General features: G+C 42.6%; 1 protein-coding gene across 1 annotated transcript; it reads right to left on the bottom strand.

Moving 5' to 3' along the window:
• Window positions 1–22,007: 22,007 nt before the first annotated feature.
• Window positions 22,008–47,428, bottom strand: lmo1 (LIM domain only 1). The gene is made up of 4 exons (XM_053513336.1): window positions 46,836–47,428; window positions 30,143–30,356; window positions 24,428–24,553; window positions 22,008–22,492 (listed from the first exon to the last, which is right to left on the bottom strand). Exons 1-4 carry the CDS (start codon window positions 46,855–46,857, stop codon window positions 22,387–22,389), a joined length of 468 nt encoding a protein of 155 aa, XP_053369311.1. The 5' UTR covers window positions 46,858–47,428; the 3' UTR covers window positions 22,008–22,386.
• Window positions 47,429–72,089: the final 24,661 nt, after the last annotated feature.

Below are 72,089 nucleotides of genomic sequence, written 5' to 3'. Positions count from 1 at the left end.
GTTTGGAGAAACTAAAACCAGGACAGACTGCAGCAAACAGTAGAAACTGCAGGTAAAACCATCAGTGCTCTCCATGACTTCCATGTACTCCACAGGAACAAGGAAACAGGCTGAAGAAATCACTACAGGTTCCTCATACCCTGGACGCAACCTGTTTCAACTCCTCCCCTCAGGCAGGCAGTACAGGACCCTGAACACCAGAACCGCCAGACACAAGACTTAATTATTATTATTATTGTTATTATTATTATAATTATACTTAATTTGCTATTTTAGATGGTCCTATTCCATGAACCTCCTTGAGAAGATTTAAACCCTTAACTATCGTACTTCCTTAAAGTGTGCCTGAGGAATTACTGTGTGAAATAATGATTCTCTTGATGTTCACATGTGTTTGTACCCTAGTACGTGAGTGTGTATTCATCAGCGATGACCACGCCTAGTTACCAGGTATCAGGTCCCTCAGCAGTGTAACTTCTCCTGCAGTTGTGACCACGCTTGGTGCCACGCCCCTGCAAATCAGACAGGAGGTTATGAGATTTAAGAGACTGCAGTCTTCTAGGCCTCCTTCACATCAGATCTGAGGTTTTATCCCCTGACCTTTCGGTTGTCACCTGGAATTTGATTGGCTGAGTGATCGGTCCGTCAGGTTTTTGATTGGCCGGCTCACAGCTCCTGGCTCTCATTATGAGGTGTACCTGAGCTGAGGAACTCCGGCACTGGACCATACACACCGTTATAAAAACATTGATTGCGTAAGGCTGCAGTGAGCAGGCTCGACCCAGGAAAAAATATCAAAAATCAGTCCCTGCCTGTCTGTTTACTAAACGCGCTGTAGGGTTTTTAAAGCTGTGAAGCTCCTTGAAACAGCGGCGCTCAGGATCAGCCTTCGCTGCTTCTTCTCTCTTCTTATTCAACTTGAAATACGAGCAGGAGCAAACAAATGGCCTAAACAATACGATATATTCCACATATCAATTACACTAAATGCCTTGGTGTGTGTACTTCAGCGTCTCAGACACACACCGGATACAGCGCGCACGCACACACTGCTGCGAGGTGATAATGGCGTGGCATTGTTCTCCACCATCTGGAGCGCTGATAAGACTCGTCTGTGCGTACTCGATAATCAGCGGCGGTGGAGGAGAAAGCCGGTGTTAAACATTTCCTCAACCCGTGAAAAAGGTTCCATTAAGTCCACTGACCCCAATTGAATATTAATGAGCTAATTAACAGATTTATTGTTCTATGCAATTTTTGGAGGGGACTATTATATCATTTTTTTTTCAAGTGCTATTATTTTTTCTAATTATTTTTTGCACTTTGTATAATTGAATCTTTGTAGCTCCAAGCATCCTTGGCAAACAAGGAGGAGATTTTTCTTGTGCTTTTTTTTTCTTTTTCTTCTTTTTCTCCTGTGGTTCTCTTCCCTTTTTCCCAAAACAACAAAAGTGGATTTTTTAATAGCAATGTGTTAGTAATTAGGATTTTTCCCTGTCCATCAATATGAGTGGAAACATACACATTTCATTTTTAAAAGGCCTCTGATTTTCATCTCACACACACACACACACACACAGGGAAGTGAGGTGTTGGATTACAAAACAGTAATCAGCGAGGTTACAGTCGGCTGCGTCACTGCGAGGGCCTGCGCAGGCTTTAAATGAGCAGTGACAGCTGCAGCTGATAGATAGTATAATCACCTGATGAAGAGGACACAATGGAGCAGAACTCTCAATGGGCAGCGTGAGTGCGAGAGCCGCGAGGACCGGAGAAGCTACGACGCTGAGAAAGGTTACCTTGAAAGGAATAAACGCAATTAGGAAGGGAACAGATAAACAGCAGCGACACAGGCCGCTTCCCGCGATCTACTGTACAGTTGCGTTTCCGCTGCCGCGTTTAAGTCTGAAGTCGTAAGCGTGCGATTATCAGTGTTGCGTTCATCGCTGACTAGGTGGCGCTTTAAGGAAAAGGCATGCATGCTAACAATAATTCAGATGTCACGCTGTTTTGATGTTTTGATTAATGTAAGATTGGAGGATTTAAATTTTTCTCCCCTTTCTTTTATCCTCTAATTTTATATAATGTTAATTAATCCATTTAAGCCACACCTGACCAGGAGCTATTCGCATAATCCGTAAATTTAGATAAGACATTTTAGAGAGATTAGATAAAGAATTGTCGAGTGCGGATAACCTTCTGATAACTGCAATATAATTATTATTGCATTATTATTTTTTCCCCTCCAATCTGCAACTTTACCTAATTCTATTTATGTCCAGAATCCAATTCCTTCCAAAGCGAATCATCCATTTCCACTCGGGCTACTCCACCAATATAACACAGAATAATGAACTCATTTTGCTGTTGTATGGAAATTGGGTCTCATTACAATAATTTTGCCTGATACACAAGCCACTCGATATTAAGAGCAAGGCCCTACAGTCATACAGTGGGTTATTATGCTATACATCACAAACTGCATTAGGCTTATAAAACCTGTCACTGGAAAGGTTGGGAAAGTTTCGGCGCCCACAGCCACACAGGTTCATATATCTCCCACAGAGAGATGCCCACATGCATCAGGCCTGTTCCGGCTGCATGAGGAAAACAATTTTCCGCAGGGTTATGTGTTTTAAACTTTTTTTTTTGTTTGTTTGTTTGGGTTTGTCTGTGTGGCTTTTTGGGACAGAAATCATGAAGTCGTTCAAGTTGAGACTTATTATGTTATTAAAAAAACATACCCTGTGAGTGAAATGAAATTTAGAAATGTCTGAATGATTTTATGAAGGAAAGAAAAAACCCACTCTAGATATTGCATCATGTAAAACTCATCTGTCTGAATCAAATGCACTGCATTTTGCACTTAGCAGCTTTTCCTGGAGGATTTTATTTTTTGGTATGTTTTTTAGCTTAAACTCTAAAAGAACAGCTATCATTATTCACGTGAGTATAACATCGCTATGCACGTGCATGCGGGTCTGAGCTTGAGAACAGATGCCAGGCTTCAATGGGAACTGTAATGTGGCATTATTTTAATTGCTTCATTTCCATGGAGCAAGCTGCAAGAGTTCTTAGTAAAGAAGGGAGGAGGAAGGTTTGGAGAGCGATGCATCTGCTAGTCATGTGAGATCCCATGAAGGAGGTGTCAATAGATGCGGTAGTAATTGCCCCGGCTTGCAGGAGGAGCACGTATTAAGCGTGCCAAAGAGGGACTACTGAAGCCTGAGCTGGGTTAGCAGGGGTTTAGAGACAAAGCAACTAAAGTGATGTCATTGTTTTGGTAAGTTGTGTGTCAGAGGGGAGGCACAATGCTAAAAGCGACACTTTTCCCCCAACTGCGGCAGTCAAACAAAATCCAACAATCACTGCACACCTGTGTTAGAAAGATGGTCTTTAGGAACAATCAGTTACAATCTGCATCCTGCTTTTATACTCCTTCAACACTCAGTATGTTGAGCTCTCTCCACTTATTATACGTTCATCTGTTCATTTATTTTTCTGATCAGGAGCATGTTAGGTCCAGACACGAGCCTGGGACTGCTGGGAATACACCCTGGATAAAACACCAGCTCATTACTGGACACTACACATTCTGTACATTCAGATATCAGAACAATTTAGAGTTGCCATTCCACCAGATTTGTTGATCAGCAACCGCACACTCCTGAATGAAACCAAGACCAAGGAGATGTTTGTGGACTTCAGGAGGATTTCATTAAACACATTTTCCATCCTGGGAGAGGAGGAAGGTGGTAGAGATGTATAAATACCTCAGAGGTTACCTCCATGACAGCCTGGACTGGAAACGTAACACGGGCGCCATCTATAAGAAGGAAGAGAGTGGACTTGTAATTCTTGAGTCTGCAGCAATGTTTTTACCAGAGTAACAGTGCAGTATTCTTCACTGCTTTCTGCTGGGGTAACAGAAAAAATGGACGCTGCACAAACTGTGAAGATCACGGAGAACTCCTCTCATCTCCTCCACGACCTGTTGGTCAAACAGCAGAACACTCTCAGTGAGAGAATACTTCAGCTCCGGTGTGATAGTGAACGCTACAGGAAGTCAAAGACTGGATTCCTCCTTGGTTTGGTGGCGTTTGCTAATGTTAGCATTAGCTCACTGAGAGCTTCTGTTGTATTGATGCTGTGGAATACACTGCACTTTACACTTTATAAAATGATTTGCAGGTAATGTTTACTAACACTGACATTTCAAGCTTTCTTGTTATTAACTAGCTAACTGTTCTGGGTTAAATCCCAAATAATGTTTAATTGAAAGCTAGTGCCTTGTTAGCTTTGTAGCTAGCATTAGCCATGAACAGAACGACACCAACAGACTGAATTTGTGAACCTTCTGCTGTAACATTATAATTTCCTTTTGGGATTAATGAAGTTATCGCTCTGTTTGTCTGTCTGTCTGTCTGTCTAGTTTTTAGACAACAAGAGCAAACCAGAGAACCAAAAGGTTCTATACAGACAGTAACCCAGACTCAGAATTGAGCCACAAACCCTGGAGCTGAAAAGAACCGAGGCTAACCCCTGTACCAGCTGTTGAGACTCTCACAGTTTTCCACTATACAGCTTAATAGAGTTTTTATTTAGAGATATTGGTATCTGTTGCCCTCCAGTTTACCTCCCACATCTTAGACATATGCAGGTAGGTGGACTGGAAACAGTAAATTGCCCCTAGGTGTGAATGAGAGTGTGGATGACAAACAGCCTTAATTCTTCATGGCATGGATTCTACAAGAGGCAGCGAAAATCCGTCTGAGATTCTAGGTCCAGATGAAATAACTGCATCATGCAAATCCTGCAGGTTTCTCAGGTGTTCCTTCATGCTGTTCTACCACATGCCAAATATCTTTTACTGGATACAGATGTGGAGACTGGGAAGTCCACTGAAGAACACAGAACTCATTGTCATGGTCATAAAACTAGTTTAAAGTGCATTATCATAAAAAGATGGGTAGTTGTAAAAGGTGGTGTATTGTGGCCATGCATTTAAGTGGTTATTGCTTCATTCTTTCCCAAAGTTCTGACTCTACCACCTGTGTGCCTCAGAACCAAATCTTTGTCTGTTGGCTTACAAGATTGGAACCTGCTGTGGCCTTTCTGCTGGTGGAGCCCATCCTCCTGAAGGTTCTACATATTATTATTCAAAGATGCTTTTCTGCTGACCACAAAGGAGGTTACCGGAGTTACTGTGATGGTTCTGCCAGCTTGAACCAGTCAGACCATTCTCCTCTGACCTCGTTTATCAACGAGGGACAAATACATACAGTACCTGTATCTAGCGCTCGATTTTTGGGGGGAATAAGAAGGAAGATGGCAACCATTCTGTTATAAAAAACTGACAAAACCCATCCCCTCTGTAAAACCAGCATCCCCCTTACCATCCCCTTTAGATTAATCATACTGTGTTTTATGTAATATTTGTCATGAAATTAAATATTTAAACTCTCTATGTAAGATCACCCACGAACTATAAATAAAAGCCGAAATCAGAATTCTATATTGTAACGCTCTGCTCACACAAGTTTGCATCATTTTTCACGCTGTTTGCATTTTCATAACGGCCAGGAGAACAGAATATTTCAAAATGAAGAGAACTGAAGGTACGATACATATACACAAATCCTCTCAGCAGAGACACAATGAAAACAAAGGAATTAGTTCAACACGGGAGTTTTAGAAATGACTGACAGCTTTAATGATTATAAAAAACGAGTTCTTTATACAATTTGTGTTTCGTTCTCAATTTAAAGAAAAGGTTTTGTTTTTTTTATTACACTTTGTGGCTTCACCTACATCCGTGGGTGCAAAATTGTAATTGGGGAACGCCAATTAGCCTAACCTGCAGATCTTTGAACTGTTGGAGGAAACCGGAGTACCCAAAGGAAACCCACCAAGCACGGGGAGAACACGCAAACTTCATGCACACAGAGACGGGAATCGAACCCGGACCCTGGAGGTGCAAGGCGACAGTGCTAACCACAGTGCTATTTTTTTATTCTACTCGTAATCCTCCCCAGTTGAAAGCCATGGAAAGGATCAAATAATAGTTTTGACAATTGCATGTTTAAGTGCATGTGTTTTGTTTTATTTGGCTCCAAGTTGATTTAATTAAGCTTATATTTTGTTAATGAAACTGTTCTAAAAAATTTGACGTATTTCATATTCATTTTGTATGGTTAGTTATACCCATAATAAATAAATAAATAAAAAGATACTTGACCAGACCAAATGTCAACGTTTACAGTCTACTGTTTATCCTCCCACTACCTCAACTCGACCTCATCACTTAAAAAAAAAAAGTACTGTAATGTGTTACGTTGTTCTTTAGCTCTTTGCACATTTGCACAGTTGTTTGTTGTCTATTGTTGTCTCTTTTTTATAGAAATAGATAGTTTTAGGTTTAAGTTTTAAAAATGCGTGTGTATACAGCTCAAAACCTCCATCAGTTATTAAAGATAGCGTCTATTTAGAAAAAATGCCCCAGCGATTTCGGAGCTTCAGGAAATCTCCCGGCGCTCTGCGCCTAACACCGGGCCAACTCATGTCGCTCAGCTGCATGCATGAAGTTTTTCAGAGCGCACCGGCAGAAGTAGTAATGATTATCAATGCGTTGGGGAAAAACAGCAAGCAGATATATTTTTCACGTCTGTGAGGCGAGTATATACAGAGTTTTGGTTAATTTTCTGACGCGCTCAAGTTCACAAAAAACAATACAGAACAGCACACCTTGTTTGCTTTCAAACATATACAAAATCATAACATTTTTTCGTTATTGTGAGTGCACTTAAATAAAAATTGAGTCTTATAAAGGCCATGTAGTCTTATATAGTTTTATTATATAGTTTTTGCACATTAATCTGAGTCCTCATCTGTTACATTTTTGAGGACAATAGTTTTTTCAAATCAATATCGCTTCTCGCTCACTAGTTAGGCGGCCTCCTCTTCAGATATTCGAAGGTGCGGGGCCGCGGAACTAGGCACGGCTGGTGAGCTCTCCTTGCTAATGATCCTGCGCTTGCACCCCGCGCTATAAAATACAGCAGGGAGTGTAACTCTGTTGGGGTCTGTTGGGTTGCAGTGGATTTTACTAAGCAGTGTGAGTGCGATGTGTGCGCAACAACGTGGAAGTGCGGCATGCAAGCAAGGCAAATGAAACGCACCCCAGGGACTTCAAATAAGCGAGAGCTGGGAGGGGGCGGTTCGGCCATCCGTGGAGAGCAGAGTCAGAGCGAGCGGACGGAGACAGGAGCTGCTGTCCTCGTGGGCCCACGCTGCCACTCTGTCCGCTGCTCACCAATCACCAGCCTGTGCCCGCATGCCAGCGGGGCACTGCCAACCAAACCTGCACGTGCACATTCCTTCCTTTCCATCCTCACTCCTTTAACCCTTTCCTTCCCAATTTTCCCAAAAGACCTCGCCTCGTGCTTTATGGTGCCGCCCATGCACTTAGGGTTGAACTCGTTACACGGCCCAATGTAGTCAACAATATTTAAAAAACATTTTATTGTTCTTGTTTTAATGTAATTTTAAAGTAAATGAAACAGTAATAGCTAAAATTGTAAAATTAATCGTTAAAATATTAACATGGGGAAAGCGGAAAACTTTTAACTACTTTTAACTAAAAAGTGGCAGCTGGTGTGCTTTACAATGCCAGACAACATTCAAATGCAAATTATTCACTCTCCCCAGGTATAAATCAGCTGTTCCCACCTATACAATCAGAGGAACTGTAATGCACCTCTCCACACTTTAAAAAAAACTCTTGGATCTGAGGTTTTTCTGAAGACTTTCAGTGATATTGTTTAGAATAGGTTTTCACATGTTAGTGTGTTGTATGGAGCAGTCAGTATCCTGAAGCTCGGTATCCACACCTCCCCACTTCTCCGCTCCCTGCACTGGCTTCCTGTAGCTGCTGCATCAAATTCATAACCCTGATGCTCGCCTATAAAGCTGAAAATGGCCCAGCACCCACTAACCTCTTGGCTCTAATCACACCAAGCACTGCAACTTTTTCCCTTCAATCCTCCAGCACTGCTCGGCTGGTCCCACCATCTCAGGGATCAAGGAAGACGTTCATACAGACTCTTTTCTATTTTGGCACCAAGGTGGTGAAATAAACTTCCTCTAAATGCTAATACTTATATGTTTCTTCAATACTTAAGTTAATAAAAAACAAGCAAACAAACAAACAAACCTTCCCAACAGTGTTTGAATGATGGTACATAGTTAGTAGCAATCCAGTGTAAGGAAACATGAAGTGTAACCAATGACAGAAACCTAAGCACTTTTATAAGTTGCTCTGGATAAGAAGGTCTGCCAAATGCCTAAATGTAAATGTAAGCTGGTGGTGTTGTGAAGAGACCACCCCCTCTGGGCATACCTTCACTTTTCTTACTGATGTTTGGGGAGTGCCATGGATTTGGCTAATATGGACAAAAAGAGCTAATCAGACTGTGGGAGGGGAACGGCCTTGTACGTCTCAGCAGTGTTCGTGTAAACAAGGTCTAATGTATTGTCTCTGCTGGTCGAACAATACACTGATTGTGTGAATGAGTGATAAAGATAAAGATAGACTCTCCCTCCACCTCCACCCTGACCAGGATAAAAACATTACTGAATTTTGAATTAATGTGGTCCTTGATGTGAATATGATTGTTTCCAAACTCACTGTCCTCTATTAACCCTTACAAGTCTGTGATGGTTTTTTGTGATCTGAAAGATTATTGTTTAATAATTACTTTAATTGGTGTCTTCATGCAGAAACTTAACAGCCACCGAATGTGCATTAAACGATGAGCAGCGTGCTTAGCTAACAGTGATGAAGTTTCATGGAAAGCTTTAGTAAAGCTGGAAAGATTGTGGTGATATAAATTACACATGCGAGTAAAACATAAGCGTAGTCTTTAATGTTTTATGTGGTTTGTTAAGCTAAATGCTTCATGTGGCCATTTTGAGAACGCCTTGTTATTGTTTTATTTTGTAAATATGGTTCATTTAATATAAAATGAGAAAGATGCTCTGTAGGCTTGTTGTTTACAGTAAATAGTTATTTTATGTTCTTTTAAATAGATTTATTTAGAGTTTTTTTAAAGGTTGTCATAGTCCCTAATTTGTTGCTGTATTCATTGTAAAGTTTAAGTATAAATTGTTAGGGGACAATTTTGGGGAAGAAATGAGTTCATTTTGACTTTGTAAATTGGAGTATTTGTTTGTGTATGTTTTGTGTATATTTTGTGAAAGTTGAAAGAATTTTTCACAATGGTAAAGGAGAACATTTAATTATCACTTTCCTAACCATGTTATTTACTTATTTTATACATTTATTTATTAATTTGAAAAGAGGATAAAAGTGGACGTCTAGCTAATTAAAAAGATTTTAAAGTCACTGAATTTCAGTAATAGAACCTCAGAGACAGGAAGACTTTTTCTTTTGCCCGCTAACATGGCAGTAGGACAAACCCAAGGCTAACGTCACTTCTATGGTCACCTTTGTTTTATTTCAAGTTTATATGTAAGAACTGAATCCTGACCGTCACTGGTTATGTGAATGGACTGAAGCTTGATTTCTTTATTACTGACTCTGTGAAGCGAGAACTATTGTTAGAGGGAATTTGATCTGGCAAGCTGTTGGGCAAAGACTAATGTAATATTACTGCTACTTGCTTTGGTTTAAACTAACAGTTGTTCACTTGAACAAAGAATTATCTAATTGAAAACTGAGGGGGGAAAGCAGCACCAAAAATACACTGAGTTTAAAAAAAACAATTAAGAAGAAATATGATATTATTTAATGTATTTAGGAAAACGGTGAAACAGATGAATATCTATTTAGTTTTTTGTTACTTATTATTTTTCCAAAATTCATGACAATACTTTAGTCTGTTATGGTCATTAAACATTTCCTTTTCTAATCTGGTCATTCACACCTATAGTCACAATCTGAGACGTGTGCTACAATACATTAGTAGGAGCTCTGCAGCCCAGATATTTCCTCCAGAACAGGGAACGCAGTGGAGGCGGGTCTCTTTTTCCTTTGTTCTTCAATTGAAAAAATGGGAAACTTCCTGTTACATAAAAGTAGCATATCTATAGTATAGAATAATAAAAATTTAAACATTCAAAATGAGTAAAAAACAAATGTGACATGATTGATTAGCTGGTTAAAGCAGAGGGTCTGGTATATGAGGCACAGGTGAACAGTCAGGTCTCGAAATTTATCAAATTCAAATTTTATTTTACTTACACACTCATACACAGTACGATATGCAGGGAAATGTTTATATAACCGCCCGTGACCATGAAATTAAGATTATCAATGAGAAATAAATTATGGGATAGAATTAAAATAAAATATAGAAAAACTTAGCTGCAGAAAAAAATTGTCCTTCACGATCTTCCTGGCCTTGGTTTAGCGCCGCTTGCTGTGGATTGAGTGCAGGTCAGGGAGCTTGGTGCAGATGGTGCGGCTCAGCTAATCGCACCACCCCCTGTAGAACTTGTCTGTCGTGCAAGGTGCTGTTCCTGATCCAGGTCGTGATGTTTCCCATCAGGATGCTTTCTATGGTGCAGGAGTAAAAGTTCCAAAGCTCCCTGGAGGTCAGTTTGAAGTCTCTCAAGTGTCTGAAGTGATAGGGATGCTGCCGGGCCTTTTTCACCACAGTGTTCATGTGACAGGACCATGACAGGTCCTGCGTGATGTGAACACAGAGGTATCTGAAGCTGTCCACTCTCTCCACTGTTGTTCACCATTAAACACATGCCGTCTCCCCTTGACTTCCCCGAGTCCTGTGTTCTGTCTATGCGGTAAACTGAGAAAAACAAGGCCGGCTGGATGCCTTGGTCTGGCATCGCTGAGTTTAGCCTTGTCTCGGTGAAACAGTGGAGATTGCTGTCCCAAATGTCTTACTGGAACTTTACCCTGACTCAGAGATCATCGTGTTTGTTCTCCAGTGACTGGATGTTGGCAAGCAGGATGCTAGGCAGAGGTGTGTGGTGCGCACGGGCCCTCAGCCTGTTCCTGACGCTCGCTTGTTTCCCTCGGGGCCGCCGCTTCGGGTCGTGTCCTTTGTTTTCCCTCAGGAACTCACTTAACCAGCTTGGATCCGGGATTAAAAACGTAGTGTGTTTTTAACCCCGAGCTGGGATTGGGATTGTGGAATTGTGAGTACATTGTATACCAATAGAAATAAGAGTATGTCTATCGTACCTAATGTGCTCAATTTTGATGAATTTGCTGGTTTTAAGTTACTGAAAACTAATTTTAAAAACAAACACAAAAAAAAAGACGTCAGAGCAGTCGTGACGGCATCCAACCTCACCGGCACCATCTTGGAAATGTGTTATAATCATGGAAAATGGGCGACCAAGACTCAGTGGCTTGTGTATTTTAATGCAACAAAAGAGCTACTGTAGCTCAAACTGCAGTCTGAGTCAGAACACACAGTTTGTTGAAGTCTGTTTCATATGGAGGAGTTGCGTAGCTGCAGGCCAGTCAGACGTGTCCTCCACTAAAAGCTCCTACAATGGGCACTTGAGCACCACTGAGCAACGGAAGAGGGTCTTTCTTTGTCTTTCGGCTGTTCCCTTTCAGGGGTCGCCACAGCGAATCATTTGCCTCCATCTAACCCTATCCTCTGCATCCTCTTCTCTCACACCAACTAACTTCATGTCCTCTCTCACTGCATCCATAAATCTCCTCTTTGGTCTTCCTCTAGACCTCCTGCCTGGCAGTTCCAACCTCAGCATCCTTCTACCGATATATTCACAATCTCTCCTCTGAACATGTCCAAACCACCTCAATCTGGCCTCTCTGACTTTATCTCCAAAACATCTAACGTGGGTTGTCCCTCTGATAAACTCATTCTTAATCCTATCCATCCTTGTCACTCCCAAAGAGAACCTCAACATCTTCAGCTCTGCTACCTCCAACTCTGCCTCCTGTCTTTTCTTCAGCGCCACTGTCTCTAAGCCGTAGAGCATCGCTGGTCTCACCACTGTCCTGTACACCTTTCCTTTCATTCTCGCTGATACTCTTTTATCGCACAACACACCTGACACTTTTCTCCACCCATTCCAACCTGCCTGTACCCGCCTCTTCACCTCCTTTCCACACTCTCCGTTGCTCTGGACCGTTGACCCTAAGTACTTAAAATCCTGCACCTTCTTTACCTCTGTTCCCTGTAGCCTCACTGATCCTCCTGGGTCCCTCTCATTTACACACATGTATTCCGTCTTGCTGCGGCTAACCTTCATTCCTCTGCTTTCCAGAGCATACCTCCACCTCTCCAAATTTTCCTCCACCTGTTCCCTGCTCTCGCTACAGAGCACAATGTCATCTGCAAACATCATAGTCCATGGGGACTCCTGTCTTACCTCATCTGTCATCCTGTCCATCACCAGAGCAAACAAAAAGGGGCTTAGAGCCGATCCTTGATGCAGACCCACCTCCACCTTGAACTCTTCTGTCACACCTACAGCACATCTTACCACTGTCTTACAGCTCTCATACATGTCCTGCACTACTCTAACATACTTCTCTGCCACTCCAGACTTCCTCATACAATACCACAGCTCCTCCCTTGGCACCCTGTCATACGCTTTCTCTAAATCTAAAAAGACACAATGCAACTCCCTGTTACCTTCTCTGTACTTCTCCGTCAGCATCCTCAAAGCAAATACTGCATCTGATGTACTCTTTCTAGGCATAAAACCACATTGCTGCTCACAAATGCTCACCTCTGCCCTTAAATTAGCTTCCACTACTCTTTCCCACAGCTTCATTGTCTGGCTCATTAGCTTTATACGTCTATAAGTGCCACAGTTTTGCACATCCCCCTTGTTCTTAAAAATTGGCACCAATACATTTCTCCTCCATTCCTCGGGAATCCTCTCACTCTCCAAGATCTTGTTAAACAAACTTGTCAAAAACTCTACTGCCACCTCTCCTAAGCACTTCCATACCTCCACAGGTATGTCATCAGGACCAACAGCCTTTCCACTCTTCATCCTCTTCAACGCCCTTCTCACCTCACTTCTACCAGGGTGACCTGGTCTAATAGACCACGTTTTACAACATGTGGACTGCCAGGTGTGTGTGTGTGTGTGTGTGTGTGTGTGTGTGTGTTGCTTATCTGGGGAAGAAACATGCACTAGGATGCACCATGGGAAGGAGGCGAGTGGGTGGAGGCAGTGTGATGCTCTGATGTTCTGCTTGGAAGCCTCAGCCCTACATGTGGATGTTACTCTGACACGCTGAACTGTTACTGAAGTAACTGAAACTGTTACACTACAGTGTTCCCTGATATTATACAGCAGGATAATGCACCCTGACACACTGCACACACTGTTCAGGAACCATTTGGGGAACATGCCAAAGAGTTTGAGGTGTTGACTCCATCTCTAGATTCCCCAGATCTTAAGCATCCAATCAAGTGTCTGTGGGATGTGCTGGGGAAACACGTCTAATCCATGGAGGCTCCCCCTTACACAATTACAGGAACTTAGAAGGATCTGCTGCTGACAGCTTGGTGGCAGATACCACACACACCTTTAGATACCACACACACACACACACACACACCTTCAGATATTTCAATTAAATTAAATTTTATTTGAATAGTGCTTTTAACAATTTTAATTGTCGCAAAGCAGCTTTACACAATCAAAAGAATTAGTTTGTATGGAATGTAAATGTGTATGAATCAAAATGGTCAGATAGTTCCTGATGAACGAGCCGAGGGTGATAGTAGCAAGGAAAGCAGTTAATCAGGTACTGTGGTGCGAGACCATTTAATGCTTTATATGTCAAAAGTAGTATTTTAAAATCAATGCGAAATTTTACAGGAAGTCAATGAAGTGAAGATAAGATAGGGGTAATGTCCTCGTATCCTCTGGTTCTAGTGAGTACTCTCGCTATGCACCTAGTTGAACAACCAGACAGTAAGGCATTACAATAGTCCGACCTAGAGGTGATTAAAGCATGAACTAGTTTTTCTGCATCCTTTAGTGACAATATATTCATTAACTTGGCAATATTTCTGAGGTGAAAGAATATTTTCCTGGTAATATTGTCTACATAAGTTTCAAATGAAAGACTAGAATCTATAATCACATTGAGGTCTTTCACTGTTGCACTTAATGGAACAGAAAGACCATGTAAAGTTACAGTGTGATCTAAAAGCTGCATGCTATGACTAGAACTTCTGTCTTATCAGGATTAAGCAGAAGGAAGTTAATTAGCATTCAGTCTCTGATACGTGATCCTTTACGTATTGCTCATCTTTAGCAAGCTGATTTTTCTCATCTGGTTTTGTTGAGACGTATAACTGTGTGTCGTCAGCATAACAATGAAAACTAATACCATGCTTACGGATTATGTTGCCCAAAGGATGCATGTAAAGGAAAAAAAAGCAGTGGGCCTAAAACCGAACCCTGTGGAACACCAAACTCCACTAAAGAACTTGCAGAGAAGTCATCATTTAAATCTACATACTGATAACGATCGGTCAAATAGGATTCGAGCCATTGTGAATAAATTTTTGTTAACTAAATTTGATATATATATTTAAATCTAAAAGGTGACCTGCTCTATGAGTGGGTCCTAGGGTTAGGACTCACTCATATAGTGGCACACTAATTTACTTCTAGCGAGTCCAGTATGGACCTAAATGCTTTTCTCAGGGGGTCTTTTGGATTCTCAAAATGAATATTAAAATCTCCAGCAATTAATGCTTTGTCTACAGAAATGACTAGGTTTGAGAGGTAATCTGCAAATTCACAAAGAGATTCAGAGTACGGCCCTGGTATACCACACACTTACCTTCAGAGGGAGAGTAGGGTCCAGACCTCGTTGGTTCAAAGTGTTTGGATGGCATGAGGGGAACAACATAATATTAGGTAGATGATTTTATGCTCCATTCCCAGTTGGTTGCACATTTTTCTTCTACTTGCTCACTGTTGTCCTGTTCTGCATTTTGCAGATTTTCATAAGTTAATAACAGAACCTCGAGATGACGCCTACTCAGTAAGTCAAACATAAATAATGTATCTCCAACATTTTCCTTTCCACAATATTAAATACCATAAATTTGAAGGGGGCGAATCTTGACGCAACCATCCAGTCGCTATCTCTGGGCTGTAGTCACTGGAAATTGATGTTAAGGAAATGTAGAGGAGTCAGCTTTAGAGCACAGTTAAATTTTACAAAATTATGAAAGTGTTATTAAAAATGCAACTCGGAGGCTCGGTGCATTCACACATGTGGATTAAGTGTTTAACCTTTCATTAAGAGACCTTATTGAAGAGCTCATTTCTCATAATGAACCTAAAATGGAACATATCGTTACACAATGACTTTATTTTAAAGCAATCACAGTGTAATTTCCACTTGATTATGAATTTGGTTACTGACCATTCTGGGTGTCTAATGAGAACCTAATTAATTTGCAGTAAGGACAGAACCATCTTTACAGCTTGTTATTAGAATTCCTTTTTTGCCCTTTTCCTAATTTTTGTTCTCAATTATTTGCAGTTCCAGGATTGAAGGCTGTACAAAGCTGTTTAAAATGTCAGCTATTCAGGGGCATGCAGTAAGGACGGCAGAAAGAGGAGACGAGCTCTTCCTCTATCAATCATGCTCTCCCCTCAGCACATGCCCAACATCCCGCCGATCCGGCCGTGCTGCCGCTCGGTCCTCTATTGAATTGAATGGTCCACAGATTACTCCATTATTTCTCTATAGCAGCACTGCACAGTAGACTAAAGGCCCATTATCTGAGTGACTGAGACCATCGGAACTTATTACATGTGTGACCTTTAAAAGCCTTTTCGCCGTGATGGATCTCAGGTGAGAATTTACTGGAATCAATTTTTTATCTCATGGCACAAGGGAGGCCGCAAAAATGAAACGAGCCAGCGAATGGCCCTGGTCCTGAGTGGAACATTCACTTAGAAGAGGAATCCAGCATGCCAGCTGGACAGGGACAGGATTTATAAAATGCCTCGAATGCCTCTATGCCTCTTCTCAGAAACAAATTAAAGAGACTTTGAGCTGGAGAAGTTTCCTGAGCATTTTAATCAGGCTCGAAATACAAAGACGCCACAGCGTGGTCCCTAAAGGTTCACATCAAAAGGTGCGTCTCACCTTTAATCGGTTAAAGCGCAGATGGCAGCCTGCCTCAATTAATTAATCTTATATGAAGCATGTTGTAACTGCGAGTGAAAAGTGTGTCAATTCTACAGAGATCTCATTTGGATTTCAGGCTCCCTTCGTCTCAGCATCTGAAAGTTTAATAGAGAAAACAACACCACTTCTCCTCTGTTCTGGAAGGACCGGGTACGATCACAGCTTTGTGAGCTGAGCTTTGTGGTGACTCATAATGTTGGGTTTACACTATACCGGTTTTGATTCATTTCAGCCTTTTTTGGAAAACTACTTTTGATGAAAGCTGAAACCAAATTTGCATAACGTGGACAAAAAAATGACATTGCGATCACTCTGAATAAACAACCCAAAGGCCTCAGAAATATTAGCGTCAGGTGCAGCTTATTTCCCAGATTACTGTGCTGTAAAATAGTGTTTATGAAGCTTATTATGTTTGCGCATTAACTAGCTTTGACGGTACGCCCTCTAGTGGTCTACTGATAATCACACAGCACTCTCACGCCAATGACTGGAGTTCATGTCCTGCTTAGGCCATCGGTTTGGTTGTACTTTGCATGTCTATTTTTTAGAGTACGTTCATGTTATGAATTTATAGAGGTCCTCAAAAGGTGGTAGACAAAACCCAGTGATGTTCTGAAGACACCAACGAGATGTTGGACATTATGAGGTTGGTGTTTGTCTTAAATGAGGGACGTTGGTTTAGCAGACAAATGACCCATTGGTCCACTGTGTCTCTGTAAGTTTTCTTAATAACTGTGATAAGTTGTGCAGGTTGAAATCTGCCGGTTAGAGAAGAGTGAGATTAATGACTTAAACTCAGAGTTTCATGTTATATACAGGGACTATCTGACAATTTTAATTAATTCCATAGCTAATGGTGTCGGAGCATCAAAGCTACAGTGAGCCATGTGTTTGTTTTTTTTTAAAACTGCGGTGAACTGGGTTTTGGAGTGGAATCCCTCAGCGTGCGAGAGTCGTTCTGTAATTATTGACACTTATTGACTAGAGAATGGGGAAACTCACACGTCGAGATTTCTTTGTGTGGCAATTCATGGATCACCACAATGACTCCAAAATGTATTTGTTTAAATTTTTATGTTTTAGGCTGCAATATGCTGCAGGTGGTGCTCTCTAAACTATTCAAAGTACAGCAAACTGGTCATGACACTTACAAAATCACAATACAAATCAAATCTGCAATATCGTATTGTATCGGATGGTGTCTGGTACCAACTGAGACTTCAAAAGCCGAATGCAGTAGTGACGGAGGGACGGAGCACGCTGTGGAAGACTAGGGAAGCTGCAGTTAGATGATTGTTGCGTCCAAGCTCTGCACTTTGAATAACAAACACATAATTATACGTCATGTGTGTTATCGGTCAGTACACGAGAGGGCGGAGCTACACAGCAGGTTCAGGGTCAGAGTTCAGGGTGTGAGTGAGCGTAATGTCTGACCCAGGATCGGGATGAGGTGTGGCTTTGACGTCACAGGCGTGATTTTCCTGAGAGTGTATTCTGTGGTGAGAGGGTGTAATGTCTCGCAGGAGGCCTTGGTTTCAGAGTGGAGCTCACGTTGCTCTCAGGATTCTATCAGTAGTTAGAGCGCGAGAGGACCGCATCAGGCTGGAGAGAAACTCAATCAACAGTAATATATACACTGCACCCCGAATCCACTCTCTGTAGCCAACAAGGTGATTTTCTCTCTCTCTCTCTTTGTGCTTTCTTTATGAGAAAGAGAAAATTGCACATCTAATGAAATCCAATTTTATATTTCATTCGGAGGAGCACAATAAACAACAAAAAAAACAAGCAGTAAATAAGCTTTTCAAAAAGCTGATTACTAAAGCAATTTATTGCGGAGTACAGGGCCGTGGCAAAGCGTGGCATGGGGCTGGAGATCATACGGAGGTGCTGAGGGGGGCGTTCTAAATCTTTTCTCTCTTTTTCTCTCTCCCTAGGCTTTTTGGCTGCTGTATCATTATTGCTCTGTGTGTGTGTGTGTGTGTGTGTGTGTGTGTGTGTGTGTGTTGGAGGAAAATACAGGCTTTTGTGAAGAGCCAATCTGATCAACTTATTTTAACATAATTCTGCCATCTACAGCTCGGGAAGGATAAAAGCGAGGTTTGTGATTGAGGTCATCCGCGCATCCATTAGGCCGCTTTATGAGGTGAGATTCAAGGCTCCTCCATTACCGCGGCCTCTCCTCATTGTCCTGATCTCAGGCCTCTCCATCCCAAGGCCGACTCAAATAATGACATTTTCCAGCCACAATAGAATCGATGTTTTCGCAGTTTTCTCTATGAAATGATGCTGAAAAACACACACGCGTCGCAGTGTGCAAATAAATAAACCTCACCTTCGTCTCCGTCCTCCCAACTCCCATTATTATTATTATTATGGCTATTATTCTATTATTCTGTCCTGAAAAAGATAGATTTATTGCATTGTTTGCGTAATGGGTGCACAGACTCGGCCCTGCCTTTCATGAGCTTCTCATTATAAGATTTTTTTTTTCCCTTTTGATTGAAAATTGCCCTGGTTGTCCGTGCGAGTGGGCGACATGTCGGGCACGTTGCCACCCTCGCCCCCCCCCGCTAGTTTAGAACCTCAACTCTGTGATGATGGCGGGGTGGTTTTCCTCGTAGAAAAACCCATTTTTGTTTGTCATCAGCATTCTAAATAGCGCCCACCGAGCTTGAAAGGCAGGCAGATTGGAAAATGAGGAGGAGGGGAGGCTGCATAATGTTAGTGGAAATAAATTGCACCGGCGAGCGCCATAGGAAAAGTGCAGCGTGCAGATTATTCACAGTTATATAATGCGCAGGGAGAGAAGCAGGCGCTTCTCATTTTGGCCACTTATCCCTCATTGTGGAGAGACTGCATATTTCATCGCTGGTGCAGCGGCTTAGAGGATAGATTTCAAAGCAGCAAATAAAAAATTGGCTAAACTTCTAAAATTAGCACTTCAAAGTCAAACATGATTTTCAGCGAGGAAAGGAGGTGTGTGACTATGAAAGAGTAACTGTGTGTGTGTGTGTGTGTGTGTGTGTGTGGTGGGGGCTAATGCACATAACCACCCTGTGCAGACCTTAAAACCAATTTCTAGGCAAATTGGTTTAATTTAAGAATGAGCTGACAGAACGAGCGGCGCGCCGTTACACACACTTTATGCTTCCGCAGGCAGATTTCTTTCCCCGGCTCTCCGGCAGCGCTGCCTTTCAGGACGTCTGGAACACCAACCATTTATTTCCGCAGAATAACCTTCTTTAAATCAACTAGAATTAATATTCATTTGAATGCAAATGAGCTGAACATTAGTGACGGTCAGCTCCATAATTATTCACACCCTTGGTCAAGACAGAAAAAAATCTTTGTGTTTAATTAATTTCATCTCAGAATAAACTGGAGCAAATTTATTCTAATAAAATACAAAACACTTCTCATTACATACAATAATAACTAACACCACCGCCGGAACTGGAACTGTGGAAATCCTGCGTTCTGATTGGTCAGGAGGTGTTGATTAATTCTCTGTAATGCAACTCTGTAAATTTTGGTTACCATTAATGCCACTCTATGTATGTATGCATGTATGTATGTGTGTGTGTGTGTGTGTGTGTAACAGACTGAAGTCTTTTCCTCATTATCGAAGCCGTCTCTCGTCCTGCACGCCGCCTGATCGTCTCTCAGTAAATCAGTCCAGGAGACGTAATTAAATCGTGCTCTTATGTGCGTAATTGCTGTCTCACTAATCCTTTATTTGCACACCTGCCTGTGAGTCGGAATTTTTAATGAATTTCAAATTAATGCACATTGTGCGCTTGATTTATTTGTTAGCACTCGATGTGGCTCGTCCACTTCCTACTGGAGAAACGCCGCTCGCTGAATGTCACGTCTCGCCCACAGTGCTGCCACTGCACCCCTGTAATTTTAGGAAGGAAATTAGACTGTGTGTGTGTGTGTTGTATAAAACCTGTGCCGAACAGTAAAAGGTCAGCATGCGTCTGTGCTTGTAAGATTCAGCTTTAAAAGTTTTCGGCTATTTGCTCGACACTTCGTAAGGTTGGCTTAATTACACGATTACAGGTCAAAGGTCAACTTCAGTTTGTTCTTGGTGTTCGGACTGACACGTGCCAGTTTGTAGGTATCTAAGCACTTGTGATATAAAAAGTATTGGCGCCTCTCTACCTTAGTTCAGTTGTAAGGGAGCGCAGCTGAGCTGTTATTATCGTTTGGGTGGAGGTTCATTCATAGTACAACAGGGACTCACACACACACACACACACACACACACACACACAATGTGTTATTGTTGTACTGAGAATAAACCCCTTGTATAATAATAATAATAATAATAATACAGTAGTACCTCGGCATATGAACGTCACGCTCTTTCACCTTAAGAAATCAACTTGCAAGAAATTGGCCTCAGCATGCGAAGCATTTTCAGCATACGAGAGACTGAACTGAACGCCGGCTAAGTTGCGCGTATGTCCGGGAGCCGTTCAAAACTTGTTTGCATCAGTAGAAAGCCAAGTGAAACAAGTTATTTTTTTTTTGAGAATTGTGTGTAAGATTTAGTGAAGAGACAGCACCACGGGTCTCAAGAATGTTATCAAGGACGGTAGAAGAAGAAAAGAGAGCCGCTTTCAGTTTGGTGTTTAAAGCAGTCGGTGTCAACAGGAATCATAAATTAAGCTTAAGTGAGATTTTATGTCTATTTATTTCAAATTTTGCTTCATGTACACGTCTTTTATAAATGTTTACATTGTTTTTATATGTAAAAATATAATTATAGTGTTAGAAATTGGTAATATTTTTGGGTGATGAGAGTGGATTAGTGGGAATTGTATGGTAGGAAAATTAATTATGCAAAACGTGAGGCAGCGCTTTATAAAGAAATAGCACTGGTTTGAAAAACAGGATAGAAGGGTGCCAATACTTTGGGCAGAGGAACAGACACTCAGTATTTATACACCTATGGAGTGACCTGTGTGTGTGTGTGTGTGTGTGCAGCAGAAAAACGCTGACTTTATTTCTTTTACTTCCTGTCTAATAATTTTTTTAAATTATTATTATTTGATGTTTTTAATTGTTAAGCAGCTCTGAAAGCTTTGCAAGAAGAAAGAAACTTGAGTGAATAGCATGAAAGCCTGCGTTTAGTTCGGAGTCGTATTGTGTTCTTTAGCTGAATTATGGGACGTTTGTGAAGGAAGCGTGGGTTTGCTGAAGCCCCCGACTGATTCGCTCAGAACCGCTCGGAACCGGTCTAATCTCTGAGAGCGGCGCCGGCTCGGGGACGAGACCCCCCACGCGGCTCTCCTGCGGCTCCTGGAGCAGATAAAACTGCGTCACCTCCATCACTGTCCTTTCATTAGGCTTTTTAAATACACAAACGTTCTCTGTCTCTCTCTCTCTCTCTCACACACACACACACACACATTAATAAATCAGCAGTTTAAACGAACCCAAGCTGAGAGTCTGAGCTGAGCTCTGAGCCGAGGTGCGACTTCACCAAACGCGTCTTTAGCTGCTGCTCTGATCAGTGAGGGACTTAAAGTCAAACATGAACCCTGTTACAGCACGTCTCTCTGTGATCTCACACACACACACACACACACACACACACACACAAGTATCCGACCTGAGCAATGTGTTACAGCTAGTTTTATTTTTTATTTTAAGTTCCTAAAGTTTTAGTTTAATTTATAAATACAAAACATAGACACGTGGCCATGAAGCAGCATCTGCATGATAAACAAACAAACAAACAAACAAACAAACACAGACCAGGTTGAACATTTAAGAATCGTGTTTTGTTCTTTAATTCACACGAGTAATAAAAGTGCATTACAATTTCATAAAATAAATGTTCCAGTTTATATATACAGAAAAAAACAGACTGTACATCACCCTCCGTCTTACCATCCTGACCGTGAGGAACGAGGAACAAAAGCAAAAACATCACACAGACGGGAGGCGAGACGGGAGGCGAGACGGCGCGGGAGCGACTGTACAGGAGACGCAACGGTCTGAAAGGAGAAACATTTACACCGAAGTCCTAGAGGACCAGCGAGGGCTTCTGTTACTGTAAAAAGTATTGTAGGCAAGCAGACAGACGCTCCCTCCTGTGTGTGTGTGTATGTGTGTAGGTGTGTGTGTATATGTGTGTGTGTGTGTGCGCTGCTGCCTCCTTCAGGTTGGCGTTATTGGACCTGCGTCTCGAAGCTGCCGTTGAGTTGGCCCTCCTCATAGTCCATCTGACACAGGATCATGTTGTTCTTTAGGAAGAACTTGTCTCCTACGCAGAACCTGGAGGGAAAAAAACAGAATAAACCTCAGCAGGAGTGAGTTAGCCGCGTGTGACCCGAGCGCGGCGCCGAGTTCAGCTCGGTTCTGTGCCCAGAGTCGGCATTAAAGCGTGTTTCTATCACTGCGTGTCCTAAATTCTCTCTGACTCACAGCACTGAACACATTTGGGCTGTGTGTGTGTGTGTGTGTGTGTATGTGTGTGTGTGTGCGTGTGTGTGTTCTGCGGTTTGCTTGCGTCATGATCCCTGTGAAGGTGTAACTTCAAATGCAGCCGGTTTTAGCCAACAGGACTGGCACACAATAAAACTCACATAGTCGTGACCAGGAGAGGCAGAAGCGAAAACGTGCCAATCTGTGCCAAGACACAACACACACACACACACACACACACACACACACACACACACCCTCTGCAGTGTTTCTCCCTGAAATCGTCCAGCAATTAAAGCGCTTGCTGAAACCTTTCTCTGGTGCCCACGCTGCTTCCCCCTGCTTTTTTAAAAGTGACACAGATGGCAGCGCCAGGCGTGATAAGACCCCGGGCTGTGGCATCGCCGCTTATCAATCAGTGCCACGCTAATTTACTGGGTTGGCACCGAGGCCGGGAGCGGCACAGCACGAGTCGGGTTCCTGCCATCAGCACGGGCTACGGCCGGGTTCTGTGTGTGTTATAGCTTCCATGCAGTGTGTGTGTGTGTGTGTGTGTGTGTGTTTATTTCATTTTATTGTCACAGTGAACGCACTCGCCCTGCTGTCTCCCATCGCAGTGTGTTCACAGTGAGAAAACTTATTTTACACTCACGGTAAAAAAAAGGGCAGAGACACATTAGATTGGATTAGATTAGATTAGATTAGATTGGATTAGATTGGATCAGATTAAATTAGATTGGATTAGATTGGATCAGATTGGATTAGATTAAATTGAATTAGATTAGATTGGATCAGATTGGATTAGATTAGATTAGATTAGATTGGATTAGATTGGATCAGATTGTGGTTAATATTAATTCTAGGCTGAGAAACTAACTCCTGAGTGTTTCTAGGTGCAGAAGCTTTCTCTCTCTCTCTCTCTCTCACACACACACACACACACACACACACACACAAACATATTTCAGAATAAAACCCCTTGTCTGTGTATTCTGATATTCTAACAGTCCAATCACAATCGGTGGATGTTTTTCTCTCTCTGGATTTCAGGAATAACTCTTAAGTGTTTTGGAGAACAGCGCGGTCTGCAGCATCTACAGCACTGTGCAAAAGTATTGAACCCCACATTTCTTTTATACTAAACTGGTAACTAATGTTTTACCTTGACAGGCTGCAAAATACCTAAAGATAACATTTTATAAACTGCTTGTTTATGTACCAGCCGCAGCAGCGACCTCATCTCCCCTCTCGTCTGTTCCAATCCCTCAGCATTCAGCGTCAGCAGTAAACTAATCACCTAGATGTTTTTTTTTAATGCTTGTATGATTCATAGGTCACTGTGTGGCTTAACAAACCAAATACATGCCTCTGAAACTGAAAACGAGAGACAAAAAAAAAGACCTTCAGGACGCCTGGAGACACTATTTCTCAAGACTAAATTAAATTTCAAATTCAAATTTTAAACATACAAGGATGGAGCTTTAGAATCAAAATATAGAGAAATGTAGGGGTCAAGACTTTTGCACAGTTCTGTATATCAGCACTCTTTCCCTATGGATTACCAGAGCAGGATGAGATGCGCGCTCTCCCGTGGCTTTACCTTTACATGAATGTTTATTAGTCTAGTTGAAGAACTTCTGCTTACAAACACCAAAAACTAAATATATAGATATGGAAAAAACGAAAGAGAATAAAAAGTAAATTATCAAAAAAAACAAATGAAAGAGTTTTGTGTGGTCCAGAGACAGAAAGTGATGTTGTGTGGATACGTCTGATTGTTCTCACCTCTGGTTACACAGCTGACAGGCGAAACAGTCCAGGTGGTACACGTTGTCTCTGGCCCTCATCACCATCTCAAAAGCAGGGATGAGTTTACTGCAGGCTGCACAGTTCCCCGTCGTCCCGAAGAGCCTGGCGGAGTGAAAACACACAACGCATTTACACACTTCTGCTCTGCTCTCGCCCTGACGCAATACAGCCATCAGTCCACAGAGAACCGGAGCGCGACAAAGAACCTGCGTGGGGCAAACGGGGCAAATATTTATACACCCATTCATACACAGTGCTGTGCAAAAGACCCAGTAAGTGACAAGTGTGTGTGTGTGTGTATGTGTGTGTGTGTATGTGTTGTGTGGTGAGGGGTTTACATCCTCTCAGGTTCTCGTATTTTTCTTGTACTTTAAGATGGGGTGCAAAGCGTCCGCAAAGTTAGCGTAGTGAGCGACTGTATGGGTTTAAACGACAACAACGGGAGTGTGTTACAGCTAGAAAGAGCTCAGGACAGAGCCAGCAGAGTGAATTTGGTAGTTGTAGGATTTTTAGTTCCTGAATGTAACATCCTAAAACCCTCGAATCTGCAGCGTCCCACTCGGTGTACTCGGCGCCTGGACACTTAATGAACCCCAGATCTGCAGATGCCTTCTCTAATCATGAGATCTGACCTAAACTGATTACTTGATATTTTTTAAATTTGTAATTGGCTAATTATCTCATTAAAATGGACACATGGTCCTAATCCATCCTTCTTCAAAAAGAACACGGCTCGGAGACAAGCCACTGAAGTGCATTAGAGTTCCTCTCAGAACCGGAACAGTTAATGAGAACACCAGGGCCTGAAGTGTGTGATGCAGGCAGAAGAGTGAAAGGCCAAAGGTTCTCGCTGTGAGGATCCTGACTAGCTTTAACAGGAAAGAAGGAGAGAGACAGAGAGAGAGAGAGAGAGACTCGTGACTTTAGGGGATGTACGGAGATGTTCAGTGTTGCACAAAAACTGAGACAGAAGTCAAATTTCTCCGCTGTTTGTTTAAGTTTATTCGAGGCTGAAAGAGTGCAGTGAAGGTCAGGAACGGAACAGGAGGCAGCGGGGCGGATCTCTCCGTCTCTCTCTCCGTCTCTCTCTCCGTCTCTCTCTCTCCGTCTCTCTCTCCCCGACGCCTCCGCTCTCCACCAGATTTACATTTTCATTTTCCAAACCCATGTCTCCGTGTTTAATTTGGAGATCCAGAAGCACAGATACACTTTTATATTCCACTGAGCCATGATGCAATGCAAAATCGAGGACAGACGGATCAGACGCCAATGGATTGCTGCTCTGACTGCGCGATAAAGCCGCGAGCTCAGACGAGGAAGAGAGAGGAATCTGAACGTGAAGTTGCTCCAGAGCCTCCATATTAGTTTCTCTCGAGTGCTCGCCCTCGTGTCACTCGCAGCATCTATTCCAGCAGAGCTGCGTTTAATTAGAGCGCGGAGAGGAAACGACAGAGCGAGAGGAAGAGTTAGAGGAGAGAGGTGAGGAGGCAGAGAGAGGTTTTGTTCAAATCCGTGACACTGATAACACAAACGCTCGCACGCAGGGTTTCCTTCACAAACTTTAACGCAGATGTGAAGATTTGTCTCAACAAACGTTAGCATGATGGTTAAAGCTTTGAGCTGCAAAGCTCTCTCTCCACACACACACAGACATACAGACACACAGACACACACACAGGCACAGACACACACACACACACACACTGCAAGCGCACTAATCATGACTTGTCCCGATAATCACTCCTAACACACATTTGCTCACACAGGATAAAGATTCTGAGCACACACCAATGTGAATAGCTCACGCTGACACTGGAGAATCCTCACACACACTTTCCAAACACACCTCACACACACACTCTCCAAACACACCTCACACACACACACTCCAAACACACCTCATACACACTCTCCAAACACACACCTCACACACACTCTCCAAACACACCTCACACACACACTCTCCAAACACACCTCACACACACACACTCCAAACACACCTCACACACACTCTCCAAACACACCTCACACACACACTCTCCAAACACACCTCACACACACACTCTCCAAACACACCTCACACACACACTCTCCAAACACACCTCACACACACTCTCCAAACACACCTCATACACACTCTCCAAACACACCTCACACACACTCTCCAAACACACCTGACACACAATCTCCAAACACACCTCACACACACACACTCTCCAAACACACCTCACACACAAATAAACAGATATAATATATAAAGTCCAAACACACCTCGCACACACACTCTCCAAACACACCTGACACACACCCTCCAAACACACCTCACACACACACTCTCCAAACACACCTCATACACACTCTCCAAACACACCTGACACACACCCTCCAAACACACCTCATACACACTCTCCAAACACACCTCACACACACACTCTCCAAACACACCTCACACACACACACCCCAAACACACCTCACACACACACTCTCCAAACACACCTGACACACACCCTCCAAACACACCTCACACACACTCTCCAAACACACCTCACACACACTCTCCAAACACACCTCACACACACCCTCCAAACACACCTCACACACTCTCCAAACACACCTTACACACACTCTCCAAACACACCTCACACACACCCTATCCAAACACTTCTTACACACACTCTCCAAACACACTCTCCAAACACACCTCACACACACACGCTCCAAACACACTCTCCAAACACACCTCACACACACTCTCCAAACACACCTCACACACACACACTCCAAACACACCTCACACACACTCTCCAAACACACCTTACACACCCTCTCAAACACACCTGACACACACACTCTCCAAACACACCTCATACACACTCTCCAAACACACCTCACACACACACTCTCCAAACACACCTCATACACACTCTCCAAACACACCTCACACACACACATCTCCAAACACACCTCACACACTCTCCAAACACACCTTACACACACTCTCCAAACACACCTCACACACACCCTATCCAAACACTTCTTACACACACTCTCCAAACACACCTCACACACACCCTATCCAAACACTTCTTACACACACTCTCCAAACACAACTCACACACAGTAGTACATCATATTAACGTGGACGCGTCCCTCTGAACGAGACGTTACTCGCTCCACTTGATTTTGTAAAACTGCTTTGCGACAATGTGAATTGTTAAAGCGCTATACAAATAAAATTTGATTAAATTGAATTGAATTTTATGAAATCAATACTGCATCTGAGTGAGCGCAGTTAACGCCAGTTAAAACCAGTTAAAACCAAGTATATATCAATGTGTGTTATTTGATGGTGAGGAGCTGAGAGTGTGTTTAAGAGTGTGTGAGTGTGTAAGAGTGAGTAAATGAGGGTGTTTGTGAGTGTGTGTGTGTGTGAGTGTGTGTGTGAGTGTGTGTGTGTGTGTGTGTGAGTGAGAGTGTGTGTTTAAGAGTGTGTGAGTTCGGGCAGTCATTCGTGGCGAGGCCGCTTCGTTCCCACCGATATAAATAAATCACTTAATGACTTTATTGTGCCGAGCGCTAATGAACGACTCTCGCCAATTTGCTGTAATAAAAGCAGCCGTTCTGGAGTGAAGCGGCCGCGAGTCTGCGGCGCTCCTCAGAGTCAGAGTCAGGATTGTAATTAATGCGCGGATCGTTTCCAAAACAGCGCGATGTAACGGGAGCGAGTTTGATCCACACAATGTTTAATGAGTCTTGGTGTGTGAGGATGATTCTGCACCAGCATGTGACTTTAATGCAGAAGATGTGCTGTGTGTGTGTGTGTGGTGACAGTTTGTAATTTGTTCTATAACAGAATTCATTCATGTTCATCTCTTACTTTATCTCTAATATCTCTGCGCTTATTTTCAAATTAGATTTTATTTTTAGATGCAAAATCACTGAATAACATTATCAATTAATAATGTTAATTTTAATGTGATAATATAACATATCAGAATTAACCTAATTAGTAAGGGGTGCGCTGACCATCAGTGTGTAAAGTGCAAAGTATATATATATATATATTTTTTGTTTTTTTTAATTATTATTATTATTTTTTTTATGAATATCAAGACATTGATTTCATTGTTCATCTCTGTCATCAGTAACGCTGATTTAACTTTTAAAAAATAAACAGATATAATATATAAAGTATGATACAGTATAATTACAACTCCATATGTGCGACCTTCCTGTATACTAATATTTTTACTGTGTAATTAGCGCTTAGGCTTTGCTAACTGTATATAGAGAATATAAAGAATTTAAGGTAAAACTAATCTGTTGTACACACTGCAGTAACATGCTAATTGTAGAGAATTATCTTACGTAAAAATGTTTTGTAAATGAAAATGTAAAAGATTTTGCACCAAGAGTAATAAAATAAAAATAATAAGCTGCCCCTTGTGGTTCTAGTTGGTATAACGTTTTGATATGCCAATAAAACATCTGAAGGATAAAAAGATTAAATTATTGAAATAAAACATCTTTAAAAAGTCTTAACATTTAATAGGTTTAAAGCCCTGATGATCTCAATGTGTTATAGTGTTAATGTATCACAATATCCATAACATCATCTCCCTGACCCGCGTCACAGGAACACACAGGAACTGTTTTTTGTTCCTACAGTAAATTCCCTCCGATGTTTAATCACATCTCATAGAATGTTCTAGAGTCTCCTTTCTCTCACTCTTAACCCCATTAAGAGTGAGTGGAGTGTGATGGATGGTGGAGGGGGGTGGGACAGAAGCCCTCCTGCCCCCTGCGCGGCCCCTCCATCGAGTCCCCCGAGAGCAGCAGCTCCTCCGTAATCTGACTGTGGATCTCCACGTGAGGCCTCGAGGGAGCGAGACACAACACCCAGGAAATAATCATATTTAATTTAGCGAGCAGATGGTTAGAGAGGAGTACACACACAGACACACACACACACACACGCACGCACACACACAAACAGTGCTTTTTTTTGTGTGTTTGTTCTCTTCGGTCCTGACAGCAGCAAGTGTGTAAAACAACATAAAAAAAAAAAAAAAATTGAATTTTTTAATTTTTTTTTATTTAAATCTATATTTAATTTTTTTCTTAAACATCTTTAAGACAAGATTATAAATTTAATCATCATTAATTGATTTGTTTTTATATTTATGTATAATAATATTTTACTAAATTTTGTAATTCTGATTAAAACAGAACCAGTGCTTATAAATGACGCTGAGGAATAAAGGCAGAACCGAAGGAAGCTGATTAAAAATATCTCATAATACTTCGTTAAAACAACCTAAATTTAAAGGCTTAGTTTTACTCCTTACTGAACTCGGACCCAAAGATACTGTAGGTCTGGTTCTCAACACAGCACAGCAATCATGTACAACACACACTTACCTACGATACACACTCTCCTAAAACTGTTTCTTCAAACAATGTTGTAACAGTTCATTATACGAGGGACGTTCAAGTCAAAGCGGGACTTTTGATTGTACAGAATAACAGAACACAGTCCTGAGAGTAAAGGGTGTCTCACTAGAGCTTGGACACCATCAAGGTAGGAAGTTCTCTCAGTACGCCTCTCAGTACAATGTAACAGACACAAGGAAGCACTGCTGAGTGTTTAGCGTGTCAGGTGTGTCAGGTCTGTGTACATGTTTCCTTACCTCAGGTAGTCCCTGCGACAGAGGATGAGGTTGGCTTTGGTGTAGAGGGTGGAGCCGACCTCGCCCAGGCGGCAGTCGCAGCACGCGCACTTCAGACAGTCCTCGTGCCAGTATTTGTCCAGCGCCTTGAGCAGGTAGCGGTCTTTAATCTTGCGGTTGCAGCCAGCGCAGCCCTTCTGCTTGCCTTTGGGCTGGACGGAGAGCATCGGCACTCCTGCAGGCGACAAGAGGAACAACGCGTGAGTTACTGCGCCGCTAACAACGCTAACACCGCTAACACCGCTGTCCTGAGTTCAGTCTCTATAGTTTACTGGATACACCAGAGTTTCATATTCATCAGGGTTGGGATTGTCAGTCACATGTCTGTCTCTGATACACACACTCACACACGCAACACATACACACACACAACACACACTCACACACGCAACACACACACACACACAAAATACAAACACACAACACACACTCACACACACAACACACACAAAACACATACACACACAATACAAACACGCAACACACACTCACACACACTTACACACACACAACACATACACACACGCAACACATACACACACACTTACACACATCCCAAGTGAAATTACCAGATGTTAACTATGTTGACACTATGTGTGTGTGTGTGTGTGCGTATAATGTTTAGTGTGTGTGTGTGTAATTTTTCAGTGTGTGTGTATGTGTGTGTGTGTGTAATGTTTAGTGTGTGTGTGTTGTGTACAACGATCAGTGTGTGTATGGGTTTGTGTGTGTGTGTAATGTTTAGTGCATGTGTTGTATATGTGTGTGTGTTTAGTGCGTGTTGTATGTTTGTGTGTAATACGTGTGTGTGTAATGTTTAGTGTGTGTGTTGTGTGTGTGTGTGTGTATGTGTGTAATGTCAGTGTGTGTGTTGTGTGTGTGTATGTGTGTAATGTCAGTGTGTGTGTTGTGTGTGTGTATGTGAGTGTGTTGTGTGTGTGTGTGTGTGTATGTGAATGTGTTTTGTGTGTGTGTGTATGTGTGTGTGTGTTGTGTGTGTGTGTGTAATGTCAGTGCGTGTGTTGTGTGTGTGTGTATGTATGTGTGTGTATGTGAATGTGTTTTGTGTGTGTGTGTATGTGTGTGTGTTGTGTGTGTGTGTTGTGTGTATGTGTGTGTATGTGTGTATGTGTGTATGTGTGTGTGTGTGTGTGTGTGTGTTTGTGTGTGTGTGTGTGTGTATGTGTGGTGAGGGAGGTTGACGCGGTGCTAAAAGCTCCTCGCGGGTCGTACTTGGGATTACCGTTAACCTTTTGAAGTGCTGTTGACCACGAGACGGTTACACTGAGCCCTGAGTGAGAAACATCTAAGTGCTCTACCACACACACACACACACACACACACACACACACACCCTTACAGCTACTGAACAAATAAAGTCCATTTAATAACTGCACTAAATGCTAATAGTCTGCTGCCTGACATTTGTGTGGTGACTAAAAGCCGACGCCGGGAACACCGCCCCGCCCCCTCATCCCCCCCCCCTCACCCCTCCCCCCCTACCCCCCGTGTCCAGTGCTAACAGGTCGGGGCCGAGTGAAAGCACACGCAGCGGCTCTTAAGACACTTTCACACACACTGAGCTATCGATCCGGCTAATAGAACGCTGGGCCGCGCTCTCCATCACTGCCTTTCAAATCTCATTCGTCTCAAAGAGCATCTCTTACACACACACACACACACACACACACACACACACACAAAGCGCTCATGTCCTCCACTGTCAAACCCCCTCATTTACCAGGAGCTACCTTCCAGACTTCAGAATTAATCCTGAGTTATAGCATGTTACACAGTTAAACACACACACACACACACACACACACACACAAGTGTAATGTATCCCGCTCGCTGTCTGTCTTGTGAATTTTCACCATTGTTACACTTAGGGACCCTGCCCTCATCATGTCACTTATAGACACTTACATTACACAAATTGTGTGTGTGTGTGTGTGTGTGTGTGTATATATTTGCGTGAACATATATATATATATATTTTAAACGAGGTCCATACAACATTAACACTAACTCTACAACAAAACGGAAGTTTCCCCGAGCGCCACAGAGAAGCTGTTTGTACTGAAAGTTTCTTTCTGAAAATAAAAAACTATACGTTTTCTAAGTCCAAAATTTAAACTAAATGTTTAAACTAAATAACAATAAGAACTGACTGTGTACACTTTGTGTAAGCGTGAAATGGATTAAAATAATGAAGAATAAACTAAAAAGTTTTGTTATATTAAAATAGAGCTAACATCACTGAGTTTTCTGTAAATCATATGAACTGCTCAGACACACTGCACTGAGGACCTCCGTACACCAGGTGGCAGAACTCACACAAACCACAGTTCGGTCATTTCTCACTGAACTTCAACTAGAAAGCAACTTGGACTTTTTTGTCTCACTTGTACTTTAATAAATTTCACAGTTTCTTCTTTCTCCTTGACTTTGATTATTCTGTAGTTTACACCGAAACACAAGTTTTAATGTTGACAAAAATAAATATTCAGTTTAGATATAAAAAAACAAGGGGTTGAACTTTATTCGCACCACAACCTCTTTTTTAAATAATTTCTCAGAATGGCGTGTTTTTGTCTGTTTAAGTTGACGAGTGGGAATGACGAGAGGTCAGAGACAGATGTGTGTTTATAGCTTAAAAGCGTAAGCGTGAGTGAGAACAGGAACTCTCTCGTTTTACTGAACGCTCCACAACAATACAAAATGTAGCTTTGTTGCTGATAAAGACTAAATGTGTAGCTGGTGACTGGTGTGATGTAAGAAAAATAAAAACAACAACAACAACAACAACAACAGGACACCAGGGACGAGCTGGGAAAAAATCATCAGGGTGAACATAAGCTCCTCGTGGGCCGTGTCACACCGTCACTAATTATTTTCCTAAAACTGCACACCGCTTAATTAGTGCTTTCAAATCAGGACCATTTTATTACACTCAGCTAGATTAAAGAGACGTGCGGAAATGAATTAAAGTGAGAATTTCTCCAGGACGTTTCCTCATTAACGTCACAAACACACTCGAGTCTCGGAATGTAGAGGTTTCACCGGCTGTAGATTTGTTCAGCTATTCAGAACGATCAAGCCATCAGTGTAACGTAATTAGCCCCCCTCTGTAAAAACCTGGGAGAATAAATACCCTGAGGGAATGACATGGGGGGGGAGGGGGGTGGGTGGAGAGAGGAAATAGAAAAGAGCTTGTTAGTTAAATTTATGGCTTGGATGTGAATAAGTCGTGGGACTCACCCGTCCTGTTCCTTTATCAGACGAGGAGTAAAGGAGAAGCTAATTGGTCCGGTACTGCTGATAGAAACCATCAATTAGTTCCTGCTTTCCGCTGGATCCGCACAGACACTGAACTCCCCCCCCCCCCCCCACCTAAAGTCGGCACGTTAGGATCACAAAACCTGCTATAAATACCAGCGTTCAGCATAAATGAAGCTAAAAGGGCTGCGTGTTGGAGCTGGCTGAGGGCGCTCGCTTTCTACCTGCGTTTCATGGCTTGTTAGCGCAGCGCTGCAGGTAGAGCAACAGAGCCGTGCTGTCAGGCTCCTGCACAACTAACACACTCCTAATGAGGAGAGAGACGGCCAGGGAGGGAAACGTGTGTGTGTGTGTGTGTGTGTGTGTAAGTGAGTGAGCCGAGGAATCAGGCTCTTCTGAGTTCCCTGAGGAACGGCATGAAAATCTTTAATTTGCCTTTTATGACAGCTAATTAGTTATTCTATTCAAAATCTTTGCTTTAAATAAGAGAACTAATTATACACAAAGGTCGACCCCCCCTCCCCCCTCACCACCACCTTCCTCATATCCACCACCTTCCTCTTCATCACCTCCACCCTCACCTCCACCCTCACCACCACCTCTCTCTCTGTGTTTCAGTTCCACCACTTAATCCAATCAATTCTACCTGCTGTTTGTCTCCTAATTCTCTCTTTCCAACTGTAGAAAGTGACACATAACGCTGCCCTGAAACAGAGACCTTCATTCTTTTTTTATGTGAACCAAGAGTGAACTTGTCATAACACATGCTGTAGAAAACACTGATCATTCAACAGTGTTTCTTTAAATCCAGCACCTTTTTAACTGCCAAATGTAAAAAACAAAAACAGAGAGAGATGTGCCGTACCCGAGGAGGCCTCTTCCACTTAATCCAGTCCATTTAACAGATACAGGAGCTGCTGACCTTCCCGGGTCATTCCGTGTTGTGAGGAAACACAAGCGTCCGGTGGCCTGCATCGTGATTCATATTCTAGGACAAGGTTTTTTCTCTTTTCGAGAGTTTCATCATCTCCCCCAGACGGAAACCAATAATCCGACATTAATATTTGCTGTGCAGTCTGCTATCCATCACTTTAAACATCTTATATTTAACAAATATTTGTTTTTCTACTGAAATTTGTCAGTGTGTGTACTTTCCATTGCAGATCTGATTTCTGTGTGGAACAAAGGCTTTTGGTGCCATCAGATCAGGGCTGTAACATTTTGATGCATTAAGGGTTTAGAAAGCGGACAAAGGGGGAAAAGAAAGATGATTTTAAATCCCCCACAGCTATCCCATCTACAGAAAAGAAATAGAGGATGATCACTCTCCAGTTCCTCTCCAGTTCCTCTCCTGCACATGAGCTAATGAAATCTACAACAGTGTAATAAAGCCACAGCAAACTTTTATTCTGAAGCCACCTGATTATGGAGACTCGAGGTGTTTACCCTCGTGCTGCTCACTGCATGTTTTACACACAGATTCACTCCTTACTGAATCATGAACACATCCATTCCAACAGTATTTTCAATAAACAGTATCGAAACCTTTAAAAATCCATCTTAGTGTCTAAAAGAAAGAAAGCACGAGTGATTTTCAGAGAGGCGAGTGTCGGAGGAGAGAAAGTGTGCATATGTTTGGGATCAAAAGCAGTCGTGTGGCGCAAATCTCCTGCTGAAGGTTCTTCATGTATGACAAACCGTGGTTCTGACATCAGCAGTGTGTTCATGCTTTTACAAACACCAGGTAATGAGAGGGAGGTGGTGGGGTGGGGGTGGGGGAGGGGGGGGGGATGGTGGGTGGGGGGTCAGGTCTGTGTTGTACTGTATAATTATTAAGGCTGAAACGATTCCTCGAGTAACTCAAAAAATTCGATTACAAAAAATTATTGAGGCAAAATCTTCTGCCTCCAAGCTTCTTTTAATTAATATTTAAAGCTTGCGTTGTGTTTTTTTGCGCAATTATTCGTTTGGCGTGACACAGTGCGCTTCCGGGTGCAAACCGCCACTAAACACCGCCGAAGAAGAAGCTCTTACGGCGCAAACAGTTAGCTGTGTATTGATTTGAGGGAGCGTTCTGTTGCGGGCTGCAAAATCGAAGGGAGCAATAAAATTATATTAAAATTTATTTTAATGTGAGCCTTAGTTTTTTTGATAATTAAAGTCATTTGAAGTCCCTTTTTTTAGTTTTTGCATCTGAGAAAAGGCTTTAAAAAAAGGATGTATGACAAGCTATTCCTTCTATTGTGAATAATGACAATGTTTATTTTTGATAAAATGCTGTATGCATTTTAAAAATAAAAGTAGATTTTTCTAAAAAGAAAACCAATTTATCTTTGTTTCTCTTATATATTTTACACTGCTGTTTAATTAAGCAAAATTACATTTACTCGATTAAATTTTTGGTAGAATACTCGATCACTAAAATATTCGATAGCTACAGCTCTAATAATTATCATGATTTATATTAATTCTTTTTAATAATGGGAAATGCCTCTTTATACACACAGTGTTCAAGGGTCTTTATACTGTATATATAAAAACGCCATGTTGTGTTCAATGTCAAAGCAAATATACACTAACTCTGTACTGCATACAGTATAAATATTATTACAGCACTAATAAGGCAAAATGATGTAATATTCTACAATAAAACAATTACACACCAAAGCTCTTGTCCTGATTTCATATCATTGTGCTGTTTCTGTAATCATGTGGAGAAGAGAAGAGGAACTGTGGGTGTTTTTATCTTAATGAACTAATCATATATATATTTTTTTATCAGAAAATAATAAGGATGGGAATCACCCGATACAATACTATCACGAGACCCAGGTGCCCATTTGATTTGTATTGCAAGTCTATAAATATCCTTATTCTATAGAAATTGGAAATTATCTCCCAATAAACTGGGAGATAATTCACTGCGAGCGCTCAGGATGCTGTGCTGCCTGCCCATGTGTGAATAGTTTAGAGTGTCGGATTATAGAGGAACTGCATCACACTGCCATCTCAAATGTAAACAACCCGTATATAATCTTTAAACTATGCTGCGTTCATTCCTCATAGATTAAATCCAGGCTGAATGAACCAGCGCAGGGATCAGGACGTTCATATTCGGTAGTGGAAAAGGCAGGACTTAAAAACACATCTAAAGCTACAGAGAGATCAGGTGGAACATAAAAACCAAATAAAAGATTTTTTATATATATATATAAATAAAAGATTATTTATTTAAATGTACTTGAGGATTGCTATTTGCATGTCGCTGCATATATAGTTGTTCATTACATATTCAATCAAAGCAGTGCAAGAAAAGAGTAAGAAGTAGCGTAAACCCTACGTCGTGTATTGAATGGTATCGTAGTAGAAAAACATATCGATCCATTCCAGAGAGCAGAATGTGTGTTCCATCCGGAGCTTTTCCCAGCGTGCCTGTGGAATTATGATAAGTGTTAAGAACTCTGTGTCCCGTACACTTCAGTAAGCTGCAGACTTTCCAACTCCACATCTCAGTATTCTTCTGTCTGAATGAACACTCCAGTCAGCAGCTCTCATAAACTCTGTGGTGGTGAACACTTTCCCTAAATAAACCCGCGTCCGTGCCAGTCCAGGATGGAGCGCATCATCAGAGGAGGACAATGGGAAGTTCAGGCAGATGTCTTGCCATCGTCTGAGGGAATCAGCGGCCGTGCCCTGTGCTCTGGTCATTACTGTAATAGGGCCTGTAGACGATCATTACACACAAACACAACACACAGGGCATCTGCTGATCACGTCAGGGCTACGCAAAGCTGTACCGCGAGAGGACAGACGGAGGAGGACTTTCAGCAATAAACCTTACACTGCGGCGTCGTAATGACAGGAGGGACTGGATGCACCTGCCCAAAGAACCCTCGTGGATTCACGTCCCTGTCCCTGGGTTTCCTGCTTTCAGTGTGTCGTTACAACTGATATGAATATAACGTGCAACAATACGGAGCAGAATCAGAGCCTTCAAATTAATTTAGCAAAACGGTTTCCCCTTAATTTCAACAGGGTTTAAAAAGAAAAGCAAAAGTAGAAAAGATAGAGAGAGAGAGAGAGAGAGAGAGAATGTACGCCATTTTATACAGGCAAACCCTCTAATTATGACACATTAGCACTTGTAAAGAAGGACAAAAAAAGAAAAGAGAAAGCTATTGGGGGGTGGGGTTTGGGGTTGGGGGCGTTTGGGAGGGTGCATTCATTAAGGCAATGCATTTTCACTAAAACTCCAGCAGACCTGCTGCTGCTAATAAGCCCCAATGAAACAGAGCCGCTCCGCTCGCTCACGCTGACCTCGGCACTGCTCGGGATAAAGGAGGGTTTTGTCTTCTGGAATAATTGCTCTTTTCACGTGTTACAAGTGTCCTGACCCCTGCGGTCGGTGCCCAGTGTTCCTGCCCCCGCTGCATAATTACTAGCGGTCCGGCCCGAACGAGGCGGCGGCGTCAGGGCCTGCACTAACACAGAGCTGCGGCGTGGGGAGTCTGGAAACATGACGTCGCTTTCTCTCCACCCTGCCGCTCATTTCCATCGCGTCACACGTGCATTTCTCGCACGTGAAGTCAGGGCTCAGATCCCCTGCTTCTTGTTTTTTCCCTCTCCGTGCTGAGCACACCGTCAGCTGGTCAGAATGTTTGGCTTGTAGTTAATGGGACTTTAGCGAGCGTCTGCGCACATATTTTATAATTCAGACTTATTCCCCGACACACTGCACACTTTTATACCTCACTATTATTTTTAATTTATTCAGATGGGATTAATTAAAAAGAAATCCATGCAAAAAAAAAAAAAAAAAAAACCTGGCAGTTGTTACACAAGGCAAGTTGTTATCACAAAGATACAGTAATTGAGAAAGTAAGCCAATGTTTCTGCTCCAAAAAGAGAAGGAAGAAAAGGAGGAGAGAAGGAGAGTGTAGAGAAACGAATGGGTCCTGCACAACGAAGAACCAATCAGAGCTTTAATGTAGGTAAAGAAACCAAAATGTGACCTTCATCCCTCCAATCATTATCCACTCTTAAACTCAAACACACTTTACAAAAACATTCCCATTTCGAAGCAGACACACACACCTCAACACCTCGGACTGAAAAATTCATCTTCTCTTGCATCATATACAAATACAGGTACAGCTCTTTTCTTCATCTCCTTCAGACCACATTAGCATTTCAATAACAGGAATAAATCTGTCTATTCCATAAATCTTTTCAGACCTTGAAAGACGAAACAGCTACAATCTTATCTGCCACTTCATGATTTCTGACAACCATTAACACTGCCACAGCTTCCTTCTTTATTTGTTTTTCAATAAAGTGCAATCAGGACCCAAACTATTTTTTTTGTCAACGTTAAATATGCTATATGCTATATATATATATATATATATATATATTCGTCTCAGAGCAAATGAAGGCAATTTTTTTATTTCAAAATGAGAAAAGTGACGCGTGTAATGCTCCTCTTACCAGCAATTACTGCTCGCTCAAAATCTCGGAAGGGAACGTCAGGAGAACCCGTGTGAGCAGAACCACATCTGGGATCATTTAAAGTCGAGTAATGAGTGCAAATTAAAGCTGATATTGGTTTTAAACACTTTTATACTACTGCATAACATCATTTAACATCAGTGATAGAAGTGAGTCCCTGTTCTCACGTTTATTATAACAGCTCGCTCTCTCACCAGACTCTCTTTATTCCCTGATATAACAAACAACTCGCAGCTCGTTACACAGAGCAGTGTGACTCCTCTGAGCTGAATTTACAGTTAGATCTCTGACTGTTACACAGCGCTGACACTGGAGACTCCTTCCAGCGTCACTGTATGTTGAACAATTACACACATTTTTCTTTTTTATTGTTTTTAAAGAAGCGTGATCCCTGCAGATGAATGGTTACTATGGAAACTGTAATATATTAGAGTGCATTAATGTAACCCTGCTGCTGTTATAGAGAACTAATTAACACCTTCACAATTAGAGTGCAGGACACAGCGTCGCTCCGTGTCCACTGATCAGCCTTGTGGAGGACACTGGAGGTTGAACACTGGCTCCTGTAAAAGCACACAACTTCTCTAAACCTCATACAGAAGCTCCACTAGCTGTGTGCAGATCCACGGAGAACTAATTCAAACAATTCCAAGTCCTGAACACATTTTTGAGAGGACAGGCATGGGGTCCAGTACAATCACAAAAGCTTAGTGACTGACTGGATTTTGGGGATTGATGATACTCTACAGGGCCCCTGATATTCTCTATATGACCTCATCTGCACTGCCCAGACACAAGACACGTCCTGACAACAAATGGGCCGCAGTCGAACCCTCATCTTAACGAAACAAGTGCAAGAATGAAATACTTGCGATACGTGGTCCAGGAGAAGTCCAGAGCAGAACAACAGCATTCGCTATCTGTTATCACCCAGATGAGGATGGGTTCCCTGTTGAGTCTGGTTCCTCTCAAGGTTTCTTCCTATTACCATCTCAGGGAGTTTTTCCCTCAGCACCGTCGCCCTCTATAATCTTTTCCATAATTTTCTTTTGAATCTGTAAAGCTTCTTTGTGACATTGACGCTGTTAAAAGTGCTTTACAAATAGAAATGAATTAAATTGAACCATCACCTTATATGGATCAGAAATGTGGACGGTGCTGAATTGGATCATAAAGCAGAAGAAAGTATGATGTCAGTCAGTTCTTATAGTTGGGGTGCTGGAATCAGGAAAAATATGGAAGTGATCTAAGTGATCTCACTCGGGCCAGAGTGTGATGCAGACGCCTCAAGGTTCTCGTACTGACCCGCGTCCACCACTGAAAACTCCTACAACACACGTGAGCATCAGAACTGGACCAATGGGAAAGGTGACCTGGTCTCAGTTATCACATTTTCTTTTACATCATATGAATAGATGTGTGTGTGTGTGTGTGTGTGTCTCCACAGCAGCAAGACAATCTGTCCGGGTGAATGGACACACCATCAGTGGGTATTGATGTTGCAGGAGAGCTCAAGAGTTAAATGGAATCTCCAGTCCATTATCGTCTCTAACAGCCACAGCCGAGTGTCACGTTTAACTGTGACCGAAAAAGCACAGAGGTGTTGTGTGAGTGTCGTGTAGTCTGAGTGTAGTGTGTGTGTTGTGTGAGTGTATTAGAATGTGAGTGTACTGAGTGTTGTGTGGTGTGAGTGCTGTGTGGTGTGAGTGTAGTGTGTGAGTGTAGTGTGTGAGTGTAGTGTGTGAGTGTAGTGTGTGAGTGTAGTGTAAGCATGTTGTGTAGTGGAGTCTTGTGTAGTGAGTGTTCTGTGAGTTTTGTGTAGTCTTGCGTGAGGCCAGTGTAATGCGAGTGTAGTGTGGAAGTACTGTGAGTGTAGTGTAGTGTGAGTGTAGTGTGAATGTTGTGTAGTGCGGGCATTTCGCGTGTAGTGCAGTATAAGTGTAGTATTGTGTGAGTGTAGTGTCAGTGTGATTGTTGTGTAGTATGAGTATGTCTTGACTGTAGTGTGAGTGTTGTGTGAGCGTAGCATTGTGAGTTTAGTGTAGTGTACGTAGTGTGATTGTTGTGTAGTGAGTGTAGTGCTTTTGTTTTTTGAGTGTAGTGCATTGTGTTTGTTGTGTGATTGTTGTTTAGTGTTAGTGTTCTGTAAGTTTGGTGCGAGTGTTGCATGATTGTTGTTTAGTGTAGGTGTAGTGTGTGAATGTTGTGTAACGTGAGTGTGAGTGGACTGAGTGTAGTGTACTGTGAGTGTAGAGTTGTGTGATTGTAGTGTTGTGCAAATGTAGTGCTATGTGAGTATTTTGAGTGTAGTGTGAGTGTAGTGCTTATGTTTTGTGAGGGTAGTGCAATATGTTGTGTTATGTGAGTGTGGTGTAGTGTAAGTGTTGTGTGATGGTAGTGTGATTGTAGTGTAGTGTGAGTCTAGTCTAGTTCCCTGGTGGTCTAGTGGTTAGGAATTGGCGCTCTCACCGCCGCGGCCTGGGTTTGATTCCCGGTCAGAGAATGAAGCCTGTTGCCTTTAAAACATGTAGATAGTTTTCCTTAGCTAGTTAGTTTTTGTTAATTTATGTTGTAATTTATGTTAGGTCTCTCGGTCCTGTCTCTGCTAGCCAGTTAACTAGGCCTCTTAGTTAGCTAGTTTAGTGTCTCTGTTAATGTATGTTGTAAGTTTATGTTGCATGTAGCACCTTGGTCCTGGAGGAACGTTGTTTCGTTTCACCGTGTACTAACTGTAAAACTGTGTGTATATGTGCAGTAAGTACAGTGTGTGTGTGTGTGCAGTAAGTACAGTGTGTGTGTGTGTGTGTGTGTGTGTGTGCAGTGAGTACAGTGTGTGTGTGTGTGTGTGCAGTGAGTACAGTGTGCATGTGTGTGTGTGTGTGTGCGCGCGCCTGGGGAGTGTTTCAGGTAGGATTAAACACGGCCCTTTTAACAACTAACAGTCTGAACCGAACATCAGTCTGTAAGAAGATGGAAAATTGTATGCACACACACACACACACACACACACACACACACACACACACACACACACACACACACACAGAGTAATGTTGTTAACACATTAATGATTTATAACAGGATCGTTCAGTCACAGGGTTGCAGCAGAAACCTGTCGCTCTGCTCCTGAGGACCTGAACGTCTCTCTCACACCGCGGCTCTGTGGAACCCGAGGAGAAGAGCGCGCGCTTCAGACGGCACGAACCCTAGACTCTCGTCTCTCTTTGTCTCACTGCCACTCTGTGTTCTGTCTGTCTTACTGTCTCACTGTCTCACATACCATTCTGTCTCGCTGCCTGTGTTTTACTGTGTCATACTGTCATTCTGTGTCTCACTGTCCTGACTGTTACAGAGTGCTGACACTGGAGACTCCTTACTCTCATGTCTCACACACCCATAAACACATACATACACCACTAAACACCGACGGAGAAGAAGAAGCGCTTACGTCACCCACAGAGCGGCAGGAGACACAAACAGTTAGCTGTGTATTGATTTGATGGACGTTCTGTTGCGGCTGCAAAATTACACAGCCTGAGCTGTAAATTCTGAAACTTTTAGTTCTGAAAGTTAAGTTGCACAACTTAGTTTTTTTTTTGTATAATTATTTAACTTAATGTTTGCCTTAGTTTTTTTTGATACTTTTTTTTTTCATTTGAAATACCTTTTTTAGTTTTTGCATCTGAGAAATGGCTTTAAAATAAGAATGTATGACACAGTAATGCACTTAATTCATCTCAGTCAACTTTAAGCTATTCCCCGAATTGTGAATAATGACAATGTTTATTTTTGATAAAATGTTTTTTTTTTTTCTAAAAAGAAAAACAATTTATCTTTCTTTCTCTTATATATTTTACATTGCTGTTTAATTAAGCAAAAGTACATTATCCGATTAATCAATTAAATTTTTGGTAAAATACTCAATAACTAAAATATTCGATAGCTACAACCCTACACCTCTCCTTACAGAAAACCTCACTGTCAACAATAACACATGTTAATTAAACTGTTTATTATCAGTGGAGCGCGCGCTGTACACGTCCCTGTGAACGAGCTGTTACTATAGAAACGATAACGTATCAGAGCAAATGCGTTATTATGAACCGGCACTAGTGTCGGAGCTGCTGTTAGAGAAAATTAATCAACACCTTCTGACCAATCATGAGGAGAGAATCTTTTTACAATAAATAATAAACAAAAATAGAATGTAAAAAATTAAATAAAAGAATAAACACACACAGGCACGTGGCTGCAGATGAAACGAGGCGACCCTGCAGTGAGAAAGTGGCAGCGAGAGCCGTGACAAGGACACTCGCGGGAGCAGCGTGCGGTCTGAAGAGCAAAGGAAAGTAAATTAAAAACCAGCTACTGTAAAATCATCAACACGGAGCCGTGTCGCTCTCGTCACACTCGGCGTGTGCACTATTACTCACAGCAGAGCCACCGGGACACACACGTCACTTCTCCCAGAATTCCCTGCTCTGACGCGCTCTGTAATAAAATGTCCAGCTGAAGGGTTTGATCGGATTAAGGTGATGTTTAAGGACAAGATTTTAATTTCGTCCGTGTCACGAAGACGTGTTTCGGTTCTGCGCTCTGGGCCGCGTCTGGTCACGTCTTAAACCTGGAGGAGCCTGAACACCACGCCTCGTCTCTCCGGTGCTGCACAGGGAGTTCTGACCCGCCAGTGTTAGCATCATGTGTGTGTGTGTGTGTGTGAGACCAGCTTGAATTTCACAAACGAGTCGCTCTTCAGCTCTCTGTTCGAGTCGAAGTGAAATGATGAAAATGATCTACAGGTAACAGCACGGGTCTGATAGAGATCTGATGACCTGAGATAGACAGAACCTCTTTCTGTATCACACAAAAAAAACCTGTTTTGCAGGCTTTTTCAGGATGATGCAATATATCTCAGGGAACACAAGTGTTAAGTCCTGAGTGCAGGCGTAATATTGTGTGAGACCTGAGGCGAGGAAAAAAAAACATTGATGTAATTTCAATATTTGAAATTGGCAAAGTTTAATTTAGAATAAAACCAAGCCAATAATCTTAGAAAATAGCAAATACCAGGAGAGAAAATTACATCGCAAGGAGAGGGGGAAACAGACTTAAGCAACGAATGAAAGCAATCTCTGAGTGGAAATTAGAAATCAACTCAGCAAAAGGAGAAAAATGACAAAAGAAATATTATTGTCCACTTCCTAAATCAATATAACATCGCTATGAGACAGAATTACCATGGTAACGCGAGAAAAGCATGAAGCAATTCTTATTATTTAAAAAAAAATAAAAATCAGAGCCTGAAGCACAGGCGAGTTTTATTACCGCCGCGCGTTCTTCTGAAACGTCGCCGTTCGATCACACGATGTGTGAACGGACAAACCGGATTGGACAGACAGGGTGCGGGTCAGAAATTAAAGTACATTTCTCTTTTCTTCCCTTCTGTTTCTATCCTCAGGGTCTTAGAGAGTGCAGTGCTGAGAATGATCACATGATCAAATGTCTGAAATGAGAAGGCGATTTTTCTCTCAAGGAATAAAAATCGACTTCGTGTTATCGTGGACTTTTTCAATCGCGCTACAGATTAGACTGAGTGTGTGTGTGTGTGTGTGATGCTGGAAGTCGATCACTCAACATGAGTCGACACGAACTCAATCCGTGAACGCTGATTAGGTGTGAAGGCACAGACATCTTAATAACATCCAAAATAGCTTGCAAGGAGAAGCAGGAAAGGAGCCGAGACGATTCTGTGACAGCAGCGTGTTGTACTGAACCGAACCGACTCGAACTTCATATCAGGAAGTAAATCGGAATCATATGATGACACTGAGTTAAAAAAAAAAAAAAAAAAAAAACATTTGTCTTTTTTACCAAAAACAAGTTTTTGTTTTAACAATTTATTCCATCACCTCGTCTGTCCTACTGCATCTGTCTGTCCTACTCTGTCTCTCTTTACTATTGTATCCGTCTGTCCTACCATATCAGTCTATACTACAGCATTTATGACTAATACTCTATCCCTCCTTCCTACGGCATCCGTCTGTCGGTCCTACTGTATCTGTGTGTAATACTGTGTCTGTATCACCGTATCCTGCTGCTGTGTGCACCTACAGCTCTTCTGTATTTAAAACAATATCACAATATATCACACTGCCTATCAGAAAACTCCTCCAGCATTAAACCGTAAGATGAAACAATAATTTTCCGAGTGTTTAACACTGAAGCGTGCAGAAATATGGACGCCTCGATGAGAATGCAGAGTTTTTTTTCCCTCCCTGATATAATAATAATAATCTTACATTAAATTACACGCCCAGTGACTCACGTGTGTGACGGAGAGACGACGTTTCTGTGAGTGTTAGTGATCGTCTCACCCTGACATCTGAGAACGCTACAGTACGTGAGAGCACTGAGCGTGGTTGTGTTTGTGTTGAGATGGAAAGCTGTGTATAACACGATCATGCTGACACTCATGCTGTTGCTCTCTCTCTCTCTCTCTCTCTCTCTCTCACACACACACACACACAAATATACAACAATACACACCAATTACACTGTGGTGGGATGTGAGTGAGGCCATGGTTTAGTTGAGTGTGTGTGTGTGTGTGTGTGTGTGTGTGTGTGTGTGTGTGCTGGTCGAAATGCCAGCGCAGGCAGTCGTTGGGCCCCAGCATGTAAAGGGTGAAGCTTTTAGGCAATGAGCAGCAGGTGATCTAAGCTTTTTTTCCTCCTCCTCTGTAAGTCCTAATGCTCCTAAAAGCCACTCTGCTGCTGCGCTGCTGTAATTGGGCTTCAGTAGTTAATGTAGTATTGACTGCATTACATGCTCCTGTGCATCCTCTCCCGCTAATGCCATTTGCATCACCTTGTACATTTCCCCATATTGCTTCGCCGATGTCAGTTAAAAGCAATCCCGAGCCATGAATCATACGAGGGGGAACTTTTAGCGAGACGGCCGTCCAGACTAGACAATTTACAGTTGAGTTAATCCGGGTACATTAGCGTGCAACACGTATTCACCGAGACCGGACAAATTTATGCCTCTTTTATTGGTTTGCAGATGGCTGAGTGAAAGGATGTGATGTGAAATATCCGTTTCCAAAACATAAATAATGGGTCTGAAATGAAGGCCATTACTGCATTACATTACTAAAAATAAATAATAAATACAGCAGGCTCGGAGCGACGGCTGCAGCAGAACCACACATCTGGGTCAAAGAGGCTTTTTATAGCGGGTCCGACTCGGGGTTCTGACCTGAGGAAGTACACATTTACAGGCAAAATGAAAAAACAAACCACTGAAAGGTTCTGATACAAATATTAAATACTGAAACAAATAAACAGATTGTGCAGAAGAAAAACAAAGTGCAGCTGTTCACACTGCAGTTATGTCATTCCGGTTTGTTTATTTAGTTTTTTATTTATTTATTTATTTAAATAATGATCTCTGAGTTGATTAACTCGTTCCTGTCTCACTGGACGGCTCTGGAACCGGAACGTTTCTGTCTCTGTGCGTCATGACAACCGGAGTGATGATGATGATGATGATGAAGATGATGATGAAGATGATGTGCATTTCGGGTGTAAATCATTTCTATGATATAATAATGCACAGTGTGTGTGTGTGTGTGTGTGTGTGTGTGTAAACACGTGACATGCGCGCGTGATCTCATTTAAAGCTAAAACTCTGAGACGCTCGAGCGTTTGTTTCCTCGTATCGGAAGTGTGTGTGTGTGTGTGTGTGTGTGTGTGTGTGTGTGTGTAATGTTAAGATAAAAACCTGAAACATTTCCGAAACAAGTAAAACGAGTCTCCCCGCGCTACAGAACCCGAGCGGACCCGGTCCCGGACCCGGAGCGGTACTCACCCTCTTCCTTGTCCAACACCATGGTCCTGAGGAATGAGGAGGAGTCCGGCTCAGGGCGCTGCGCTCTCGGATCCAGCAGGGCTCTGTCTCTCTCTCTCTCACTCTCTCTCTGTCTCTCTAAGAGAATATTAGTATAATTATAATGATGATGATGATGATGATACAGAAGCGGGTCCGCGTGCTGCTGCAGGCTTCGCGCGCGCGTGTGTGTCGTGCGCTTCCGCCTCAGTCACGTTCTCTCAGGTTCTCCCTCAGGTTCTCTCTCAGGTTCTCCCTCAGGTTCTCTGAGGTTCTCCCTCAGGTTCTCCCCACAGGTCCGTGATGTGTATAAACACACAGAAACCCCGAGCCGTGCGCGTGACGCTACATTCCGATCCGAGGCAGCGTTAAAACTTCAAAAACGGAGAAGAATAAAACATCAAAGCACCCGACCCGGTCCGGTGGTGTGTGAGGTGTGTGTGTGTGTGTGTGTGTGTGTGTGTAGTCGGTTAGCGCGCTGACGGAATCTGAGAGCCGGAGCGCGGGAAACGCATCGCTCGCGCCTGCCTGTCGCTCTGCCTCCTTTCGCGCGCACAATTTATGCGCTCCCTGCTCCACGCGCTCGCTCGCTCGCTCGGATAAATGCACGCAAGCCAGCGCGAGCGCGCACACACGCACGAGCGCGCACTCGTTCGTGAGGGCGCGCGCGCTCCGTGTCCGCGCGCACGCGCGTTCCTTTTACCCCCCCCCCCCCCCCCCCCCCCCCCCCCCCACACACACACACACACACACACGCCCGCCCCCCCCCCATTCCTTTCTCTTTCTCTCTCTCTCTCTCTCTCTCTCCCGGAGCAGCGCGCGCGCGGATTCCCCCGTTAATTAAATCAATTCATTATGCTGCAGATCTGATTAGCGCGCGCCTTTCCTCCACCTCTTTGAATCAATTATTCAATACACAAACATAATTGCTTGTGCCAGAGGTGTCTAAGTATTAGCTTATTTAACTCCAAGGACACTAATTACCCCTAGGGCAGGGGAACTTTTCTCATTAATTCTGACAAAACACAAAAGCACACGGCTAAAGAAAGTGTGTGTGTGTGCGTGCGCGCGCTCGTTTTTGTATCTCAGAGATGACCAAATGTCCCCACAAGGAAAATCAAGCAGGTTTGGGTGTTTATTATTATTATTATTATTTTTTTTTTTTTTATTATTGTTATAATACATTATGAATACATATTGTTGGTCTTTCTGCTGTTCCATAGATACATTATAGAGACATTATATCATATAATATATTATAAATAAATAAATCAAAGTTTTTAACCTTTAGGTTGCTGGGGTTAACCTTATGTGAAAGAAGTGTTAATTAGCTTCCATCAGTGGAAGGTCCATTGGAAGAGAGAGAGAGAGAGAGAGAGAGAGAGACGCTGACTATAAACATTTCTTTTTCTTTTGCTAATAGACATTTTTCCTAGTTCTGTGTATAACAGTTTAACCATAATGTTATAATATAATAATGAAACAGATTTTCTGTGTGTGTTTATGCTTGTGTGTGTATGATTGTGTATGTTTGTATATGTGTGTGTGTGTGTGTGTGTGTGTGCTGGTGGTTACAGTGTGTACAGTGGATTTATGGGGCTCAGGGCAGATAAACCCTGGTGTGAGGAGCGTCACGCGGCAGATGGACAGTGTTTTGATGAGAGGAGCGCGCTCAGGCTCGGCTAATCGAATTGTTCGCTCTTATTTCTGTTATGAAGGTGGCACTGCTTCACGATGGCTTTTTAACCAACTGCTTTCATTCACTACAAAGAGACTTTTAACCAATTAAACCAGAGAGATCCAACCAGGATGAAGTGCTGGAGGAGGTGCAGAGGTTACAGAGGTGCAGTCAGTCAGCAGGAGACGATCTGCCGTCTCATCCTCTTATTAACTCGGCATAATCTTCTGTATTAATATCTTCTGTAATCTTTTGCAGTTATAGCTCAGATCCTCAGCCTCAGATTCTCAGATGGATGGTAAATGTTTCACACAAATTCTTCATGTTACTTTAGTCAGGTCTAAAAGACAAACGTCACTGAGACAACATTCACGCCGCATCACGTTAAACTCTCATGTGAGGCAGTGTACAGTAAATTTACTGTACACTGCAAACGCATTTCTATAATGAAAAACAACAACAACATGGCACTGGCTTCCTTTACCCACCTCTTTGTCCCAAAGCCACACCTCCAAAACCTGTCCTGGCCAATGGAATTCAGTGAGAGTACGACATCATTACAAAGTGAGACTTCTCCTTATATCAGTGAAGAGTTTATAGATGCATATTTATTTTCGCTCACAGACTGAAATGTGGGTGGAGCCAACTGGATTTGTATTGTAATGGTGTGTGTTGTTGTGCTGGTGTGTGTCGTGTTGTTGTATGTTGTGTTGTTGTGTCTTTATGCTGTGATCAGATCCCCGGCTCCCAGTGCTCCCAGTGCTCCCAGTTCCCACCCGGCGTGCCAAGGCCAGCTGGGAGAGCGCGCCCGCACGTCTGCCAGTTAATTAAAATTCGTTTCTGATTGGGCGTTAAGCAGCCTCGTCTGTTTGCTCACACGCAGCTCGCGCTGAAACTCATGGCAGAGTAATTAACCTCGCCTAATCAGATCTCAGAGGCGTGTTGTGTTCCCGTTCATCCTCGGGCAAACAATCAGCGGGACGGAGGACGAACCCGAGCCTCTCCTACGTTTCATAAGGGCTAAACTGATTATAAACCAATATCCACCTCGGCCTGTGTTTCCATGACGTGTTCGAGTGAAAGTGCAGCTTTATGGCTCGAGATCGGATTTGAAGAGGCTCGTAAACGGTTTAAAATCAGACTGGATCAGATAAACGACAATTAAAAGTTCATTCTGCGTAGCTTTATTTTTACTCAGCTGGATCATTTTCACTCTTTCCATAATAAAATTTTTTTTCTTTTTAAATAAAACATTATTTTACCAGAATAAAATGTCATGGCATCAAAACTTAAGGAACAGTTTTTACTCTTTACTTCAGATCACATTTAATAGTAATTCAGCTTGTTTATTTATAGAATGAATATTTCTATATTTCATAGAGTCTAACACAGCACCGACTTCACAATGTTTTTATTTATTTGTTTATTTACTGTATTTATATGAGTTTTATTGTTTGTTATTTAAGGCGTGTCTAACGTGTGTCTCGCAGAACTAACGCTATCGTCTCTCTCGGTCTGAGAGCCACGGCAGCTGCAGTCTGTCTCGGGAATGTCCTGTACAAGTGGGAATTCACCCTGGATGGGTGTGGGTCGGCACGTCACCGGACTTTTACTATCTGGGTCGGCTGGTGTCGTGGGTTTATTGGCGTGATCAGAGTAGCTCCTCCTAGTGGTGTGAAAATGCAGTAGAGTCACCCTGACTCCTGACCCAAGGGGAAAAGGCAGACTTACAGAAGTGCCCTGAGCTGGAGCGAGCCTTTACAGTGCACTCTAGTCATCGGGGACCAGACAGAAAATAGGTAGGTGTGAAGGGGTGAAGGACGAATCCCAAACATTTAATCCAACTTTAATCCTAGTCATTAGGCATTAGACATGCAGAGCTGTCCAGCCATGCCTCTAAATTACAATCAAACGCTTACCAATTACACAAATTATTGACGGTTGATTCTCTTTTCAACTGTAAATTAAGGCTATTAGGAAGGGCTTCTTTTTTAATGCAAAAGTGACTAATTAACCAACGGCTGGGAAATCTGCAGCCCAGATATCAAGAAAGCCTCCGCCGCACATTGCAGGAACACAAGGGAACCAATTAGTTTAATTATCAAAACAGCTAATTAAAATTGCACAGTTCCTAATTAGTTCTTTGCTTTTGCTTCTAATTGACAGCATGGAGATAAATGGGCTGCCGGTGGAAAAAAGAGAGCGAGAGAGAGAGAGAGAGAAACAGAAGAAACTTTGGTGGAATATTTATGCTGACTTTATCTCAGTCTGTGTGGCAGCCCTTGAAAGTGGAAAATTAATGACCTTAATTCCCAAACTGTTTTCCGTTGAATGGCGCTCCCCTCCGCGCTCCCGGTGCACTCTCCTTTGTACGGGGCCTGCCACCCTGCCAACTCCTGGAACGGGAAGAAAAGGAGGACTTAGGGGTGGGAAGGAGGCACGGATTCTCCTCCTAACGTGACAGCTCCAGACTAACAATAGCCAAAGATGAAAGACTGGAGCAGATGTAGTCACAGGGAGCGTTGCATCATGGGAGCACAACTCCACTGCACTTTTTTTTTCCTGTCATCTTTCCTGAGCACTAATTTGTCCCGTGAAATACAGGGGGTCCTGTTGGGATGCAGATAAAAGGGAGTTGATGAAGGAGAAATGAGCTTTTAAGATTTTAGTTTGGATGCCAGATTGTGCATTTGAACCTCCAGGTGGGTAATTGTTCATTTATTTACAATGCTAGGAAAATGTGTGCTTCCATGAAACAAACAAACAAAAAAAAAACAGCACATTGTTGGAGAAAAGCTGATATTTTGTCCATTGCCATGGGAGCTTTTCTTCAGATGATGGTACGTATAGGCTTAAAGAAATAGACTTGAATTTTTTTAGCATAAAAGCTGCTGTAATCAGAAAGAACATCCTCTTGTTTATATATTACACTCTGCTCACACTTAACATCCTGAACACACAAACACACACATTGTGCAATGTGTCTTTACTCTGCTATACCTTTACACTGTAATGATTTTACCCTTTTCACTCTCAGGTTCCTCATGTTGTTCCTCGGGAGCTTTTCCCCACCACCATCACCTCTGGGTTCTTCCTTAGGGTATCAATCAACATCTGGATTTTTCTATACAGCTGCTTTGTGACAGTGTCTGTGGTTAAAAGCTCGATATGAATAAAACTGCAGTGGACTGACTCAGTAGATGGAGCTCCAGCAGTACACATGGTGTTGTCTGCTCTGTGCGTCTCTACAGCTTAGCTTGGTTCAAACGTAATCCTGAACAGTCTCCTGTCGCTCCTGTGACGCTACGCTTCACATTAGCAGATAAGCATCTACTAATCAGTTTACACCGGGCCTGCGTTAAAATGTAAATTACATTAATGTCCAAATTATGCATCATGCTAGGCGGTGAGGCCGGGGTCCTGGACGCGTAATGCTCCACTCCTTCATTTAGAGACTCTTAGGTTTGGTGTTAATGCACTGGGCCACGTCCTGGCCTGGTCATCATCAAGAGCCGTACATCAGTCAGAGACGTCACCAGAGACTCTGCGCGTTTCAATTAGAATCAGAAGAGCAGGTTTTAGCAGAGCTCCTCTAAAAGGCTGCAGTAATAATAATAATAATAATAATAACAATAATAACAACGCAAAGGTTTTTGTCTCACGCTTGTTTGTGCGCGGAGCCGATTCAGCTCGGTGCGTTTTTATTTCAGATGGAAAATTGCATACAGTATTAATTTACTCGTAATCCTGGCAAGTCAAAGCAGACTGCCTGAAGAGCTTTTAGTAACATCATTCGAAATGCTATTTATCTGACGCGCCCGCGTCCCTGGTGCTATCGAGCTCGGGTTCTGCCGTGGGACTAACAAACACTGCATTCTCGGCTAATTGATTGTCCTGTTTTATTTATGGAAAGGTGCTAATTAGCGGCCGGAATAACGTACGCCGTTCATTACTACCTGTGCACCGCTATGGATTTCACAGCTTTGTTCTAGACACTCGCACCATTAGGACCGAACAACAGGCAGGAATTTATTAGCGTGACTCGGAGTAAATATTCAGGGAAGGCTGATGTGCCTTTAAGCAAGAACGCAAAATCCTTTAAAACTTTCCTTTTGCTCAGTGACTCTATTTGCTAGGCAGAATATATTTTTTAAAGAGAAGCGGTATAAATTTAATTTTAATTGTTTTGTACACACGCCAGTGAAAGGGAACTGATTGGATACAGTTCACAGACAATATATTAATACGTTATTTTCATATGTTAATTGCTTTGCATAATCTCTCCCCGCGTCTGGTTTTCAGAGTACCCGGCTCCCATTTACATAAACTCGTCTCCTCTGAACATTAAATAATGATGTGTCTGCGAGTCGAAGGTGTGTTCTGTTAGCAGAGAGCACATTCTTTATAATTTATACGCCAGCTGTTTCAGTGCTTTCGAGTCCATTTGCCTCCCTGCCTGCATTTAATGAAATCTTGTTACTGGAGAATTGACTGGGGCTGAATGGAGATTTTAATCCCATTGACGTTCCGGTCATGGAAATGCACACTGGTGGGAACTTTTAAATGGAGGCACGCTGTAATCAGGAGACACTTGTACTCGGTTCTCCTTACAATAATGAATCTCATCAAAAGCTCCAGGCCGAGGCGCGTGTGACAGTCTCGAATTTCAAGGTTTTTGACCATCCCCATTTGAGGCGTTCCTCGGGGAGAGTGTGATTACTTAAGTTTAGCAGTTTATTGCCTCATCTTTCAATAGCCAGTGAAGCACAAAATTCTCTTATAGGTCGCTCCCTTTTTTGCTCCAACATGAAGAGGAGGCAGATAGACTGCAGAACAGCTGCTGATCTCCAGGAGAAACACTGAGAGGAACGTGGTCGTCTTCATCGGGTCATCATTATGATAATCAGTGTTTCTTTATGAACTGAACTGTTTATGGTGGTTTGCTTAAGCTCAGCTTTTACACTGGAAGATTTCCAGCCTGATGTTTCTCTTGCAGGCAAAAACCAAACATCAACATCTTTGTTTGTAAATTGGGATCAGCAGCGTTAGAATATAATAACATGATGTGCTCTTCTAAAATCCACCGCTAGGAGGCCGGCGAGCTCACCGTTTAGCTACAGATACGCCCGCGGCGATAGAGAGACGTGAATAAAACGTTCGAATGGTCTCGAGCTCATTGTGTGTTTAGTGCGAGAGCTGATTTTCAGATCACACTGATCGGGTGACGAGCCATTTTGTTATTTTGTTTAATTTCAGGTCTGTCGTTAGAGGATCTAGATCGTGTAATCTGACACACACTCTCTCAGAAATATTCACAACGGAGAATTCACAGTTTATTGCACCGAATGTGACGATGAATGGTTTTAAACACGCGCTGAAATCGCACAGAGGGAACTATCCACTATCAGTTCATACTATAGTAGCATTTTTTGACAAGGCAGCACAGTTTGGCAGAAGCAGCTCATCCAGCTGTGTAACGCGTGTCACGTGTGTAATGTGTGTAACGTGTCTGTCCTACATTGACCACAGTTTCACACAGACCTCACGTTCCTCAACACAACTCAAATGAGACCTGAGGGGATAAAATCGCTGGTGTGAGATGTTGTTTGCTGAGATGTATGTTTTCCCCCTGTGATGGGTTTTATGTAGCGAGATGCTAACTGTAAATCAGACGGAATGTAACATTAGATACAGCTTTCTTCATTAGATTCTCCTACAGACTCTTTATCATACTGACCTGATCTTCTGGATAATTTAATCAGAAGGCTACCTTTCCTCAGCTGAGCAGTTGTGCTAATGCTAACGCTAATATAGTGAATTTAGCAGCCAGTCTGATCTTTACAATAAAAATAGGACGATTCATTCAGGAGTCCATGCTGTCCACTTCCTCTCAAACAGTCCAGAGTTCTGAGATCACACACACACACACACACACCAGCGTATTAGAATGGCTTTTAAATGAACACCACGGCGAGTGTAACAGTGTTTCAGTAAAAGAAATTACTAGTTTCTGATTTCTAAAGGCTTTAGGAGGAAAAAAAAATGTATTATGAATGTTTGTTCCAAAATTTAATTATTTATTTATTTTTTTACTTACCTGCCTTAGATTTGCTGATATTTTACATTTCTTACCTTGTGTGTGAAATCTGCTATTTTAAATGTGCGGTAAAGCGCTCTCTCACTGCACATCAGGGTTTATAATAAATAGTAATACTTATTAAACAATCATTAATCAGTAAAATGTATTTTTCATTTAAAATAAAATATGTGAAAGTCACAACAAAATTGTATAAACAAATTTAAAAGTTAGTTTAAAAAACAGTTAGGTAGCTGGGTAAAGATCACTCACTCACTCATCTTCTATAACGCTTTATCCTGTATTCAGGGTCACAGGGGCGGAGCCTATCCCAGGAGACTTAGGGCACGAGGCAGGGTACACCCTGGACAGGGTGCCAATCCATCACAGGGCACACACACACCAGGGGCAATTTGGGAACATGCACACAGAGACAGGAATCAAACCTGGCCGGGAATCGAACCCGGACCCTGAAGGTGCAATGCGACAGTGCTAACCACTACACCACCACGCCACCTGGGTAAAGACCAAAGTATAAAAAAAAAGGTTACGATTTTTGTGTGCTTAATTTGTAAAAAAGAATAATACAGTTTGATATGTAGTGCTGAGATGAAACTATTGGCACCCAGGCTTCTTTTGGAACAATATCCATCACCAAAAAATAAAAAAATCTCCAGACCAGAGCTTCAGACTATGAAGGCATTTTTTACCATAAAAATATCTGCATGTGTAAAGAAGAGGATGTTGAGTATTAACTAATCTTCACTCCACAGCTTCCAGACAAACTCCTCTGATGTTATTTGCATGCACACACACACACACACACACACACACACACGGATGTGTCCAGACTGCAGATTGTTCTGGGTTAGTACAGTAGGCTGCCTCAGTTTACAGAAGCTCATGGAGACTCGAGACCTCTGGACGGAGCTGGACTCGTCACGCGTCCTGTCCTTCTGGAGATCTGTGCTGCAGATCGATCACGTTCCCTGCGGGACTCTCGGTAACAGGCACTGATTGCTTTCTGCAGTCGAGGCTCTTAAGTGGGAGCTTCGTGATGGGCTTCTGGACAACACTTAACGATCAATCAGCTGAGAGGCAGGCCCATTTCCCCCACTGCATACAGAACCTGTCTCTCTCACACACACACACACACACACACACACACACACACACACACACACACACAGGATGTGGATGCAGTGAGAGGTGCTCGAGTGATGGAGGAGTCGAGCACCATGGTGTTATTCACACACAGTTGGAGATTCATGGTCATTATTTATAATAAGATCTTTTCCAGAGGTGTTGAAGTTAATCTTTTGTTTTGAACGATATATTTATGTACCTATTTATTTATTTAATTTCGATAGAATGACCTTTAGATGTCCGGCTGCTGTGCGATTGAGCCGTGAGCTTGTCCCCCAGATCGGCAGCTGTCCTCACGTCTTCCTGTCGCTTAACAAACAAAGCACTACAATCAGGATGAAAAGCTCTGAGCGCATTCCTGTCGTCTCTTCTCCTGTTACTAAACGAGTGATTTCATTTCAAACCTCTCATCATGCTGAGGAGTGAACAGCATGCTCATGAGCAAACACTGATTTAGTGACCGAGCTCAGAGGCTTCGGAGCTAATAATCTAGGCCAAGGACGCTCAACCCAGCCGCCCGCTCTCTCTGCCTGAAGGTGGCGCTGCTCGCTCTGCCCGACCGACAGACCTGTAGTAGCTACTCTGCTCATTGATTAAGGATTTCACTGACTCAATGAAGCCACTTCCTTCCATCTGACAAGCGCACACTGTACGTTCTAATCTCTCAAACACATGTCTGGTCGTGACTCGCTTTAAATGAATTGATCTACTCATCTCCTCACAAATGGGAAAATGGCCGAGTATTGATATGACTCTTAGCTCAGTGATGGATGGAGAGTGGTGTTAAAACATGATCCATTGATGAAGCAGGTAGCGCAGCTCTGAGCCTAACGAGCACTCGACTTGGCGAAAGCCTTCCTCTCAATTTGTACAGAATCGATTATGAAATAATGGAGGAACATTTTACTCTCAGCTCTTGAATAACTTACACGCTTTAAACCACGTATGAATCTCTGCGATGTACGTACGCTCATGGAAGACTCATTGAACGTCTGAGAACTCTCACGCTTCATCTCCAAATGTTCCACAGCCGCTCTGACCCGGCAGGACCGGTTCTGATGTCTCACCCAAGTTCAGGATCTCTGAGACTACAGAAGCTCAGAGCTCTCCACGCCAACACTAAACACAGAACTCTGTACGATTCTGGGGTCTGTGATGAAGTGACATAAACCTACTAAGCAGTCTACAACAACCTTTAAATAATTGTACAATTTTCCTGCCTGTGTCTACAGTTTCACTCAATGTTTCCGCTGACTAGTACTCCATCTACCGCGCAACTATAGGAAATAGCCCTAAATTCCAGGACACAGAGTTCAAGTTCAAGAAACAGTAAACGTTCCTTAACGTAGGAGCAAGAATTAAGAAGTTAGTGCAAGAAGTAGTCTAGTAATGAATATTGTGCAAAAGAGCATTTACAGGCTGGTGTGTACGATAGTTTGGTGGTGTAGGTCAGTGTGTTCGCGCTTGTGTTGATATTAGCAGAGCGATATTAAAGCAGATTTCTGATACACACCCTGATACACTCTGAGTGAAGAGACGTGACTGGAGAGGATCAGTGCTAACACAGAAGTAGGTTTTCTCCTTCAGCATTTCTTTGGCTTGTTAAAACCGAGACATGGAGTCAGATGGAGACGCTAGCCTGCAGTCGGTCGTGAAGGACAGCTCATGTGCCGACAGTGTTGGTGTTAGCGTTAGTGTTAATGTTAGCATTGGTGTTTGTGTTAGTTCTCACTAGTCAGAAGATGCCGGAGATGTTTTCTGTTAAATGTTGCCTAAGTGAAAGAGACTAAAGACTTTTATGTGTAAAGTGATTAAGACATTTTCATGTGTAAAGGATTTGTATGGGAACACGAGCTTAACACGATGAAAAGATCAGTTTGGATCTGGCTCTGGTTCGGATTGCAGGTTTTCTGGACTTGCTCTGGTTTAGAATCTGACCTGAATTCAGCGTATTTGCTCTTCAGAAAAAGGAGCTCGGGTTCAGGACATCAGTATTCAGTAAACAGGACTCAGTGCAAAGCCTGTGGTGGACAAGGAGACATCTGGAACCCCTGCAAACATCTTCGTCTGGTTATGTGTTCAGGAAGATCCCTTTTTTCCCCTATTTTTGTTTTATAGAAGTGGAAACGTTCTCTTTCTGTTGGTTTGTCAGAAACGTTCGTCTTTTCTGCAGCCTGCGATAATGAGCAAGCTTTATTGGTCAAAGGCCATCATCATTTGAGCTCTTATTTTATAAACTCATTTCTGCAGACTGACACTCGTAGAGTAATAAATCACAGCCGTGTCCTCGCAGAGGACTGCACTGTAAATGTCAGAGCAGACAGGAAATCGTAATTAAAGAAAGGAAATTGCCTTAAAGAAGCACTCGATTTCAAAATGAGAAAAATTGTGTAAGCATTTGCAATTATGCAGCAAGTTAAAGAAGTCTCTCTCTCTCTCTCTCTCTCTCTCTCTCTTTATTTCTCTCTTTCATTCCTATAGACACTAGCATAATAAAGATGTTCCCTGGTGTCGTCTATATACAAACTGGATGTATTAAAATCATCAAGGTCTCAGGTCTACAGGAGAGAAAGTTATCCTTTAAAATTTTTTCACACACACACACACACACACACTTAGACTTCTTTAGGTCATGAGAGCTGCTCTTGTGTGTTGTGATGTGTGTTACGCAGAAGAACTCAGATAATCACATTTAGTTACTTCATGCTTAGTTATTTCTTATTAAACAACAGATGTTTAGTCACAGTTTTAGCTTCTCATGTTCAGAAGACCGAACTTGGCGTGTGCTGCGCTACTCCTGTTCCCAATTTAATTCAATTTTATTTGTATAGCGCTTTTAACAATTGTCATTGTCGCAAAGCAGCTTCACACAATCAAAAGAATTATTTAAGTGTTTGGAATGTGAGTGTGTGTGAATCAAAATGATCAGATAGCAACAGTGGCAAGGAAAAACTCCCTGAGATGGTAATAGGAAGAAACCTTGAGAGGAACCAGACTCAACAGGGAACCCATCCTCATCTGGGTGATAACAGATAGCAGGGATTGATCTGCACTCATACTGTGTGTAGGGTGGGAGGCAGTTCAGCTATAACAGTTGATGTTAATTGATGTTAATATGAAGTCCAGGTAGTTATTGGAGACTCAACAACGTAGTGTGAGCAGTTCCACATCATCATCATCATCATCATCATAATATTTTTAAAATGTTTATTCTGAACAGGTGTTACATGATTGTTGTACAGATTTGAGGAGACCTCGGGTACGCTGTGAGCTAACAGCAAGAACGTGGACGATCCGGCGATCTCATAGTATTGTGGACGGTGAGAATGAGGAGCAATTGAGCAGGAATGAGGAGAGGCGAGGAGTGCCGCATTGGAGCCAGGCGACTATGAGAAGAACTCGGTCAGAGTATCACAAGCGAGGTATGTGAGAACCCTGCAGCCCATAGCACAAGTTCTCGCCCATCCTCTTCTCTATCTCATCAAATCTCCCCTGGATTACATAGATCCAATGTTCTTCTTGTTTTCACCCATTTCACCAGAACTAGAAATAGAACCATGTTCTCGCTGAACTTATAGGACTTACTCCTCGATCTCCTCAGTCCCTCCTCATCCACCAGATTGCTGAAAACCAGCAGAGCCCTGTGACTTTGGGGAGCGCAGAAGTGCCTCAGGAGTGAGTGTACGAGTGCCAGGAGAGCACCGCCACAGAAAGGTTTGAGAAGTCTACGGAAAAAAACCAATAATTCTATGTCCAAATGTCCAATAATTCTACAGTGCGCATTGAAGAAAGAGATCGAAGAGAGCCTTGTGAGATCTCAGGAAATCTCCAGGAGTATGCTACTTTTCTCACCAAAATCTGAGATATCGTGTCAGACTCCTGTATGTATAAAAGGGGTATTAGGGTTATTCTTATGGAGCTCCACTGGTGCGATCATGTGACATTTTCACGCAGACAGAGATTCTTCAGAAAATAGTGTTCGTGTAAAAACAGGGTTAGAAACTATATATATTTTTAACTATAGATCTTTACACATCTGACCAAGAACTTAGTAACAGCCTGAAAATCTCCCTTATAAATCATGTGACACCATTCTCCCCCAGCGTTTGCTTCTCCACGCGGTGCTGAACGTGATCACCATGGTGTGGGCACGAGGGTGTGTTCCCTGCTCACTCTTTGGCCGAGTGCTCGGGGTGTCATGCGGTCCGTCTGCACACCAGCTGCAAGGAACAACAGAAATTCCAGCTGAAGAGATCAATTATAGATAGCTGGAAATGAATGGGAAGCGTAATTTAATAAAATATTGAGTCTTATATCATGTGCAAAAAAAATAAAAATGCTAACGAAAAATTAGATTGTGTGTTTGGACGAAGACAGATTTTAAAAGGCTTCAAAATGATATTTAATTAGAAAATTAAAAGAGAGAGAGAGAGAGAGAGACGACTGGCTTGGACAGATGTGTAAGAAATGAGAGAGTGTTTAAAAGACTGCAGGGGAAACACAGGAAACACTGCACGCTGATATTAAAAGGTGTTTAGGCCAAAATACCTGTGACCTTCCGAGTGTGAATGTTACACCAACATGTGACAAACACCTGATATCGATGATTGGTCAGAAGGTGTTGATTCATTCTTTCAGTGCAGATTTATATTAATGTGCTTGCTCCGATACGTTATCGTTTCCATGGCAACGGTGATCCGCAGGCTCCTCTCAACAGATTGTGGTGAAGTTTGCTGTAAGGAGTCATGTGTTTGTGTAGCATCAGTGGAAGGAGTCTCCAGTGCCAGCGGTGTGTAACAGTCAGGGGTAAAGCTGGAACTTTATCTGACGTCTTCAAGACAGAGGAGTTTATCCTTCTTTGATAAAGAGAGGCAGGTGAAGGAGCGAGTGTTTATAGCTGCCATAATGCAAGTGAGAAGAGGAACCCAATCGCTTCATAAACGTTAAATGTAACTATAAAGGGATACGATGGATGATGTCACAGTTCATGGAGTAAAACAGCTAATAAACACTCGGGAACATGTTGTTCTGGGGAAACCTTCACCTGCGGGGTGGTGACCTTACCTCCACCTCACCACCCCAAGGTCGGACCTCTCTCCTCTCTCTCACTGTTAAGAGGTTCGGCCCAGTAGCAGGTGATTGTGAGGAGATCCGGATGATGTCCCTGTCCCTGCGTGTCTGATCGATCCCGTGGGATTTGTTTGTCCTCTGCCATTTCATCCCTTTAACACCACATTCAGGATATCAAAAGATTTCCTCTAAAAATTCAGCCTCCTGGATTCCCGGAATCCTGTAACGCGATGCGACGGGAGCGGAGCTGCGGGAACAACAGCAAGCTCGTGGCGGGAAACTGGGTGACACCACCAAGAGAAAAATCAATGGCTGAGCCAAAAAAATTCCACCAGAGAAGTCAGAACAAGTTGGTGTGATTAATTGGGGACTGGAGAGGGAGAGGCACCGGGCTCTGATTTAAGCTTGGATTCGTGCCAGACTGCATTATTGAATGTGTTTTTTTAATTGGTGCCAAAGAATTGTGTTCTGCATTTTGCTTCTTGTACTCTGTTTTATTCTGACGGCCTGCAGGAAGGGAGAGGAAATAAGTGTTAATGTAAAACGCGTGACTCTGCTAATGAGTCCTATTTAATATTCCGCAGTTATAAGCATTAAATTATCATAAAGATGTTCGCAATTCAGTCAGTTGAAATGCACTGAACTCTTCCTTTTTTTGGGTTGATGAAGGCTTGTGATTGCTTCCTGTCACCGCCGTCATCACGTTTAAAAGAGCGGCGCGTGTGCAGCGTGAATAGAAAATCCGTTTTAGAGATACGCAAGTTCCTGTGTGGCGGTGAATGGAGTCCGGCTCGTGCCAGCCGGCGTTGCGTGTCTGATTGGGATAATTCACAGCCGATTGAAATCGGAAGCCTGTTTGGATGCTGCATGTGTTGTTCCAGCGGGCTTTGTTCAGACATCTGTCAATAAAATGCCTCGAGCGTCTGAGGGGCGACGAGTCCTCCTCCCTGCAAGTCAAAACCAGGTTCTCTGCTGTGTTTGTGAGCTATGATTTTTATTTTTTTATTTTCCTGTACACATGCGTTTGATTCATCTCCACTAAGCTCTGACCCAAACCGCTGTTCATCTTTGTAAAACTGTAATTGAATAAGTTACTGAACTAAAAAAAATCTTCTTATCCTTTTTCTTCTTTCCATTGCAACCCGGAGTACAAAAGGCAAAAAAAAAGTAAATCGGTTCTGTAACTACCTGAGAAAGCAACCCATCACCAGCTGTTAGAGCTGACTTGAAGGTTAAATATTAGGAAGGAATTCAATTTCTCTTGTCTATTCAGCTCAGCGGTGTGTTAGATTGCAGCTGGAGTGTGCTTAGCGAGTGTGGGGATATGAAGTGGGCTAATCAATCCCCTCCGCCTCATTCTCAAATTCCTCTCATATCAGGTCTCTGGCCCCTGGGCAGGCCTTCTGCCTTCCGAAAGCCAATTCCACACGAAATAAGAACTGTGACCTGCAGCTAGAGGGTGAAGTTGAGTTTTCCCTTCATGATTAATCTCTTCTTGGGTGGCTTTCAGGAAAAAAAAAGAGGGAGTGTGTATATGGAGAGAGAGAGAGAGAGAGAGAGAGAGAGAGATGGAGGGAAAAAGTACCAAAACATGTAAGTTGCCGCTTCGTGAGAGGAAAGTTTTTATATTTATTTCCCCTCCGTTGAGCAGTGCGGCTGCTTATCTACCCGGAATATGTTTTTTTTCTCCTGTTAACACGGAACACGCCAGCAGTTGCCACGATTACAGCAGTGATTTTTATAATCGGCGCTTTAGCAGGTGCGATGATGGAATGCGACCTCATGCATTACAGTGGTGCAGTTAGTGATAAATATCTGCAGGAAAATGTGAGGTCTTACATTCAGACTGAATACAAGATGAGGTTTTCTTTATTACTAATGAAATAAACAACATCACAGCAGGTCACGATAGCAGAGCAGTAACACAGCGTGAAGCTTAAACACACAGCCGTGTTCAGGGCAAGACGTCAAAAACAAGGTGAAGGTACTAATGACACGGTGGGGCGAGGCGCAGTGACAGGAGCACGCTCGGCATGAAGCGCTTCGTGAAGCACGCCGAGCACGAGGAGGGAGCTGGGACGTTAACATCTTCAAGGTGTGAATCATAATACATGCTGTGGTTCGTCCCTCGCTGTGAGGACGGTCGGCACGGGCAGCCTGGAGTTTGGCGTGAGGAGGCTGAGGATGGAACACGGTGATGTGACACGGTGATGGAACACGGTGATAAACAGAGATTTCCATCCAATCCTCCAGCACTGCTCGCCCTGTCCCACCATCTCTCAGGGATCAAGGGAGGCGTGCATGCAGACCCTTTTTTGTTCTGGCACTGAGGTGGTAAAATAAACTTTCTCTAGATGTCTGCTGACAATCTTAAAATGGCGACAGAAGACGTATCTGTTTCTCCAATACTTGGACTAATCCCCCCCCCCCATTTCATTTAAAAAAACAAACAAAAAAAACCTTCTCATCTATGTTTGACTGATGGCACTTACTTAGTAACCCAGTGTAAGAATCTGTCCACTGACAGGAGACTTCAAAGCGTTTGTGTGAATTGCTCTGGATAAGAGCGTCTGCCAAATGCCTAAATGTAAACGTAAGATGATTGTGGATGCTGTTACTCTGATAGCTGAGAGAGAGCACTCAGTCACTAAGCTGTAGATCTCCAGCTGGATATTACAGACTCACAGCTCAACGTTTACACTCTACAGTTATGGAAATGATTTATAATCACGCTATCACGCGTCTCCCAGAAGAAGACGTCAGTTCCTCTCAGACGGTTCTATTTGAGATCTGTATCCAGATTTCTGTCCAGCTGCTTCTGTTACTGTCTGTTGTTAAAATGGTAAAACTGAAGCTCAGGGTCACGTCCGTTACTTTACACTGAATTCTTATTTCCGGGAACATTTTTCCAGCGAGAGCGAATTCTCCTGAAGTGACCCCGAGTGCTGCGAGTCTGAAGGCTTCATAATGTTAAATCATTAGTGTAGACTTTTACAGCTCATAACGACACCATCTACTGAAACTGTGCTCGAGCACTCGTCTCTCCAGACGGATCAGACCTCCTCCCGAGACACTGCAGTGTTAGAGTCAGCCTTAAACCTCTTATTGCTCTTTACAGTCAGAATTGTACGATATTATCTCATGAAGGCACCTTAATGTAGTTTCCTTAGATTTGCACTACTGTACGTCATAGCATTTAGTACACAGGTGTGTACAGTCTCTCACCTGGTTCTCTAGCTATCTATCTGTAAGTGCTCCTTTTCCCCCCTAATTTAGTCATATCCATTTCCCAGCTGTCACTAGGAGGCTCCCACATCCAGGCTACAGCTACCAGTCAGGGAGGCCGGCGAGACCATCACGTGTCACCAGCTGACCGCATCTAAACTGCTCACTCACGCACCGCTGCAGTGTAACACACTCGGAGGACATCGCTATCCGCTCCTTCTGTTTGCGTGAGCTCACGGATGCCCCTGATTGGCTGTAGAGCCGTGACTAATGCACGTGAGAGCACTAAGAAGCTGAGAGAGCTCGGCCAATCAGCTCTCTCCAGGCTCCGGCAAGGACTGTGCCTGCGCTACGTCAGCAAGTCGTCTCCATCAGCAGGAGTCTGCGGTGACTTTTGTTCCAGGGATGAGAATCTGCGTGAACATGAACACTGTCTACAGCGAGGCTGTGCACACACACACACACACACACACACACACACACACACAACACTTACCTCACACTTACTGCAACATGCTAATATAGTGTTTCAGGAGAAATAAACTCACAGATCACAACAAGGTGATATTGTTCGTCTTTTGTATTTCATTACTGTATATTTTGGCTCATACTGTAAAAGCTTGAGATGGGATTGGATTAGATGTGATTTGTGTATTTGGAGGTAATAAGTAAAAGATATTTCCCTGCTGTTCCACCCTGAGCTCGTGTTTCTGTCGTGTTCGTATGGGTTTGCTCTGGAGTCTCCGGTTTCCTCCCACCTCCCAAATACCTGGCTGCAGGTTGATCGCTAAGTGTGTGTGTGTGTGTGTGTTCTGTACAGTATTCCCATCTCAAAATGCTCATGACGGACTTTTCTGGTAAACGTCCCGTCTCACAGAGCAGTGTGTGTCTCGCGTCCCTGTGGTGTGTCCGTGTATCGTTCGGTTCAGAGCCACCGCTCCTGTTCCTGATCCAGTTCAGACTTTAAACGTCTCTCACTCACCTGAACTCAAACTTACCTGCTTCCTGTTTAAAGTTAGTCGAGTCGTCACATTTAATCCTCTCCCTGGCAGGGTTTATGTCCTGCTTACTTCCTCTTCCTGTTTTGTCCTCACGCCTCTGTTTGACGTCAGCCTGCTTTCTGATGATGATTTAGACCTAGACTTCACACCTCCGTCCTCCTGCTCCTGCTGCGTTACGCTGAATCTGGTCTGTACCGTGTGAATTAAAAACATGAACACGCTTGAATTTGCTGTGTTTGTGACAGACATGGTAGTAAAGACTTAAAGAACGAAGAATGAAAACAATCACCAAACAGTCAGCCTGGAGTGAAACGCTGTTTCCTGTTTTAAAGGGAGATAACTGCATTAACTCACTTCCTGAACATTTTAGGTCATTTGCAGTTGAACATAAAAATGAGAATTAGTGAACAGTGTGGCTAGCTGCAGATTGTGTACCATGCTAAGGTGTGTTTAGAGACAGACTGATGATGGACACTATGGTGTGTTAGCGTGAGCTGGAGTGAGCTTATGAAATAACCATGACATGTGGGGAAATAATTTACATGTTCTCAATTTTTGACTTCCAGAGAGAAGGTCCTTCGGCTTATCAGTGCTTAAAAAGGCATCCGTTAAAGCCGCAGGCGAGCGACTCAGCCCGGGAGTTTAATGATTTTATGAATCACGAGCTTCTCATGGTGGCTCTTGTGATATGGGACGAGATACGCAGGAGAGCGAGAAAGCTGGACTCGTGGGTAGCTCATCAGCTTCAAGGCTTTCTCTGTCATTATCTTGGGAAAGCACGCACAGCCCGGTCATTACCGCTCCGCTGCCGCGTTGCTCTGAGCTCTTCATTATATCGTTTTGCTGTTTTATTTATGATTTAAGTACCACCGCGTGTTTCTCTGAGACGCTACAGCGTGTCGTACCAGTGTCTAATAAATACAGCATTATACGTGAGTGTGTTTCTATCGCTCTCCTCCCTTTGTGTTTTGATCCCATGATGCTCTCCATCTCCTGTTAAAGCATCCTGCGTGTAGCGTAGAGCTGCTATGGATATACAGACACAGAAAAACAACAAACCCCTGAGTTCATCTCCGCCCGCGAGTCGTTTAAAAAAAGGCTGCGTTTTGGTAAGGAACGTTTTGGGAACGTGGCCGTGACAGGCGGCGCGAGGCGGCGCGAGGCGGTGCGAGGCGGCGTTAGAGGAATGAAATCCTCTCCAACGTGGTTCTCAGGCTTTACTGCGACCGGCCCTTATTCTAATCTTATTTAACAGTCTGTGCCTGACGTTCAATTCATTGCAGGGCCTCTCAGATTGGAGACTTTCCAAACAATCCTGAGTTCACCCAAGCTTGGAATTGGTTTTCTGTGGAACATCTTCCTCCTCCCTTTGGGCACTTTACCAATTTGACCAAATTTGTTCCATCACCGGCTGTAAGCACCAGGAGTGTTTTTCGGCTCTTCTCTGTGCGCTCGCTGATGAAATTTGCAAACCCTAGAACATTAACTACTCTGTTAGAAACAGGAGCCAAAGCCGTCTGGGGGTCAGAGCCTCCATTCTGTTTCTCACGGACACTGTAAAGAGACGTAGAACCTGCAGATAATAATAATAATAATAATAAAAAGAACAAGAACCACCTCATGACGTAAGCACAAGATTGGTGAAAAAAAAAATAGACATAATAAACTTTAAAAAAGGTTTTAAGGTTTTAGTAGCGTTTGGCTCGCTGTGTGTGAAACTTGTCCTCTCAGGGCGTTTTCTCATTAGGGCCACATTTATTTTGATCAGTGTGAACACGATGGTTCCACGCTCAGGAGCTGTGCCTGAGTCCGTTAGGAGAGGTGGTCTCAGGAACGATACAGCGTACTCAGACATGGTTAGGTGTCTGTAGCACGGTCGGATCTCATCCTCTGACCTACACAGTCTGTCCAATGTGTCCAATGTGAGAATGCCCTGGGGTGTCTTTGATGTCACATCCCACTAATCCCACACCTTATTGCTTTACTCTAACACAATCATCACGTAGCTGCTTAACAGACGTACAGTTCCTCTAGTTGTATGGTGTTCAGGTTTCTGTCCTACAAACAAAGTAAAAAAAGAAATCATCATCCGTTTCCACACCATTAATCCCAATAAACCACCGAGACTCAAACTCCTTACTTCCTCCCTGACTTTATCTCTGAGCCAGTTGTGACTAAGTGCTTCCATTCTAATGAGGTGTTTATTTAAAAGAATTGTAAGGAAATAAAGGGCAGTACTACATGAGTTTAATGTGGAAACATGAAAATCCCTTTGCCTTTGTTAAAAAAGATGATCATTGATCATGATAACTTGTTCTGTATTGTTTTTGTTAAGTGTATTTGACCGACTGTGAACAAGAAATAATAATATCACTGAATAAACTATTAAAGCTGATTATGATTATTTTTAGCTTTAACCTTCTAACTATTTCTATAAACTCTTTAATCGGTAATGACGCGTACATAAATACTGTGGCGTAGGCGGGGTGGCGGCTGACGACCATCATGCCTTGGGGGGAGGGGGGGGGGGGGTTCTATGTGTTCCCCCTGTTGGGGAAGTTTAGTTGGGTTGGTGGCTTCGGCCATATTTGTGTTAAGTGTGTGTGACCTGTTAAGTGTGTGCTGCAGTTCACGCTTAGGCTGAATTGTGTAGGTCTCGAGTGAAGGTGTTTCCCACGCTGTACTGTGCTGGTGACATAAAGTTCTCCCAGCCTTTGCATTGGGCAGCAATCAAGCCAACTCGCATCTCCAACATCCTTCTAGCGGTAAAAACGCTACAATATAAAAACTCATTATTAATTTACTAGTGAAGCAGAGATTATTTGTTAAAGGTGTAATCACTGATTAATCTTTCTCTGTTTAAATGAAAGAGAAAGCAGAAGGAAAGGGAGGGGTATAAACAGTGTGATTGTCTATAAATAATGGCACTCATTATGTCTTGGATTTATCTCTATAATAAACACCAGGTCACTGCACTGAAACTGAGCCTGAATATATTCTGATAAAACATTGATAACGGTTTAAATGCAGCATTATGAAACAGTAAAGCGCAGTCCTGCCCGTCCGCCGCGTCGCCAGGTTCCTCCTCTAACCCTCACGATCGCAGTCTGGTGTCTGTGTGATGCACTAACGGGACACAAAGGGCTCCTAAATGCTGATATACTGTAACTGTGTGTGATAATTAGGGTTATAAAAGCCTCACTAAACGCCCCGTTGGAATCGGGAACATTGGCTCGTCCAGTGAAACGCACACCCACTGCTTTCTTTAATTTAAGGCATGAGTGTTGGTGGAAATATAACTCAGGTCTCGCAATCACATCTCAGGTTTGCATGGAGATAAAGGCACGAACGCTTCATAAACCTTTACTTTGAGTTTGGATGATAAGTGTGTGCGAATCAGACAGTGTGTGTGTGTGTGTGTGTGTGTGTGTGTGTGTGTGTGTGTGTGTGCTTGTGAGTGTGTAAGTGAACTCCACAGCGGATTTCACGGCATGGAGCATGGCTTCAGGCGGCAAAAGCAATTAAGAGAAACTTAAAATAATTTGAACTAATTCTTTTCTGATTATCTGCAGAAAATAAAGCGTTCTGTGTTGGTTCTAAGAGGAGAAGAACTTGTGTATCTGCGGAGAGGAAACTGTACTCGCTCAGGAGAACCATTTGGGTTGAGAATGCTCTTCTCTCTCTTTTTAACGCTTTGTCCATATTCTGCTCGTTCCTCTCAGCTGATCACTTTTAGCTTTAACCTTCAGAGTCTAAATTCATTAACCACGGTGTCATCACGCAGTAAGGCCTCAGCACGACACCTCAGAGGGTTACACAAAGATCAAACCACGTCCATGAGTGTAAAATCCTCTCGGAGCTTTTAATTCACCGGCACATACATGTGCACCGCAAATAAGTGACATCATAGTGAGTGAGAATATCATGAGTCTACTCGATTAGATCTATATTTCTTAATATTAGATTAAAATAAAACTAAAATAAGATTATTAAACCTATTTCTAGACAAACGTTATTATTATTTTTTTTTATTATTCTTTTTGTATAGAAATTACTGCTTTTAGCTATAATAACACATTCACACACACACTCTCACACACACACACACACACACACACACACTCTCACACACACACACACACACACACACACTCTCACACACACACACACACACACACACACACACACACACACACACACACACACACACACACACACACACACTCTGTGTCCTGGATCATGTCCATCCCATCAGGGGATTAAACCCTCCATAGATGTGATCCTCTGGTGGTTCAGTACATTCAGGTGGTCAGCTGACTTCATTTTATTGCCCCATAACGTTACTGAGTCTAGACCTGAGTAACTGATCAACCCCAGATCATAACACTGTCTCCAGAGGCTTGTACAGTGGACACTATGCATGATGGGAGCATCGCTTCATGACACGCCCATCACTCTGGACTCATCAGGTCACATGACCTTTCTCCATCACTCCAGAGTCCAGACTTTATGATCTTTGATAAACTGAAGACTTTTTCCTGATGAGTCTCAATAACAAGTGGTTTCATTTTGGACACACAGCTGTTTAGTCCCAATCCTGTGAGTTCTCATCACAGTGTGTGTGTGTGTGTGTGTGTGTGTGTGTGTGTGTGTGTGCAAATGTTTTTATTTTCATTTTTACAGGTGTTCAATAGATTTCGCACGGATCATATTTCCTCTGTGGTCTTGAGACTTCAGCTCTGTCCAGTTCCAGTCATTTCACTTTGATCTATTTAGTTTTTGTCTTTGCTCGATGTGAAACTTAAAAAAAAAGGTGACTCTTTTTTGGTCCAGTGATGTATATTTTAACTAATAATAAGCATTTATTTCTAAAAAGAAACTAAATCTGATATTAGAAAAAGATGATTAAGGCTTATGATAATTATTATGTCTAAATGCTATGTTTGGTTTATTATAATTCTATATTAATAAAGAGATAAATTGGACTACATCTGACAAATCACAGGCTCTGTTTTAAACTGTGTTTAATTTTGTTTAAAGTCAGTCAAAAATTACATCATAATGTTGATGGAAGCCAAACCTGTGTGGCAACATGAAGTAGGCGGGGCTTTAGGTTGCCCCTCCTTCTTCTGTGTTTAGAGATCACCTCATGGGGAACAGGTGGAGCGTGGACCTCCAGGAACATTCATCTTCATTCAAAAGTAGCTTTATGCTTATGGTGGTTTCTGTGTGTGTGTGTGTGTGTGTGTGTGTGTGTGAGAGAGAGAGAGGATTGGCAGTAATCTACACTGTCTTACTTATACACACACCAATCCATCTGCCTGTGAAGTTGTGAGTGCTGGTGTCAGGCCAGAAAATTTTGTTGCGTTTGGAAGCTCGAACCGCGTCGAGACCTTCTGATGAAGAGGAGCAGATCAGGAACCTCAGCAGGATGGAAAACCATTTCCAAATGTCAAACCTGAGTAATATTTACTAGATCTAAATATTTCTTTTTCATTTTGTGGGAATCACTTGTTGATATTCCTACTTATTTCCTAAGTGTGTGTGTGGATTAAATATAATTATAATACTTACAGTAATAGCTACTACTCCCTGATGCCTCTGATCTCCAGTTCCTAGAATCCTCAGTCTGTAGCCACGCCCGAGACACTCTGTCTGCTAATTGGTCGGTTCAGTTCCTCATGTAGGTGTAACCAGCACCTACTCATATATGGTCCTGACTCCGGATGATAGGGCGAGCACTTTACCACTGCGCCACTCGGAGGCTCCCCTGCACTCCATGTTTAATCGTGTTGATCTGCCTCGCCTCTGAACCATGCGAAGGCCCATATAAACAGACAAGGTGGTCTGTTTATATGGGCCTTGTGAAGAGGGTCCAGGACTTTAAGTAATTAGGGTCAACAGTCCAGAGGTGAAGAGGCGGGTACAGGCAGGTTGGAATGGGTGGAGAAAAGTGTCAGGTGACAAAAAAATATCAGCGAGAATGAAAGGTGTTCAAGACAGTTGTAAAGTATGGGTTAATTTTTTTATTTTTACTTTATATTTTGTACTAATTATTTCTATGTATTTAATTTTTAGGGCTGTGGAATGATTAATTTTAAATGCAAGCCCACTCCTGGAACGAATTATGTTTGTAATCCAAAGTTCCACTGTTGTTGTTGTTATTGTTTTTGTTGTTGTCCAAGAAAATTTACACATAAAAACATATTTCTAAGGTGGCACAAATAAGTGACCAACAATAAATACTTGTGGTGAATAAACATAAATAAAGTGTAAAAGGGATTGACATTTACAGAAGACTTCAGTCATGGTGATGAAACTCTCAGTAGCAGTGAAACATCTGAATGGTGCAAATATAAAGAAGACTGTACGTTTGTGAGTGAATGATGTTCTCGTAAACGTTCAGCGAGTTCAGAATCTGTGTGTGTGAACAGTACACACACTCATTCACCAACACCACTCACAGGGAACTCGACTGGTTATTCCCACGCCCTCCGTACAGTCCTGACCTCGCTCCAAGACATTTCCACATGTTTGGACCATTAAAGGAGTTCCTGGGAGGCCGGCATTCCAGACATGAAGCAGACAGTCTGATCACGACTCGGTGTACTGAGAGCACGTTTTACCTTGATGGTGTCCAAGCTCTAGTGAGACACTGGGATCAGTGCATTAGTGTATCAGGGGATTATAGAGAGACACAAAGGCTGTGTTTACTCTCAGGACTGAGTTCTGTTATTCTGTACAATCTAAAGATACATTAGTGCACTTTATTTTTAAAATAAATAAAGAAATCTGAGAATTTAATTAAAAGTTCATTCCTGGAAAGTAAACATGGACATAGTTAAGAAAACATCCTCATATGTACCTGAAGTCATTTTTTAATATTCTTATCTACATCTGACAAACTAAACCTGGAACACACACACACACACACACACACATACACACACCAGCTGTTGTTGTTGCTCTGATCTAAACTCTGTGTGTAATGTAGGCTGAAGTCTTCCCGCTCATCTCTCTCTACTCTGATGGTGTTTAAC

This window comes from Clarias gariepinus, chromosome 15, assembly GCF_024256425.1.
Source record: "Clarias gariepinus isolate MV-2021 ecotype Netherlands chromosome 15, CGAR_prim_01v2, whole genome shotgun sequence".
In the NCBI taxonomy this organism is placed as follows: domain Eukaryota; kingdom Metazoa; phylum Chordata; class Actinopteri; order Siluriformes; family Clariidae; genus Clarias; species Clarias gariepinus.
The sequence above is the reverse complement of the archived record's forward strand: the minus strand, read 5'-3'. Positions and strand labels throughout refer to the sequence as shown.

Bases quoted from the DNA above. Each gene is read 5' to 3' on its own strand.
- lmo1 (XM_053513336.1), bottom strand. From the start codon at position 46,857: ATGGTGTTGGACAAGGAAGAGG. The intron at 24,554-30,142 runs GTAAGGAAACAT...TCACTCCGCCAG, and splicing joins TGTCGCAGGGACTACCTGAG to GCTCTTCGGGACGACGGGGA. The intron at 22,493-24,427 runs GTGAGAACAATC...TTTTCCCTCCAG, and splicing joins TGTCAGCTGTGTAACCAGAG to GTTCTGCGTAGGAGACAAGT.